A 72089-nucleotide genomic window follows, 5' to 3' on the forward strand; every position below is an offset into this window, starting at 1 on the left:
CACTTCGGTGAAGCCTCGTCATGGAAGGTCCTTGCTAAAAGTGACAAGCTCTTCGATTGCAGCAGCGCTCTTGTTTTTGTTGCTGTAATCGGGCCCCCTGATTTGCCACATACATTCGTGGGCGTGATAGCGCTCGAGAGACCCTGTCACAAATTGACGTTCTCTTGAACTTGTCATTTCTGTGGAAAAATAGAATAAAAAAAAGTTTTAAAAATGTGAAAGTTCTAATGTTTTAACTGTTGTATTATTTGAATGTGTTGATATGTTTTAAATGTGTTTGAAATACATTTTTAAACATGTGACAGTTTATTTTCATAGTACTTTTTAAAAAAAAAACAATTGGGGGACAGCTTGCATTGCAGGGGTACATTGGAGGTACAGGGGTATATTGGAGGTACAGGGGTACATTGGTGGTGCATTGCACAGGGTGTACATATAATACAGGCGATTTCTCACTTTTTATAGGTAAACCTCCGCAGGATAGATGATGCTGATGCTGCTGCTTCCTCTTCTCCCGTCATCTGTTAGCATATGGAGGAAGGGAGTGGCCAGGGACATCGCATTGTTGGTCATTCACTGCATAAAAATGAAAGATAAGAACGATATATCGTTGAACGATATAATTATCGTTCATATTGTTTATAGATATCGTACCGTGTGTACGCACCTTTAGTAGCTACGATGTAGCATGCAGTAATAACTTGTATTCCCTCTGGCAGAATAGCCACTGCTGCTGTCCTGTTACTATAATTGTGGTACCCCACTAAGCTTTCGATGTATTATGGGTAGACCAGTGGCTGCTGTACAAGCTATGATAGGAGATGATGCTACTAAGCAGAGATTCTGGTGGAATGTAGTGATTGGGCAAAAGGAAAAGTAGGAGGAGTCATGTCACCCAGTTACCAAGACCCCTCATAGCAAGGGGAGAAGGAGGGGAGAAACCGAGGAGGACAGGTCATGTCTGATGGAACTTTACCTCAGGGATTGAGAGTGGATCCTGGCTGCCTGAGATGTAGAGGTGGATCTCCCTGGGGAAGTTTATGAAGTGAGAGGTTACATAGGAAGCGAGTGCCTGCTTCAGCACCCTGCATCAATCCAGAGAGGTGATTGTGGCCCAGCCCAGCCACAGATTACCTACAAGTACTGAAGTGAGGGAGAGAGAGCAGCCGTGAGGTGGGTAATGGAGGCTACCCAACTCCTCTCACACAGCTCAGCCTAGTTACGCTGCCCAGCTCCTCTCACACAGCTCAGCCTAGTTACGCTGCCAGGCTCCTCTCACACAGCTCAGCCTAGTTATGCTGCTCGGCTCCTCTCACACAGCTCAGCCTAGTTACGCTGCCCAGCTCCTCTCACACAGCTCAGCCTAGTTACGCTGCCCGGCTCATCTCACACAGCTCAGCCTAGTTACGCTGCCCAGCTCCTCTCACACAGCTCAGCCTAGTTACGCTGCCCAGCTCCTCTCACACAGCTCAGCCTAGTTACGCTGCCCATCTGCTCTCACACAGCTCAGCCTAGTTACACTGCCTGGCTCCTCTCACACAGCTCAGCCTAGTTACGCTGCCCAGCTCCCCTCACACAGCTCAGCCTAGTTACGCTGCCCGGCTCCCCTCACACAGCTCAGCCTAGTTACGCTGCCCAGCTTCTCTCACACAGCTCAGCCTAGTTACGCTGCCCGGCTCCTCTCACACAGCTCAGCCTAGTTACGCTGCCTAGCTCCCCTCACACAGCTCAGCCTAGTTACGCTGCCCAGCTCCCCTCACACAGCTCAGCCTAGTTACGCTGCCCAGCTCCTCTCACACAGCTCAGCCTAGTTACGCTGCCCATCTGCTCTCACACAGCTCAGCCTAGTTACGCTGCCCAGCTCCCCTCCCACAGCTCAGCCTAGTTACGCTGCCCAGCTCCTCTCACACAGCTCAGCCTAGTTACGCTGCCCCGCTCCTCTCACACAGCTCAGCCTAGTTACGTTGCTCGGCTCCTCTCACACAGCTCAGCCTAGTTACGCTGCCCCGCTCCTCTCACACAGCTCAGCCTAGTTACGCTGCCCCGCTCCTCTCACACAGCTCAGCCTAGTTACGCTGCCCCGCTCCTCTCACACAGCTCAGCCTAGTTACACTGCCCAAGTAAAAGGGCTCACATATAATTCCAATGTCTTGGATATGTGTGCAGTTGACAACAGCGCACCCTACCTCTTATTATATAGTTGGACGTATCAACTGCTAATTCCAAATGTTGTGTGGTGAACTATAATCTCGATTATGACAGGAAAGACAGTGATGGGGAAACAGCGTTTTATTAATAAAGAGGTACTGGAAGAGACTGATAAATAACCAATGTTCTCCGGATTAGTCAGGTGATGTTCAAATCCTAGGAGACACTGATGTATAACAAGTGATCTCCAGATGGGTCAAATAGTTAAATTGTCAAGGTAGCAAAGATGCTAAATGTGCATAATAAGTGTGTTATAAATCAGGGGGGAGGGAAGAAAAAAAGGCCTCTCAGAAGGCAGAAACGCGTTGGTTCTACACTGAGTCATTACACCCACCAGCACCGTCCATAAGTCTCCACAGCTCCCCCTCTGAGTTGAGCCGCTGCTTTGGTAGACACAGCCCGGAGACCACGAGATCTCGCGAGATCGCGGGACCCGGAAGTCCCGTGTCACAGCAGTGTGGAGCTCCCTCTCCCCGGCAGCGTGCAGATGGCGCGGTGCACCTCAGAGCTCCAGGACCACAGGAGTGGGACCATCCACACATCCATTAGAGTCCACCCGGAGGTGGCCACTTAGGACGCTTGAGGGTGAGTACTGTGTACCTGGGGGAGTCAGGACGCCGCCCCACCAGAACACTACTCATACAGAGTCGGGACGCCGCCCCACCAGAACACTACTCATACACCTCGTGCATTATCCATAGACATATTTTTTGACTGCATCCACCAATAGCTCAGTTACTTAAGTCGTTGGGCTCATCTTGCACATTAGACTGTTTCTTTTTTTTTTTTTCCCTCCCCCCCTGATTTATAACACACTTATTATGCACATTTAGCATCTTTGCTACCTTGACGCTGCCCAGCTCCTCTCACACAGCTCAGCCTAGTTACGCTGCCCCGCTCCTCTCACACAGCTCAGCCTAGTTACGCTGCCCGGCTCCTCTCACACAGCTCAGCCTAGTTACGCTGCCCGGCTCCTCTCACACAGCTCAGCCTAGTTACGCTGCCCTGCTCCTCTCACACAGCTCAGCCTAGTTACGCTGCCCGGCTCCTCTCACACAGCTCAGCCTAGTTACGCTGCCCGGCTCCTCTCACACAGCTCAGCCTAGTTACGCTGCCCAGCTCCTCTCACACAGCTCAGCCTAGTTACGCTGCCCATCTGCTCTCACACAGCTCAGCCTAGTTACGCTGCCCAGCTCCCCTCACACAGCTCAGCCTAGTTACGCTGCCCGGCTCCTCTCACACAGCTCAGCCTAGTTACGCTGCCCGGCTCCTCTCACACAGCTCAGCCTAGTTACGCTGCCCGGCTCCTCTCACACAGCTCAGCCTAGTTACGCTGCCCGGCTCCTCTCACACAGCTCAGCCTAGTTACGCTGCCTAGCTCCCCTCACACAGCTCAGCCTAGTTACGCTGCCCAGCTCCCCTCACACAGCTCAGCCTAGTTACGCTGCCCAGCTCCTCTCACACAGCTCAGCCTAGTTACGCTGCCCATCTGCTCTCACACAGCTCAGCCTAGTTACGCTGCCCAGCTCCCCTCCCACAGCTCAGCCTAGTTACGCTGCCCAGCTCCTCTCACACAGCTCAGCCTAGTTACGCTGCCCCGCTCCTCTCACACAGCTCAGCCTAGTTACGTTGCTCGGCTCCTCTCACACAGCTCAGCCTAGTTACGCTGCCCCGCTCCTCTCACACAGCTCAGCCTAGTTACGCTGCCCCGCTCCTCTCACACAGCTCAGCCTAGTTACGCTGCCCCGCTCCTCTCACACAGCTCAGCCTAGTTACGCTGCCCCGCTCCTCTCACACAGCTCAGCCTAGTTACACTGCCCAAGTAAAAGGGCTCACATATAATTCCAATGTCTTGGATATGTGTGCAGTTGACAACAGCGCACCCTACCTCTTATTATATAGTTGGACGTATCAACTGCTAATTCCAAATGTTGTGTGGTGAACTATAATCTCGATTATGACAGGAAAGACAGTGATGGGGAAACAGCGTTTTATTAATAAAGAGGTACTGGAAGAGACTGATAAATAACCAATGTTCTCCGGATTAGTCAGGTGATGTTCAAATCCTAGGAGACACTGATGTATAACAAGTGATCTCCAGATGGGTCAAATAGTTAAATTGTCAAGGTAGCAAAGATGCTAAATGTGCATAATAAGTGTGTTATAAATCAGGGGGGAGGGAAGAAAAAAAGGCCTCTCAGAAGGCAGAAACGCGTTGGTTCTACACTGAGTCATTACACCCACCAGCACCGTCCATAAGTCTCCACAGCTCCCCCTCTGAGTTGAGCCGCTGCTTTGGTAGACACAGCCCGGAGACCACGAGATCTCGCGAGATCGCGGGACCCGGAAGTCCCGTGTCACAGCAGTGTGGAGCTCCCTCTCCCCGGCAGCGTGCAGATGGCGCGGTGCACCTCAGAGCTCCAGGACCACAGGAGTGGGACCATCCACACATCCATTAGAGTCCACCCGGAGGTGGCCACTTAGGACGCTTGAGGGTGAGTACTGTGTACCTGGGGGAGTCAGGACGCCGCCCCACCAGAACACTACTCATACAGAGTCGGGACGCCGCCCCACCAGAACACTACTCATACACCTCGTGCATTATCCATAGACATATTTTTTGACTGCATCCACCAATAGCTCAGTTACTTAAGTCGTTGGGCTCATCTTGCACATTAGACTGTTTCTTTTTTTTTTTTCCCTCCCCCCCTGATTTATAACACACTTATTATGCACATTTAGCATCTTTCCTACCTTGACGCTGCCCAGCTCCTCTCACACAGCTCAGCCTAGTTACGCTGCCCCGCTCCTCTCACACAGCTCAGCCTAGTTACGCTGCCCGGCTCCTCTCACACAGCTCAGCCTAGTTACGCTGCCCGGCTCCTCTCACACAGCTCAGCCTAGTTACGCTGCCCTGCTCCTCTCACACAGCTCAGCCTAGTTACGCTGCCCGGCTCCTCTCACACAGCTCAGCCTAGTTACGCTGCCCGGCTCCTCTCACACAGCTCAGCCTAGTTACGCTGCCCAGCTCCTCTCACACAGCTCAGCCTAGTTACGCTGCCCATCTGCTCTCACACAGCTCAGCCTAGTTACGCTGCCCAGCTCCCCTCACACAGCTCAGCCTAGTTACGCTGCCCGGCTCCTCTCACACAGCTCAGCCTAGTTACGCTGCCCGGCTCCTCTCACACAGCTCAGCCTAGTTACGCTGCCCGGCTCCTCTCACACAGCTCAGCCTAGTTACGCTGCCCGGCTCCTCTCACACAGCTCAGCCTAGTTACGCTGCCCGGCTCCTCTCACACAGCTCAGCCTAGTTACGCTGCTCGGCTCCTCTCACACAGCTCAGCCTAGTTACACTGCCCCGCTCCTCTCACACAGCTCAGCCTAGTTACGCTGCCCCGCTCCTCTCACACAGCTCAGCCTAGTTACGCTGCTCGGCTCCTCTCACACAGCTCAGCCTAGTTACGCTGCCCGGCTCCTCTCACACAGCTCAGCCTAGTTACGCTGCCCGGCTCCTCTCACACAGCTCAGCCTAGTTACGCTGCCTGGCTCCTCTCACACAGCTCAGCCTAGTTACACTGCCCCGCTCCTCTCACACACCTCAGCCTAGTTATTGTCATGGCCAGGGATCTCGGCATGGTGGTCGGTGGGTATTACCTGTGAGGTCAATATGGCGGGGGGTGTCTGGCAGTGGCGCTGGTGTTTGGCGAGGGGCTTTGGCTGCATGTGGTTCTGTGCGGGCACATTGTCATTCAGGGCTGATAAGGCCTAGCCGTGTTTCCGTTCGGTTTGGCATGGGCGCTGCCATGTGATTCAACTGCACAATCCTGGTAAGTTGTGTGTTCCCTCCAGCCAGTCATAGCGTGGCACGGGATATTTAGGAAGGTCCAGAGCCTTCCTTCATTGCCAGTGCAACATGTATCTCAGCCTAGCTGAGAGGGAGTTCTCTGTGCTCACCTCTTGTTACCTGTGTAAACGCTACCTGCCTGCCTGTCAGCTCCAAAAACCTGCTGGACTACCCTGCATCCTCCACTACCTTTTTCCCTGCCTGAGTGCCTGAGCCTGCTGACACCCTGCACCCTGCCTCCATTTCACTCCCAGCTGGACTCATTACCTCTGCCTGTATTTATTTCAGCTCACTAACCTGCATACTGGACTGTTCTTATCTGCCACTTTCTGGACATTCTCCCATTATCCTCACTACAGTTATCAAGTGCACTTTACTGCTAAACCTGGACTTTTTGCTTTTGCCATTCCCATGTCTTCTAAGCCACTCATTAAAAATTCTACCTTTTTATTTAAATCTGCTTCTGTGTTTGCTCCTGTCACCACCCGGGGCCCACAACTAAACCAGAACATCACAGTTATGCTGCCCAGCTCCTCTCACAGCTCTGCCTAGTTACACTGCCCAGGTCAGGTTACACTGCAGAGACTGTAAATACTGATAGACACTAATACTGACAGAGAAGTGCCGCATACTGTACTACCTCCCCTGCCCAGGCTAGTCACAGCCTGCTTACACCTGAATAAGTACTAGATAGTGTCTCACTGGCTATGAGACTGTCTGCCCAGAGAAATTAAGATTAGCTGGGGCACGCTGATCATATAAGGAATTTCCAGCCAACACTAATGCACTTACCTCTTAATGCCTGGCTTCAGTAAAAAGTGGAGGGTCAGTAAGTACAAGTAAGGAGAGAGTTGCTCAGACTCCGGTGGCTTATAATTACTATATCAGGAGTTCTCCACTAGTTACCATGCAGCATTGCTCCTGTCATTGTTCTGAGGTAAAACAAACTGTTCATTTGATAAGAACAATATTATAGCGAGACCAGGATGAAGATATATAGGGGAATTCAATATGGAGCGAAAACTCAGTTTTTGCGTTAATATCGCAGCTATGACATCATTATCGCAGGTTTTAGTTTTACAACGTATTCAATTTCAAAGACTTTTCGCAGGTTCGAAAAGTCTTTGATAAAAAACGGGGATAACTTTTCACCATTGAATAAGTGCCGAAAAAAAGTGCAGAATTGGGGTTATGGGGTGCAGGCTTAAAAAAAATAGCCTGCACCCCTGGGAATGACATTTTAAAAATAACTGTGTCAAAAAAAGTTTTTAAAAAAAATAGGGAAACTCCAAAAAATTAATTACAAAATTGGGTTAAAAAAAAAAAAATGGGAAAAAATAGTTTAAAACTAGGGAAATAGGTTCAGGGCTATTCTGCATGTATGCGGCAGGTGTATTCTAGAAGAGATTATTAGCGGCAGGTGTATTCTAGAATAGATTATTAGCGGCAGGTGCACAAATGCAGAATTTTTAAAAACTTATGGCCCCCATACATCAGCAATCTGAAAACCACAATTCAACAATTTGAAGATTTATTGCCCGATTTTAGGATTTCCCAATCGAGCAATCTGCGCCCATACACTACAGATGTTTTTCAGTGATTTGCAGATCGATTGCAGCAAACACAGATCTGGCAATCTTGAAAGGCCCATCATTTTGCTAGAAACGGTCTGCAAATCTGCTGATCATGTCCATACACTAGCAATCTACAGCCCCAATCCATCTGTGAAATCCAACATGTTGGACAATCTGATTAAACAATTCCAATCACTTTTTGGTTGCAATCTGCGATCTGTGAAGCCCATACATTGCAGATTTTTATACACAATGGATTGCAAATTGCACGATTGCTGCAATCCATCTCTGATGTATGGGGGCCTTAACTTTAGGGACATCAAAATATGCTAGTACCCATTTTCATGTACCCCAAATTTGATGGGAAGTTTATTTAAAACCCTGTCTGATTCTTGGTTCTGGGATCAGGTTGCCTTCACCTCTCTGCCAGGGAAGAAAGGGAAAGCACCCATGTTGTAGCATGCCCAATTACATGCACCTACCCAATCCACCGGACACTGTGGTGAGTGAAAACACTAGAGCGGGGGAGTGTTACATTATTGTCCCTCCGCTCAGCTGCTCATATCGGGCGAGAATGACTGTCTTGTATCACTCACCGCTGAAGGAGCTGGGCCGGTCAGCTGCCTGTCGGCCTCTGCCACTGTTCCTTTAGTGCTGCTCCACCCCGATGCTGCAACACTACTCGGACCTCTGCCGCCATAATCTCTCTGCTGTCAGCGGTAATCTTCCTCCGCTGACAGTTGTGGCTAATGCCTCCTCATCGGCTCCACCCCCCTTGTGCCCAGAAGCCCACTGCAACTCCGCTGCCTGGGACACAGGAAGGTGGGCACTCAAGGATTGGAACACCAGACTAGCTGTCATATAAATACATGAAACATATATGCTTTTTTCATAAATTGTACATACATATCCTTTACTAAAGGCTATTTCTTAAAGATTGAATAAATTAGGCATGTTTTACCTCAATATACAACTATACATATATGTCATATATAACATTTGTCAACCTATGTACACATATTACCTCAGAATATGTGTTCATTAATACTGTGGGCCTGATTCAGAGCTGAATGCTCTGAGCAGAACGCTCGCTCTGAATCAGGGCCGTCCTATTTAAATGTGGAGCGGCCTTTTGGACACTCGCATAGCTGTGGGTTACCACCCACAGCTTATGCGAGCATCCATGATGATGGTCGCGATGGTCAAAGACCATCGCGACCATCGGGCTTGCGACGAGACCCTGCGGTAGGGTCTCGCTTCCACAAGCCCAGGAGTGATTTCTGCTCTATCAGAGCCAAAGTCACTCCCACTGACATCATTACTGATGTCAGTGGGGCCGGACTCAGACAGTAGGCGTTCCCATGGGAATGCCTCCGTCTGGCAGCCACACCCCCGGCACGCCCACCAAAGGGGGCGTGCTGTCAGTCACCATCGACAGCACGCCCCCTTGGGTGTGAGACCCCGAGCAACGTATTTCTCGTCACTCGCCGGGTCTCGCGCATGCGCACGACGGAGCTCCCTCCATCGTGCGCATGCGCATTCGCACAACATCGACCCGCTTGCGAGCGACCTTTGCTCGCGAGCGGGTCTGAATGACCCCCTGTATTCCTTTTAACCAGTGAGCCAACTCCGTGCTATCCTCCGTGCAACAGTGCATTATAACACCTCAGCCTGGATGCAAATCTTGCGCTACCTTTAGCGCAACAGTGCATCATAACAACTCAGCCTGTGTACAACTTAGCATCTCTTCCCGGGGGAGAAACAGTGCGTCTTACCACCTCAGCCTGCGTACAACTTAGCGTCTGCTCTCGGAGCTACAGTGCGGCATACCAACTCTGCCTGTGTTCTATTTCTATACCAGGAGTCATTCTTCAGCGCAATTGTGCGTCTACACACCTCTGCCTGTGGGTATCTCAAGTACCAATTCCTTGTGCAACTGTGCCTCCTAGAAGGCATATTCCTCAGGCCACCGTCTGTGTGACTCTCTATTCCCACAGAGTTTGGATACCAGATCAAAGGACTGCGACCTGCCTGCTGGGTGCAGCTAAATACCTATATCCCGATTGGTAGGGGTCACTGATGAAGACCTCCCAGCAGGTTAGACTCCACACCTTTGATAAGGTCTCGTTAAAGTCCAAACTCTGTGGATGAGGAGATCATATATTCAGGCCCCTCGCCTCCGATTTCTTCCCCAACCCCAGACCTCTACTTTCAATTCCTCAGTGGCAAGGGTGACAAATAGCCAGCAATAATGTCCTACAACCTCCAGTTATACGTTGCAGTCCAGGAAGAATTCCCAACACCACCCAATCAGGGGTGAATGGGATGTATAGTAAGTCACCATATGGGTTTCTGCATGTCTCTTAGTCTGGAGCCAAGAATTACAGACCAGGGAGCAATCCCACAATCATTGGAACAAATCTGCATTTCCAGTATGACATTTCGAGCATGTTGAGGAGGAGGAAAGGTCCATGATAGACAGATATATATATATATTATATATGGTGGGGTCACAGAATACGCTTGATGAAAGCCATTGAAGAACAGCTCATTATAGAAGCTTGTCTGCAACACCCTACAATTACCCATGAGTGCCTCCAATAACATCTGATAAGACGAAGGAGGAAACATGAGAAAGTCACTATATCACCCCAGTGCTAGCCACAGTGTGGTCCAAGTCTTCCCTAAGAAAGGTGTAATGACGAGATATTGAATTTATAAAAGGAAGAGGTTGGGCAAATAGGCAGTCCAAGGGGTTGAGCCAATCTGCCTTGGGCAGAGTCCGAAGTACAGAGTTAACATAATTTTTAACTTGCATAAAGGCAAGCGGATATGTTTGTATTACTTCAAATCTTTGAGTAACTTCTAGGTAAGAGAGTTGCCTGTGGATGTGAGTGTTAACCAAATTAGCTATGGAAGAGCTTCCACCAAGTTTCCAAAGTGTGAAGTGGTGGGCAGCCATCTCATTCAGAAACTTACTTTATCGTAGCAGGGGGAGATGGAGGGATTTATGGTTCATATTAAGACAAAGTAAATGTCAGAGATTCCTAGTGGACCAAAGCAGTGAATTCTCCCCCTTCGCCAGGGGAACCTCATGGTGATGGAGGTGGAGAAAATAAATTAGATCCATATCGGGGAGGAAAGATTATTTCACTGAGGTAGCGGCATAGATTTCAGTATTCCCCAACCAGTCCCTCAAATACCGGAAGATTACAGAGCAATTCTAAGTGAGTATGTTATATGCCCACATCTGCTTTAGGCTGATATCACTTTCTCATACTAGTTCGAGGGCAACCATTAAAAAAAAAAAAAGTTTTGAAAAATGGAGGGAAAGAGTTGGGCATCTTTATGGGTCAAAATAATTAGGAGGGATTGTAACATATATAGGAATTAGGGAAAGACATAATTTTAATTACATTTCCCCTTCCAAAATAGGATAACACAAGGTGATTCCAGCCCCCCCTACATTCAGCCACTATAGGTGAACAATATATTTTGGTGATTGAATACCCAAGTAGGGAAAACTGGTAGGCTCTCATTGGAAAGGAAAAGAACTTCCCCAACTTGGATAATCTTTGTGGGTATTCAGTAGCATAGCTATAGATTTACTAAGGTTAATATAAAATCAAGAGATCCGGCCAAACAACTTGAACAAATGGAGATTTTGAGATGAAGACTCCCGAGGAGGAGGTCATTAACAAATGCTGTCACCTCAATCTTACAATAACCAAGAGAAATGCCCTAAAAGAGGGAACTTTGTTGGAGTATTCGAAGCTACTTTGAGTGACAGATAGTGCCGTTTGTGGGTGGTAACGGGGGAAGGTGCTTGTAACAGGGGAGTGGTGCTGGGAATGCAGGCGTGTCTGGGCGTCAAAACAGAGTTTTATGGGTGTACATAATTAGCATGGAGGCATCATTGTACACGTCACCTGGTTGTATTTCAGCCTGCAGTGCTTGAGGCGGAGTAGGGTCTACCTCAAGGGCTGCATGCAGCTCTGATGGCTCTCGATGTATTCGATTAATCTGGAGATGACGTGTACTAAGAAAGATAGGTAGGTGTCTTTATACTGGCGTGCGTTTACTCTGAAAGTGCGATAACGGCATTTGCATTCGTGGACCCTTTTAGCTGCGTGAGAGCGCAGCTTAGCGTCTGGGTCTGAATGAGCTCCTTTGTCCTGTTCTTGGGTTCTTTCTTGTGCAATTTATATACTTATACATTTCAATATAACTATCCCTTCTAATGGCTTGACCATTATCTGATGCCTTATACATTTATAAAATCACACAACAATATGGCTTCCAGCAACCATGCGGTGGGGTAGGATCTACCTCAAGGGCTGCGTGCTGCTCCGATGGTTCTGATTAATCCTACACTTCTTGGAGATGACGTGTGCTAAGAGAGAAAAGTCGGCTCACTCTGCCGTCGCTCTCTAATACCCCTTTTACACCAAAATCCCGGGTCCGACCCTGGAATTTGAACACTGGTCAATCCCGGGTCGAACTCGGCTTCAGACCCCGTTTACACTGAACCCGGGTAATCCCTGCTTTTCCCTATAGATGTCATTAAAAATGGTCTTTTTTAAGGGTTGACAAAGATGAGGTCACAAAAGGCAACAAAAGAGAGGGGTGGGGACTGCTTACAGCATTGCAGCAATGATGGCAGATGGAGCACATGGGGGTATTCCCGATGTCCTCACTGTTTTCAGCAACAGAGAATTGGATGCAGCTTCTTATGATGTGGCACCTTGTGCAGGGTTCGAGGAGGAGAGCGCAATTCTTGGCTGAGAGGGGCTGATTTCGATGGCAATATTTGCGCAGGAGGAGAGCACTGATATCAGCCAACATCACCACCATGATGAGATTGACCACCATGAGAAATAGAAGAACGTGGGCCAGAGACCGCCACCATGGAGAAGCTTTCATGCAGACTGTAGAAGCTTTCCAAGTGGAGCAGTGGCTGGAACACTTTCGGATGTCGCTTGCCACCTTTTATTATATATTGGAATTACTGGCACCAGCACTGATGATGCAGACCACCAACTACCGAAAGCCCATCACCCCAATCAGGAGATTAGCCATTGCACTCTGGTGGTATGCTACCCCCGGAAAGTACCGCACACTCTCCTGTCTATTTGGTGTTGGGATTGGCACAGTCTGCAAGATCATTTACCAGGTGACGCGGGCATTAGTGGATACCCTGTACCAGCGCTTTATCTCCTTGCCAGAAGGACAGCGCCTAGATGAAACCATCCAAGGCTTCCTCAGGCGTGGGTATCCGCAGTGTGCTGGTGCCATAGACGGGACCCACATTCGCATCATCGCCCCCCATGAAAACCCTGTGGATTATTATAATCGGAAAGGGTGGCATTCCATTATTCTTCAAGCTGTTTTGGACCACCGATACTGGTAAGTAAATCTGTACTAATTATTCTTTCATATCTACTTTTATTTTATGTTTATTGTTGGTAGAATACAATTTATTTATTTTTTTAGTTTTCCAGATGTTTTTATAGGGTGGCCTGGACGGGCACATGACGCCAGAGTCTTAGCCAACTCTGACTTGTACAACATTGCATAGGAAAAGCGGGGTGGATGGCTTTTCCCTAGAGAGGTAAGAATATATGGTCCTTTTTCTCTTTATGTCCACTATACTTATGTGCTTTAGCAAAATATGAAGTGTGAAATGGTGCGGAATGCATGATATTCCAAAGTATTTGCCAACATATATATTGTGCTGTAAAATACATGAAATTTTTGAAACCTACTTGACCACCATGTGAATACACCTTATGCCACTTCTCATTATAGTGACAATATTTTTTTTTTACAGAAATCGGTGACCGTAGATGGCGAGGTCCCGGTCCACATCATTGGCGATGCGGCATATCCGTTGAAGCATTGGCTAGTGAAGGGTTATACACAACATGTACAGTTGTCCCCAGAAAAGGTCACCTACACTCACAGCCTTAGCTCTGCCCGGATGGCTGTGGAAAATGCTTTTGGACATTTAAAAGGACTTTGGCGCTGTCTCATGAAGAGGAATGATGTGGACCTAAAAATCATAACATTTGTGAAATTCAAAAGGACCACTTCCTTCCCGAGTGGAATGTGCAGGACACTGAGGTGGGGGGGCTTTACAAGTGATGCAGTAAGCTACGTGGGGGAGCATGAGGACAGCACCGAGCTCATCCGGGTCACCATTGCAACAAACCTTCCCTTATTGGTTTCAAATAAAAAGGCAAAATTTCACATTCCAAACATGTTTTTGGTTTATTTGGTTTTAAAGTTTTTTTTTTTTTCTTTAACCATGTGCATATATTGTGTTTTTTAGTAGAACAGTTTTAACACAATCTCAGATTGTTGAAAAAGTCTAAAAACAGTATAAAACATATGTCAAACATCATATGCCCAGTATAAAAGAAAAGTGCCTTATAGATCCCTGCAGTCAAAACAATACACTATAAAAGTTATAAAAAAATGAAAAGTGCCTTCACACAATAAACATGATAATTTTAGCCACACAATATAAAAAAACAAAACTAAAATAGAACATGTTCCGGATGGTACAACGATAAAATATTTTAAAAGGCCATGTTTACAGCAATTGCCTATACACTGTATACTGTGGTGACTCTTGGTTTGTTTGTGTTGTGTTAGGGTTAGTGCTAGGGTTGTAATAATTGGGCCCCATATTGCACTGCCCAAATCTGTGTTCTGGGTACACTGGGGCCTGTGGTAATGGCTGTGTTTGGTTGGGATAACCACGAGCAGTCTCTCCTGCATATCCATTAATTGCCTCATAAATGACTGCTGCATTTCCCTTTCGGACTCTAGAAACCGATCCAATCTAGCATCCTCCTGCCTCTGAATGTCGGCAACCAATTCGCGGAGATGCTCCACGATCACAGAAGTCATCGCTCTAGCTAAATGCTCCGACCTGTTGAGCTTCTTCTTTTTGGGTGGCACATTGTAGACTGCAAAGGGGAAAAACAAACAAAAAAATATAAGATGCACTGAGCTGACATAAAGATAGCGGTGGTGTTCGCGTACATGTGCTTGTGGACTTCTATCTACCTGCACGCTAGCAACACTCTGCAACAGTTACCATTTGGATTTAAGTGAATGTAGTGTGTGTGTGTGTGATGTGGGTGTTTTTCTTTTTTAAAATACTTACTATTAGCGCGTAGCGGAGGGGTCTTTTTAGGGGGCGCAGTCTCTGAGCTTGTCTCAACTACCTCATCTATGGTGGAAGCGATACTGTCAGCATTCACAGATGAATCCATCCCACTACCTTCTCCAGGCTCATCGGTCAGTAGGAGCTGTGATGTTGGTCTGCTTTGCGAGGACAACAGGGTAACCTGTGTAGCCGGTACCTCTTGACTATCCTCCTGCTGGCTGGAGCAGGATGGCGCAATTGAGGAGGACAGTGCTATGGGGTTTGAAAGCGCTGTATTTCCAAAAGCGCTGTAGCACAATTGGTAATGCTCCCATTCCTTGCGGCATGCACCATTTTTGTTGCGGTTATGATCGTGCACTTTAGTGAACTGCTTACGCAAGGCCTTCAATTTATTTACCACTTGCTGCTGCGTGCGTTTTATCCCTCGGGACTCCAGCGTCTGGGCTATATTGTGGTACACTATTGCATCTTTCACTGTGCCGGTCATCTGGCGTTTAATTTCTTCCTCCGCCCTGATGAGCAGTAGCTCTCGGATATCGGCATCGGTCCAGTTTGTGGCAGCACACATGCTGCTGTAGGAACAGGGTGTGGCTCAGGCTGCTGTTATGGCTGTGTATCAGCCTGCGTTTGTAGCTGCTGGTCAGGCTGTGGTGCAGGCTGTAGTTCTGCTGTGGCAGCCTGTGTATCAGCCTGCGTTTTGTGGGAGTTGGAAAGACTGTGGTGCAGGCTGTGTGCAGGAGGTTAGGCAGGCAAGTAATGGCTGCGTGTGCGTCTCTCTGCAGGGCCCTGACAAATTACATCATCTGCCAGTGCCCCAGAAGCTCCAATCAGCTAATAGCAGAATGTAGCCGGGTCAAATAATCCGGGTAGCACCCGTTCACACTGTCGCATGACACGGGAACAACCCATTTTCAACCCTGCTCCCAACCCGAGTAAGATTCCCGGGTAAATCAACCCGTGGTATTTTTCTGGAAGCCGTTCACACAGAGCATCGACCCGGCAATAACCCGGGTTATTCGGTTGGTGTAAAAGGGGTATAAGACATAGAGGGCGTCCTTACAACAGACAGTGCAATCGCGTAATTTGTATACCCGGCCCCTTTTGGCAGCGAGAGAGCACTGTTTAGCGTCTGGGTCTGAATTGGCCCCTCTGTCCTCAGGACCCCAAACAGGTCTTGTTTTCCAGGTCTCCTCACAGAATCCCAAGTGAGATAATTAGCTCCACCTGTGGATCTATTAAAATGTGTCAGTGAGTAATAAGTACACTTGTGTAGCTGCTGGGTGACCTGGGAAATGTGCACTGTGATGGGTCCTGAGGACCAAGATTGAGAACCACTGGATTATACCAGTCATGTGGGCGAAACGCGTCAGTAATTGAGGTTTGGCTATATCCTCACCAGTCTAACTACAATTACACTTCAATAGCACCAGGCTACATTAAGCAACTTTGTTTCTAATGAAAGGATACAAACTTTCACCACTGGAAATTTTGCTCTGATACATTTGTTTCTGTAGGGGTTGATGAGGATTGCAGCTACTTTAGCGACCACAATTTTAAACTTACATCGGTATACACTACCAGACCTATATATTCAAATGAAGACTTTAGTAGTAAAAGGTTCCTCTATTCATGTTTCCTATATATATATATATATATATATATATATAATTTTTTTTATTATTATTATTATTTTTTAAAGGTTTCTAGACTGTATGTTGTATTTATTATTTAATATATTTTTTTAATTTATATGAATGAATTCTTATGCGGTAACACATGCATCACACAAAGTAATAATACTTTTATGCACTGCGCTTCAACGCTTGTATTCAGTTGCTCGCTTTTAGTTAAACATCATCAGTAACAGCTATGTAAATGATTCTGACCCAGAAAAGAGGTGGGCATTGTTGGGCGAGGACCAGGCACCATAGTTAACATAGAGAAAATATAAAAATAAATAATAAACTTATACCCCAATAAGAGGTGAGCAGTAAAACACTAACCAGACACATAACTTAAGGTGAATAATTAGCAATAGGGATCATCCCTGGCCATTAGAGAGGAAAGTCCCATCACTATGAGGAGTTAGAAAACACATTAAAATCTCCCAAAACGTATTGGGGACTTGGAGAGCGGGACGGTGACCTATGCGTCAATGTCTTCTACCCTCCTCGGGGGTGATGTAAAAAAGGTTTAACCCTGTACATTAACTCGCAGACCAGCTGGGCAGAGAAGGGCAAAAACTAATATTATTTTGACAGAGAAATCAACACACCTCAGAGAGCGCCCTCTTTTTTTGCGAAAGCACAACCTATGTAAAAGCTTCTGCCCCAGCGAATGCTTAAAAGCAAAAACTTAGATTTTACAGGGATACCCTGTAGATGTCTGTTTTCGGAGAGAGTTCCAGCAAAATAGCTTTAGTAAATAGACCCCTAAATCACAGTGCAAATAGGATTACAGGGGAAAACTATAACACACAGAAGACAAATACAGAGAAATAAAAGTAGACGCTGTGTAAAAACAAAATCAGGGTGACAGTAATATAGAAAACAAACACAAATAGGAATTTAAAAAAGAAAAAAAAAATAGCTAAGCATTTGCTGTATGGCCACTAGGTGGCAGGGCACACAGCATATAAAGTACACAGCAGTGATAGATTGCACAAATAATATATGTGATCAGCTATAATATACTATAACGAAAAACCCCTACAGTACCAGGTGACAAAAAGGTCCAGCAGCTAATGGGTAAAAGGAAAAAAAGAGACCTCTGTTCCAGAAGGAATTATTAAAGTTCTGTTCAGGACACGCAGGCAGTGAGGGTCCAGTATTTTAGTAGTGGAACGTTCATGATGAAGACTTGAAGAGAGTTCAGCCGCAAATGTCCTGCGCCAAGGCACTAAGAGGGCAGAGGATAAACTGTGCAGCCAGGGAGGGGTGGAGGAAAATAGGATGGGGGCAGGGAGTGGTGAGCAGGAGAGAAAGGAGAAGACACAATAGGGAGGCAAGGGAGAGGTTGTTAGTAAGGAAACAGACAAGGTGTTTTGTTTAAGAAGATGCCCAGGCCTAGGCCAGCCAAGGAGTACCAGATGGACATGTCTACCCTCGCTGAATCCCAGTAAGACCAACACAGGCAGCACTGAGGATTACCTGGATGTCTCGAGATGGAAAGAAGGTGCAGATGTCCAGCACTGGTCAGGCAGGTGCGGGAGAGGCTGTAATCAGTTCCCAACTGAGCAGATGGCCTCAGCGATCACAGTAAGGACAAGCAGTCTGGGGAGAAGTAGTGGAGAAGTGCTGTCCCAGTAATGTAGTAAGTCCCACAGGAAGAGGTGCACGGCTGATACAGACAGATGTTGCTCAAAGTGAGAGCATGAGTATGAGAGCTGCACAAAAGGTGTAGGTGAGCAGGTCCACCAAGGAGTCCAGGTAGTGCAGGTCTCCATCCATGTAGGTGATCTGTATACAAGGCCTGGTACAACTGCTGTAGAAAGATCCTGTGATGTATAGACCTAAAACATGGAACATCGTGGTGAGTGAGTGAGATAATAGTAAACATCGGCAATAAGAATCGGGGTCCTTAATCCAGTAGAACCACTTCCTCCATCTCCCGATATTTGATGAGATAGTAGGGGTAGAACTGGTCATTATCGAACACAACAAATATGTCTGGATTTTGGGTCTTGTTCACACAAGAGTCATAGAGGACACTCGCGGGGTCCTCTGCATTTATAGGCGGTGGACGAGCATAAGAAGATTCACCCTCAGAAGGGCGCCCCGGTAGCACCTTGGCGAGAAACATGAAGCGGTAACCATCGGTGGTGGCAGGAGAATAGGCATGAGAATAGCAGGCATCCCTAGCGAAGTAGCAGCCTTTACCGAACACAGTCACTCTGCACACCCGAGAATCAAAGTTCAGCTTGCAAATTGCCCCTACGTTGGTGGCCTTTGTGCCGTGGAAAAGATGTCGCTCCAAAGTGCTTTTATCTGGGTCGCCGGTACTCCGAGACATGTACGCCCTCTTCCTGTAAGAAACCAACCAGAAATGTCGTTAATTTACATTGTGTAATTATACTTCTCTCAAGTATACAATCGCTACCTCTTCTTATACTAGTAATAACTCTCCTTCCACTGAGCACTCACACTGTGATATTACAGCCAATGACGGCTGGTCACTTCGAGGCCTGTTGGGAACCACAGGCCGGCTATGGGCGGTCGCATTCCCAAGCCCTAGGCAATATGGAAGCAAATATTATTTAAGCGCACAATCTCACCTGAAGTATTTCTCCCACTGGTAGTAGTTCTGCACCCGGGAGATCTGGTAGATGATATAGCTGTGCTCCGGCATCGTCTTGTGGAAGTAACTGTACACACCCGAGTACTCTCTGTCTGCACATGTAAGAGTGATCTCCTCATAAATAAGAGCGGTGTCCGTTATCAGCCAGGTATCGGGGTACACACTTCCAGCAGTCTCGTGCTTGTTAGACTGTGCGGTTGAATTTGGGGTGCAGACAGGGGGCAGGCAACTGCAGAGTGTCCTGAAAACAGCCAAAACAGCAGCTATTTAAACAGTTGCCGTAATTAAATTCTCTCCGCATTTCCCCATCTGTTTTGGTGGCGCAGATCCGGTTTTGCTATGAGTTTTAAGCAGCTATTGAAACACTAGATTTACTGGCTCCAATAGAGTCTGCAATATTGTGAACAGCCAGTGATGTCTGCTTTCTGTATGGCCCCCACATCTAACAAATACAAACACGTTGTAGTTTCAGGGACATTTGGCAGTGTAGACAGAGGAGGACTACAATCCCCACCATGGAACCACTGAACTTGGTTTTCATTCTTAAGATCCCTGTTCAATAAATATTGATCTGCAAAACCCAGGGAATAAGACTGATGGGGCATATTTACTAAAGTACGGATTTTTAGAATTGGAGATGTTGCCCATAGCAACCAATCAGATTCCAGCTATTATCTTCTATAAGGTGCTAGATGGATGTTAAGTAGAATCTGGTTGGCTGCTATGAGCAACATCTCCACTTGTAAAACCAAACACTTTTGTAAATATGCCCCAGGGTGAGAATTGCAACCAGTACACAAAGCAACTACAATTCTACTATGCATATGGTCAATATAAAAAACTAGAGACCTTTCCAATGACAGATTTTTAAAATCTGGGACTACACCTGGAAATCAGGGATATTTAGAAGCTCCGCGGTCAATCATTGGAATAAACAAATAGCAACACTACAGTAGTTGTGAATTCCTCCCTCTGCCGGTGCACAGACAGGAGGCAGCTGGGACAGACTAGAGCAAGGGCAGAATAGTACATCACCAGCCCACATTGTAATATTTCTCAGGGAGACAGTGCTGCAGACCATTGCACTACTGCGGAGCATGCAGAACACGTGTCCTGGTTTTGATTCCAGGAGTGCACATGATGCTCTATAAAACTACGGGCTACACACAATTACTACACGCGGATGGATAACCACAAGGCTGGCCATGTACTGTAAAAGGAAAGTGACAGCCTTCTCTAGAACCAGAAGAAGATGGAGGTTGCTACAGTATGTATGGTGCTATGTATTATGTGATCAGAGGGGGCACTATGTATTATGTGATCAGAGGGGGCACTATGTATTATGTGATCAGAGGGGGCACTATGTATTATGTTATCAGTGATGGCACTATGTATTATGTGATCAGTGGGGGCACTATGTATTATGTGATCAGCATGGGCACTATGTATTATGTGATCAGAGAGGGCACTATGTATTATGTGATCAGAGGGGGCACTATGTATTATGTGATCAGAGGGGGCACTATGTATTATGTGATCAGAGGGGGCACTATGTATTATGTTATCAGTGATGGCACTATGTATTATGTGATCAGTGGGGGCACTATGTATTATGTGATCAGCATGGGCACTATGTATTATGTGATCAGAGAGGGCACTATGTATAATGTGATCAGAGGGGGCGCTATTTATTATTTGATCAGTGGGGGCACTATGTATAATGTGATCAGCGGGGGCACTATGTATTATGTGATCAGCGGGGGCTCTATGTATTATGTGATCAGAGAGGGCACTCTGTATTATGTGATCAGTGGGGGAACTATGTATTATGTGATCAGCATGGGCACTATGTATTATGTGATCAGAGGGGGCGCTATTTATTATTTGATCAGTGGGGGCACTATGTATAATGTGACCAGCGGGGGCACTATGTATTATGTGATCAGCGGGGGCTCTATGTATTATGTGGTCAGTGGGGGCACTATGTATTATGTGATCAGAGGGGGCGCTATGTATTATGTGATCAGCAGGGGCTCTATGTATTATGTGGTCAGTGGGGGCACTATGTATTATGCGATCAGAGGGGGCACTATGTATTATGTGATCAGCGGGGGCTCTATGTATTATGTGGTCAGTGGGGGCACTATGTATTATGTGATCAGCGGGGGCACTATGTATTATGTGATCAGTGAGGGCACTATGTATTATGTGATCAGAGGGGGCACTATGTATTATGTGATCAGTGGGGGCACTATGTATTATGTGATCAGATGGGGCACTATGTATAATGTGATCAGCGGGGGCACTATGTATTATGTGATCAGCGTGGACCCTATGTATTATTTGATTAGCGAGGGCAGTATACATTAAGTGATTAGTGGGGGCATTATATATTATTTGATCAGAGGGGTTACTGAGTATTATTGATTTATTACTGAGTAAATATGTAAATGTTAGTTACTATTCCCCTGGTATCCGCCGGTCAGGGACAGCAGGAAGGGCCCAGTGCCACATAGCCTTTGGCCGGGGATCTCACATTGAATCCGCCTATATATATGTGTGTTCAGGTGCCTCCTCTGTAGGACCAGTCTGAGCTGCAATGGGCTGTTAAAATAAAAGTAAGTAAAAGCAGGATGTTCCCACCTGGAGTACCAGGGTGTAGGTTACTCTAATCTGCGCATGTTCTGGGGGGTTTTAAATCACCGCACATCATCAGTGTTTTGAGTTTTCCCCCTCTTAAATCCAATGGCTTTGAGATGAAAACCATCAGCCATGTGCCGTTGTTCCCTAACCACCAATAATCCCGCCCATTAGTACGTTTATACATTTATATAACAGAATGTATTTTACAACTCCCACTGGCACTAATGCAGTAATTCTCATTTCCAGGCGTCCTTCAGTATATTTAATAAAATGCCTCAAACAATCCAAACTGTCACATGTAGCACATGGGAATCTGTCACCCACTCTCAGGATTCATGTAACATATACAGTATATACAGTAAGCACGTACATCATTTCTCAATGCGGGTAGTACATATGGGGCAGCATTTTTCTCGGTCTGGTGTGTAAATTGCTCCAATGTTTCTTTTAGTCATCAAAAAGTGTTCTCCCAGCACTCAGAATACAATCAGCAATAAGATTTGAAAAACAACATGGTGGTAGATAATTCAGAGATCTCAGTTGCATATATTTGCAAAAATATGGCTAAGCCTCCAGGCCACTTCATGGCTTCTCTGATACTGGAGGTCCCTATCCCTAATACTTGGTCAAAGTCTGGGGTGCAGAACCCCAAAAAGCCAGCCACCTCAGGGAAGCACACCAGTGAAGGATTAAGTGTTAGTTTTTGCTTTATTCTTATCAATAATTACTAGGAGTGAGCGGGTTCGGATTTCTGAAATCCGAACCCCCCCGAGCCCCCCCGATCCGAGTCCGATCCGAGTCAGGCTCGACTTTTCCCGCCTGACTCGGATCTGAAATCGAGGCAAAACGTCATCATCCCGCCTTCCGAGTCTCGCGGGTTTTGGATCCTATATAAGGTACCCGCGTCGGCGCCATTTTCTCACTCGGCTGTGGACAGTGAAGAGGGAGGGTGGGAGTTAGGGCTGTGTAGTGTAGTGTAGTGTAGTGTAGTGTAGTGCTGCTGTTGTCCACTACTTCAAAGTCCATAGGGGCTGGCTGTGTTGTGCTGTGCTGCTGTTGTTAATAGGGGCTGTGTCCACTACTTCAAAGTCCATAGGGGCTGGCTGGACTGTGTTGTGCAGTCAGTTCTCCATAGGGGCTGTGTCCACTCCAAAGTCCTGTGCAGTGTCCCAGTCCTAAAGGAGTGCTGTAGTGTTGTCCAGGGGGTGCTCTGTCCATCAGGGGTGCTCCCCCCAAGTGCTAAAAAAATAATATATTTTCTGTGTTTGTGAATTGTGTGCGCAGTAGCCGCACGTGCATCAACAAAGTAGTGCCAAGCGTGCGGCTGTGTCATAAGTAAAGGGCCGGCTGGCTTGACCGTTAAGGGTGCTGTAACCCCCGAAAGTACACTCCAGTCCAAACCAAAAAAAAATTATTTTCTGTGTTTGTGAATTGTGTGCGCAGTAGCCGCATGTGCATCAACAAAGTAGTGCCAAGCGTGCGGCTGTGTCATAAGTAAAGGGCCGGCTGGCTTGACCGTTAAGGGTGCTGTAACCCCCGAAAGTACACTCCAGTCCAAACCAAAAAAAAATTATTTTCTGTGTTTGTGAATTGTGTGCGCAGTAGCCGCACGTGCATCAACAAAGTAGTGCCAAGCGTGCGGCTGTGTCATAAGTAAAGGGCCGGCTGGCTTGACCGTTAAGGGTGCTGTAACCCCCGAAAGTACACTCCAGTCCAAACCAAAAAAAAATTATTTTCTGTGTTTGTGAATTGTGTGCGCAGTAGCCGCACGTGCATCAACAAAGTAGTGCCAAGCGTGCGCCTGTGTCATAAGTAAAGGGCCGGCTGGCTTGACCGTTAAAGGGTGCTGTAACCCCCAAAGTACACTCCAGTCCAAACCAAAAAAAAAATTATTTTCTGTGTTTGTGAATTGTGTGCGCAGTAGCCGCACGTGCATCAACAAAGTAGTGCCAAGCGTGCGCCTGTGTCATAAGTAAAGGGCCGGCTGGCTTGACCGTTAAAGGGTGCTGTAACCCCCGAAAGTACACTCCAGTCCAAACCAAAAAAAAATTATTTTCTGTGTTTGTGAATTGTGTGCGCAGTAGCCGCACGTGCATCAACAAAGTAGTGCCAAGCATGCGCCTGTGTCATAAGTAAAGGGCCGGCTGGCTTGACCGTTAAAGGGTGCTGTAACCCCTGAAAGTACACTCCAGTCCAAACCAAAAAAAAATTATTTTCTGTGTTTGTGAATTGTGTGCGCAGTAGCCGCACGTGCATCAACAAAGTAGTGCCAAGCGTGCGCCTGTGTCATAAGTAAAGGGCCGGCTGGCTTGACCGTTAAAGGGTGCTGTAACCCACAAAGTACACTCCAGTCCAAACCCAAAAAAAAATTATTTTCTGTGTTTAGCCGCACGTATATATCAAATCGATATAACATAAATGGAGGACCAAACTTTCTCCGATAAAAATAAAATAGAGAAAGATCAAGAACCACTTCCTCCTAGTGCTGAAGCTGCTGCCACTAGTCATGACATAGACGATAACATGCCATCAACGTCGTCTGCCAAGGCCGATGCCCAATGTCATAGTAGAGGGCACATACAATCCCAAATGGCAAAGTTCAGGAAAATGACCTTGAAAAAGACATTTAAATCAGCTGAAGAGAAACGTAAACTTGCCAATATGCCATTTACGACACGGAGTGGCAAGGAACGGCTAAGGTCGATCCCTAGTATGTTCATGACTAGTGGTTCAGCTTCACATGACGATGGAAGCCCTCCTCCCACTAAAAAAATCAAAAGAGTTAAGCTGGCAAAAGCACAGCGAAGAACTGTGCTTTCTAAGAAGATATCACAAATCCCCAAGGAGAGTCCAAGTGTGGTGGTGGTTGCGATGCCTGACCTTCCCAGCACTGGACGGGAAGAGGTGGCTCTTTCCACCATTTGCACGCCCGCTGCAAGTGCTGAAAGGAGCACCCACAGTCCACTTGCTGATATGCAAATTGAAGATGTCACTGTTGAAGTACAACAGGATGAGGATACTGGTGTAGCTGGCGCTGAGGAGGAAGTTGGCGAGGAGGATTCTGATGGTGATGTGGTTTGTTTAAATCAGGCTCCGGGGGAGACAGTTGTTGTCCGTGGGATGAAAAAGCCCATCACGGTCATGCCTGGGCAGAAGACCAAACATTCCACCTCTTTGGTCTGGCAATATTTCTATCCAAATCCGGACAACAACTGTCTTGCCATATGTACCATATGTAAAGGTGAAATAAGTAGGGGTAGGGACGTCAACCACCTAGGAACATCCTCCCTTATACGGCACCTGCAGCGCGTTCATAAAAAGTTACTGTCAAGTTCAGAAACTTTGGCTAAGACCGTAAGCAGTCCAGGGACACCTAAATCCCGTTGTCCTGTTGTATCCAAGCGCCTGCAAACCACACCGTCAACTCCCTCCTCGTCAATTTCCTCCTTAGTTAGGATCGGAAGTAGTCCTGCAGGCCATGTCACTGGCATGACTGACTCTCCTATCCGGGATTCCTCCGGAGGATCCTGCATTGCTACGCCTACTGCTGCCGCTGCTGCTGTTGCTGCTGCTGGGAGTCGTTCATCATCCCAGAGAGGAAGTAGGAACACCACTACTTTTACTAAACAATTGACCCTCCAACAGTCCTTAGCGAGGAGGATGAAGTACGACAGCAGTCATCCTGAAGCAAAACGTATAACTGAGGCCTTGACTGCTATGTTGGTGTTAAACGTGCGTCCGGTATCCGCCATTAGTGCAGTGGGATTTAGACAATTGATGGAGGTAGTGTGTCCCCGGTTCCAAATCCCGTCTAGATTCCACTTCACTAGGCAGGCGATACCGAGACTGTACAGAAACGTCAGAAAAAGTGTCCTCAGTGTCCTGAAAAATGCCGTTGTACACAATGTCCACTTAACCACGGACATGTGGACAAGTGGAACAGGGCAGACTAAGGACTATATGACTGTGACAGCCCACTGGGTAGATGTATCACCTTACGCAGCAACAGCAGCAGCGTCACCAGTAGCAGCATCTCAGAAATGCCAGCTCGTTACAAGGCAGGCTACGCTGTGTATCACCGGTTTCAGTAAGAGGCACACCGCCGACAACCTCTTAGAGAAACTGAGGGAAATCATCGCCCAGTGGCTTACCCCACTTAGACTCTCCTGGGGATTTGTGATATCTGACAACGCCACCAATATTGTGCGGGCATTACATCTGGGCAAATTCCAGCACGTCCCATGTTTTGCTCACACAATAAACTTGGTGGTGCAGAATTTTCTGAAAAGCGACAGGGGCGTGCAGGAGACGCTTTGGGTGGCCCGAAAAATTTCTGGCCACTTTCGCCATTCAGCGACTGCGTGCCGAAGACTGGAGCGCCAGCAAACACTCTTGAACCTGCCCCGCCATCACCTGAAGCAAGAGGTTGTGACGCGGTGGAACTCAACCCTCTATATGCTTCAGAGTATGGAGGAGCAGCAAAAGGCCATACAAGCCTATACATCCACCTATGACATAGGCAAAGGAGGGGGTATGCACCTGACTCAAGCGCAGTGGAGAATGATTTCCGTGTTGTGCAAGGTTCTCCAGCCCTTCGAACTTGCCACACGTGAAGTCAGTTCAGACACTGCCAGCTTGAGTCAGGTCATTCCCCTCATCAGGCTTTTGCAGAAGCAGCTGGAGAAAGTGAAGGAGGAGCTAAGACGGAGCGATTCCGCTCGGCATGTGGGACTTGTGGATGAAGCCCTTCATTCGCTTTGCCAGGATTCCAGGGTGGTCAATCTGTTGAAATCAGACCACTACGTTTTGGCCACCGTGCTCGATCCTAGGTTTAAAGCCTATGTGGTGTCTCTCTTTCCGGCCGACACAAGCCTGCAGAGGTGCAAAGACCTGCTGGTGAACACACTGTCAGCTGAAGCGGAACGTGACACGTCAACGGCTCCTTCTTCATTTTCTCCTGCAACTGGGGCTGCCAGGAAAAAACTTAGGTATCCTAAGCAACCCGCTGGCGGTGATGCAGGGCAGGCAGGACCAAGTTTGGACATCTGGTCCGGACTGAAGGACCTGGCAACAATTTCTGACATGTCTACTGTCACTGCATATGATACTGTCACCATTGACAGAATGGTGGAGGATTACATCGGTGACAGCATCCAAGTAGGCATGGCAGACAGTCCATACCTGTACTGGCAGGAAAAAGAGGCAATTTGGAGGCCCCTGTACAAACTGGCTCTATTTTACCTGAGTTGCCCCCCCTCCAGTGTGTACTCCGAAAGAGTGTTTAGTGCAGCCGGGAACCTTGTCAGCGAAAGGCGTAGGAGGTTGCTTCCACAGAATGTGGAGAAGATGATGTTCATCAAAATGAATTATCAGCTCTTCCAGGGAGACCAGCCTCCAGAAGGTACAGAGGGACCTGTGGTGGTGGATTCAAGTGGGGACGAGTTAATACTTTGTGAGGATGAGGATGTACACACTGAAGAGGGTGAGGAATCGGTGGATGAGGAGGATGAGGATGACATCTTGCCTCCATAGAGCCAGTTTGTGCAGGGACACATTAATTGCCAGCTTGTTTTGTGGGGGCCCAAACGAACCAATCATTTCAGCCACAGTTGTGTGGCAGACCCTGGCGCTGAAATGATTGGTTTGTTAAAGTGTGCATGTCCTGTTTATACAACATAAGGGTGGGTGGGAGGGCCCAAGGACAATTCCATCTTGCACCTCTTTTTTTTCTTTGCATTATGTACAGTTTGGGGCCTAGTTTTTCAAACTGCCATCCTGTCTGCCACTGCAGTTTCACGTCTAGATGGGTCACGTGTTTGTGCCGCCCACTCGTGTCGCTTAGCATAGTCATCCAGCTACCTCGGTGCAACGTTTTGGACATAAAAACACTATTGTGAGGTGTGAGGTGTTCAGAATAGACTGGAAATGAGTGGAAATTAAGGTTATTGAGGTTAATAATAGCATAGGAGCAGAAAAACCTACAAATTCTGTGATTTTAGCTGTTTTTATGCTTTTTTAAAAAAAAATACAGATCCAAAACACAAAACCCAGAACCCAAAACACGGAAGGGTGGTTTTGGCAAAACCAATCCAGATCCAAAACACGAAGAAAGATCCAGATCCAAAACCAAAACACAAAACACGAAAAGTGGCCGGTGCACACCCCTAATAATTACTAACACTTAATCCTTCACTGGTGTGCTTCCCTGGGGTGGCTGGCTTTTTGGGTTTCTGCACCCCAGACTTTGACCAAGTATTAGGGATAGGGACCTCCAGTATTAGAGAAGCCGTGAAGTGGCCTGGAGGCTTAGCCATAGTTTTGCAAATATATGCAACTGAGATAGATTGTAAGCTTGCGAGCAGGGCCTTCCTACCTATATATCTGTCTGTTATTACCCAGTTTTGTTCTATTAATGTTCCAATTGTAAAGCGCAACGGAATATGCTGCGCTATATAAGAAACTGTTAATAAATAAATCTCTGAATTATCTACCACCATGTCGTTTTTCAAATCTTATTGCTGATTGTATTCTGAGTGCTGGGGGATTACTTTTTGTTGTTTCTTGTATAGACTAACCCCTCCCTTACATGCACCTGAGTGATATTACTGAAGTGACTGTGCAGCTACCAATATGTATTGCTGTTTCTGTAATTATGTCTATGGGCCTGTATCAAATTGGATCGCTGTTGCTAATACGCACGCAATCGGCTGAATATTGCATTCTGCGCATGAATAAGCATCGCAGTGCGCGAACTAGCTATTGTGATCAGGACTGCAATCGCAGAGGCTTCACAGACCCATCGCAGAGTGAGTGACAGGAAGCACCATTTGTGGGTGGTGACGGGGGGGTGGTTGGGGAAATGCAGGCACACCAGTGCGTTCACACACCGTTGCAGGGGTGTGCATAAACTAGCCACTGTGACGCCAGACGCGTGCGCTGAAGTTAGCAATTTCTGAGTAAGGTCAGAGCTTGTGCAAGTGTGCGTGAGGCTGCATTGGTACTCCATTGCACCCAATAGGGAATATAACCCAGGCGCTTATTGGAGTTGTAAAATCCTTTCAATCTCAGGACCTCATTCAGAGTCGGTCGTAAGCGGCCACTCGGTCGTACGCCTAAAGACCGCAAAACTGAAAAAGGAAGCGATCGCACGGCCGGTCGGTCGTAACCAAAGTGACGCCCATACGTGAACAAAGCACCTCCTTTAGCTAGCGAGTGATAGCAGCTAGCGATCGAGTCAATCTCTGTCAGTCGTTGTCAGTCGCTGTATGTTACTTTTCTTCTGGTGGTTGCGGCCGCTTGTGTTGTATGCAAATTACTCCAAAAATTACCAAAAAAACGCATAGAATAAGCCATCCCCCTGAAATATATTTATTCTCATTATTCGTTAATGCAAACGCAGCTGAAACAATTATAAGCCAATTAGCAGTGTTTTTAGCTACAACAAATGATTATTAGCTGCTTGCATCGTGTGGCTCAAAATAGAAACATCACTCCGAACATCAGTCACATTCGTTAGTATCGATTGTACTCTGGGGCTTGCGAGAGCACATTCCCAACCTCAAGCTGTACGATCAGCCAGGCCTCTAACCTGCTCGCAGAGTGACGTTTTACTACTTCCGGCCTTCTATGTCGGTCGTAGCAGGTAATTTATGTACGCCCCTAAAACGCCCTGAAAACGGTGAGGAACGCCTGCGTTTTCAGACCACCACCCCCGTCACCACCCAGAAACGGCCTTTCATGTCAATCAACTCCCGGAAGCCACTTCCTGCTCGTAAGCCGTACGATCAACAGCATTTTGGTTCGCAAGGTCTCGTACGCACATGCGCACAACTAACCGTACGTATGCGTGGTTTGGAAACATCGGATTCGTACGACCGAGCGGCCGCTTACAACCGACTCTGAATGAGGTCCTCAATGCGACTGAATGAAGTAGTCAGCCTCATAAAGAAAAAAATATGTATATAAAGAGCAGTCGCAGAGATTGGGAGGTAACAATTATTGCACTCAAACCATTCAGTCGCATTGAGATTGAAAGGATTTTACAACTCCAATAAGCGCCTGGGTTTTATTCCATATTCTTTACATATTGTTTAGTCATCCCTATGGCAGCTGGTATAAATTGTATTTACTGATTTTGATGACAGAATCAAAAGGAGACAAGTTTTATCTGGTGATACAATCCCTGAAGAGAGTAACCATGAAAGTAATACTAATTGGTTAAGAGAAATGTATAAATGAGAGAATCTGTTGAAAACTGAATTGAAACATTGGTTAGATGCCACAAATTTGAAAAAATACAAAGATGAAAAGAGAGTACCCAGGGGGTTACGTTCCTGTATATTTGAAATTGACACGGAACTGTTTGAGGAGTGGAATAATATACTTGACACCTGCTCACTTGAACTTACAGTATGTCTGTAATAATACGCTTTAGAACGAAAAAAGGGGAGGAGACTTTGGGCTCTATTTACTACAATCCGCATATTGATTGCGGATTGTCGTGTGATATTACCGAGTGAATTCGCATTGCAAATTCAGCCAATATCACAGGGATTTACTAAAAATCCCTTGCAGGGACAGAGCTTGCGAAAAAGCTAGGTCCCTGCGAATCCCCTCTGCACACTAGTCACGGTATTTTCGGAAAAAATACCGTGACAAGATGCCCGCGCATGCGCCGACCGGCCGTCGCTGCTACCCCCCCCAGCACTAAGCCCCGCCCCCCACAATCGCGGTTCCCCCGCAATCCCCCCTCCCTTAATTACACTTACCTGCATGACCAGGGCCTCCGGTCATGTCTTCAATGTCCTCCGGTCAGGTGATATCCCATACTGCACTGGGACCCAATCACCTGATGACCGGGCCGCAGTGCACCATGGGAGACCAGCTGACCGGAGGGAGGACATCACCCGGAGCCCCGATCACCGGTCCCTGGAGTCAGGTAAGTAATTTTTTTTGCAGTGATCAGCTTGCGGTCTGTTTAGACCACACAGCTGATTACTGAGACCGACTCCCGGCTCTGCTCTCCCCGTTAGAGTGGAGCAGGAGTCCGGTAACCGGGGGAGACCCTGGATATCGCCACCTCCAGGTGGCGTTATTATCACAGGGCTTCCCCCGGTATTTTTTTCACATTTTATTTTTAGTAACTATGGTCAGATCACATTTCCCATTACAATTATGGGAAATGGGATCTGCTTACTAAAAATAAGTGATACTTAGGGGTTGGAGTAGAATTTTACGAATTCTACTCCAATTGCCCTGTAATAACTGTAGGTCATACTAAAATAATGTGAAAAGGGTGTGAAAACACCCTTCTTCACCTTATTTTAGTCAAAATAATGTTAATAAATAGAGCCCTTAGGGAGACATAGAGACTCAGAGGAAAAAAGTGGAATGTTTTAAAACAAATTTAGGTTTTAAAAAAAAGGATGAAATGATTGGTAAAAAATTGATGGAGTTCGAAAGAATAACTTATACTAAATAAGGAGAAGAAATATGTGAGAGATAGCGTTGATTATCAAAAAGGTGAGATTAGATCTTATAAGAGAAAGCATCAGGGGATTTCTACTCAACAGAAATTCAAATCATACACTGTGAGAAACAGATACAATGAGAGTTACACTCATAATAAAGAACAATGATCCATATACCCATACACATAATAGTAATACACCTCAGATAGATCGGAGGGACAGAGGCGAGATGAATCAATCAGGTGGACATTATGCCAAATCTAGAACAAATTGGAACGATAACCCAGTTAAGGGATATAGGCCCTAATTCAGACCCACTTCGCGAGCGGCCGTCCGCTCGCAAGTGGGTCGATGGCCCGCACTGCGCATGCGCACAACGGAGGGAGCTCCGTCGTGCGCATGCGCGAGACCCTACGAGCGAAGGACTTTCCTTCGCTCGGAGTGTCTCATCAAAGGGGGCGTGCTGTCGATGTTGATTGACAGCACGCCCCCTTTGGTGGGCGTGCTGGGGGCGTGCCTGCCAGACAGAGGCGTTCCCAAGGGAACGCCTACCGTCTGAAGCCGGCCCCACTGACATCACTAGTGATGCAGTGGGAGTGATTTTGGCTCTGATAGAGCCAAAATCACTCCTGGCCTTGCGGTTGAAAAACTCAACCGCAGGCTTTTGCTCGCAGTTTCATCCGGCACGCTCGTATATGCTGTGGGTGGTGACCCACAGCTATACGAGCGTCCAGGAGGACGCTCCATATTAATGGAGGTGGGCCCTGATTCAGAGCGAGCGCTCTGGTCAGGGCGTCCGGCTCTGAATCAGGGCCATAGGCCCTGATTCAGAGCCGGACACTCTGAAAGAGCACTCGCTCTGAATTATGGCATTTTTAATTTTTTTTCTGGTGTGGCCTCCTGGCCGCTCGTATAGCTGTGGGTGACAACCCACAGCTATTGTGAGCTACCAGGATCATGGTCGCGATGGTCAAGACCATCACGACCATCGGGTTTTGTGACGAGACCCTTGTGGTAGAGTCTCATGGCCGCAAGCCCCAGAGAGCTTCTGGCTCTAATGGAGCCGGAAATATCCCAGTGACATCACTGGTGATGTCAGTGGGACCGCCCACAAATGGCAGGCGTTTGCATGGGAACGCCTCAGTTTGTGAAGCCACCCCCATGCCACGCCTACAAAATGGGATGAGCTGTTGATCAACATCGATAGCCGCCCCTCTTGTAGTGAGCCACGGAGCGAGAGAATTTCTCTCTCGCTCCGGGGCTTGCGCACACGCAGTGCGGCCGCTGCGCGTGCGCAGAGCACACCATCGCCCACTCCCGAGCGGGTCTGAATCAGGCCCATAGTTCCAGCGCCATCCCCAAAATATCTCAGAGGAAAAATTTACAAACCACCAATCATGGGTTTTTTTTAGAGATCAACACACACCCCTCTCAGTTAAAACTACACAATCAGTACAGTGTACTAACAACCCCAAAAAGGAGACGGGCGTCAGATCCACTACAGGAAAAAGAGGAAGGAAAAAAGAAAAATCAGAGAAGATAAGAAATAATTGCCAAGCACCAATAAATACTAGATCTGTTTTTAATTTATCAAATAAAATATTAAATGAAAAACAAAAATCGGTTCTAACTAGGGGATTAAAGTTGTCACCCTCTATAGGTCCAAACATTTTTTAGCTATATGTGGACCTAAATCGTTTCATCAGATTTTGTGTAGATACTTTGCAAAAAAAATTAGTAAAAGTAGACTCTGAATACAAACCCATACTTTTAGATGATGATGATACACATGCCCTTAATACTCTAGAAGAATTACTAGAGGAAAGTAATGATGGAAATCATATGATAAAACTGTTTGACACAAAAGAAAAAGAACAACAGTTTAAATTCAAATCTGAATTCTTCCCTATAAGAAATAAAAGTGCGAGTATCGAATGTTTTTATAAAACAACTTTAAACGACTTTAAAGAAATGTGCTCCAAATTTAGATCCAAAAACCCGAATCTAAACAAGCGGGAAAGAACAGCCCTACGAGAAATGAGCTCTGATAGCTCAATAGTCATTAAAGAGGCTGATAAAGGGGGGGGGGCATAGTCATTCTCAATAGAGATGACTATACCCTCGAAGCCCGACGCCAATTGAACTATACCACGTTTTATCGAATATGGGATCAGGATCCTTCATTCCAATATTTGGAGGATTTTAAATCAATGTTAAATGACGCTTTAGGTAAAGGAGTGATTTCTAAGGAGATACATCGGTTCCTACTAGTCCCTTTTCCTGTCACTCATATTTTTTATTATTTGCCCAAAGTACACAAATTTCTCACTGCAACACCTGGGCACCCTATTATTTCTGGTATTAATTCCCTCACTTTTAATCTGTCGTATTGTGTTGATTCTTTTCTCCAACCCCATGTTGCACATCTAAGGTCCCATTGTAAAGATACAACACATTTCCTAAATTTAATAAAATGAATTAATTGGAACGAAAAGTATACCTTTCTCACACTTGATGTGAAAACATTATACACACATATCCCCCATGAGTTGGGGATAGATGCAGTATCTAAATGTCTTTTAAAAGATGGGACCCTAGAGGTTCAACACCAGGATTTAATTTTAAAGGCTATCCATTTTATTTTGACTCACAATTATTTTATTTTTACTGACACTTTTTACTTACAGGTGCTTGGGACAGCCATGGGAAACAGGTTTGCCCCGAGTTTCGCCAACCTTTACATGGGGGAGTTTGAATCCACACATGTTTGGGGGGTGGGTTCGGGGGGAGCCTGGTTTTTTTATGGCCGTTACATAGATGATCTTTTTATTATTTGGGAGGGGGATCTTTCTAGTGCACAAACCTTTGTTTCTTCTCTCAATTCTAATCACTTTAACCTTTCATTTACTTACACATATAGTAGGGACCATGTTAATGTCCTAGATCTTACTTTGCGAATAATTGATAACAAAATTACTACAATAAATTACTGTAAGGAAGTGAATTCCAACAATTATCTGCATTTTCAGAGTTGCCATTACCTCCCTTGGAAAACAAATATACCCAAGGGACAACTATTGTGAATCAGACTAAATTGTTCTAATCTCTCAGATTATACAGAACAAGCACAAGACCTGTGGAATAGATTTGAGGAGAGGGGTTACCCTCCCTCATGGCTAGAAAAATCATGTAAGGAAGTAGCTAGTATGGACGGGACACATCTATTACAACCAAAGAATAGAGAAATCTACACTGCAAATAGGAAAAGGAATGTTGCATTTGTCTCTACCTATAATGAATCCTCGGGTAGAATTGACCAAATCATAAAGAAAAACTATCACATGTATTAAAACAAATCCTTCCAGAAACACCTATGGTAGTACATAGAGAGAATAAGTCGCTTAAAAACATATTAGCACCGACTGTTCTTAAGATTGAACCAAAAAAATCCTTAGAAACCGTTTTAGATTGGTTACCAGTAAAAACCAGCAGGTTTTCACAAATGTGGGATGCACAAATGTATTACATGTCAACACACAAATAAAAAAAACAATTAGTATTGAGGGAGAAGATAGAAGTTTCATAATCAAACAGTTCATTAATTGCAATACCAAATATGTCATCTTTTTGCTTACATTAGGTTGTGAGAACATCAAATATTTAGGTAGAACAATAAGAAGCTTACGAAAACGATTCCTAGAACACAGGAGGAGCATCCTGAGTAAAAACCTCTTACACAGTGTCTCAAGACATTTTGTAGACAAACATGGGGGTGAGGTGACCTCCTTAAGAGTAACAGGACTAGAAGCAATTTCGTCTACGCTCAGAAAAGGGGACCATTATAGGATTTTTTTGATCTTTAATATGAATAGTTTGTTCCCACATGGTCTGAACGAACAGATAGAACTAAATACTGTTTTCTAAGGTCTTCAGAACACACACTTCTTCCCTCCCCCCTCTATTTTCCTCTCTTTTTAAATTCTCAGTGTCATATATTCTTCTTATATGTGTTTTGCTGGTACCATAGGAAGGTTGATTCCCTAATCCTCACTTGCCATGTCCCCTTTTTTTTTTTCTTTTTTTTTCTTTTGAATTTAAATATAATTATTTTAATTTTCTTTAACTCCTTAAGGTTATATACAGAGATATATAGCTATCTAGTTAATACTATGGTATGTACATCTGCATATATAATCTTGAACTAGTGTGCAAAGTATCTTTGTGGAAAATAATGTTCCCCAAGTGAAAAGTCGACCAATTGGATACTGAGATTTATTTTTTTATTTATTTATATCTATCTTCTATGATAATCTCCGTTTCCTGTATGCGATTTACATACACATATATACACCCCCTCTTAAGATAAGGGTTTAAAATATCAAATTGACACATTAGAAATTCCGGGAATGGCCTCCTTTATAAACACACAGCCCTTGAAATGATAAATATAAGTAAAAAAAAAATATACTGTGGAGTGAAAAAGGATGTGTAAATAAATAAATATATATATATATATATATATATATATACAGTATATATATATATATATATATATATATATATATATATATATATGTTTGTATGTTTACGCATATTTATTCCACTGTTTAGTTTATGATAAATATATAATAATCTGCTCAAAAAAATCTGATTAATAGGAAAAATGCAAGACTATTTAACCTTAGTTGAAATATTTATAAACCAATGGTAAAATAATATAAAGTGGCATTTTCATGATCAATCATGTGACATGAATCCTCTTGGAATATAATTCATGCACAGTTTAGACCTATGGATTGTACACGCTCTCCTTTTGAAATCTCTCTATAGTATTTTGAAGTGTATCACTCAAGCCAGTCATTTTAACTGAACAAAGCTGTATCATATCTAATCATTAAGAATGCTACTTAAGTATCAGGATATGACCACAATGTATCCACCTGGATAAAGACGCCCATGTAACGTCGAAACACGTAGGTGACCTCTCGTAATCCTATAGATCTCGAGGACACGGCTCACCTCAGCTGCCTGACTCTGAAAGACCCGGTGATGGCTCTCTGCCATACAATCTGCTGTACAAACATCCAAATGCCGACCATCACCCCCCCCCCAGCTCACACAAAAGAATTCAGCAACGTGTGAGTCGGAAGGACGGACCTTGCCTCATTGCTGCAATACCCGGTGGCACTTAGAGTACGGGACAGGATTGTCAGGTACGCTCTGGGGATATTCTCTCAGAATTTGCCTACTACTCGAACTGCCAGAGCAGAACAAATGGCACGGAGAAATAATCCTCTCACTGCAGCCCCTGTGTTTCCAGGATTCCTTAACAATATTCACCGTTAGTCGCTCCCCGCTGGCCGGGTTGAGCGCAGTACCAGTCAGGTACTAGGGTGGAATAACCCTCGGCACACATCCATGTTGCACAGGATTGGAGCCTGCAGGTAACAATGGCCCTGATTCAGATCCGCTCGCTGCCAGAGGCAGCTAGCAGGTCTGAAGGGCGTTTTTTTTTTTTTTTTTTGACCGGCCTTCTGGCCACTTGCTAAGCTGTGGGTGACAGCTTTAACGAGCGGCCAGGTGATGGTCGCGACCATCGCGACCATTGGGGTTTGCGACAAGTCCCTTCTGGTAGGGCCTCGTCTGCTGCAAGAGCCAGCGAGCTTCCGGCTCTAATAGAGCCGGAAGCTCACCACTGACATCACTCGCGATGTCAGTGGGGCCGCCACCCAAATGGCAGGCGTTCCTTCGGGAACGCCTCCGTTTGGCCAGCCACCCCCCCCGGACCCGCCTACCAAACGGGGCGAGCTGTCGATCAACATTTCTCGCTCGCTCCGGGGCTCGCGCACGCCGCACGTGCGCACTGCCCGGCCATCGACCTGCTTGCGAGCGGGTCTGAATCAGGCCCAATATCCACAAAAGGATTAACTGTCTATTCGGCCAATCTAACATCTAGTGGCTTTGATTAAAAGACAATTTTTTACTTCTTTGAGGAAAGAGAATTTTTTGAGCCATATCCTGAGATCAATACTGAAATTCCATATGAATTAATGCTCTACATGTGTATATCGTTTTATACAAGTTTATTAATATCAGTATATAATATATTTTTACCTATTGTGAATTGCGAAAGATCACATGTGTGACTTTTCTTTTATAGATAAATGATATACTGTATATTCTTTTTGATTTATTGGTTTGAGTGCAATAATTGTTACCTCCCAATCTCTGCGACTGCTCTTTATATAGGTACTCGATTGTACCGATGATTTTGCAGTCTTGCTAAACATTACGGATGTGTGTAAGGTAAAGTGGGAGCCCTTATGTAGTGCTGCAGTGGCATAGCGATCGCAATGAATCAGCATACTATCGCAGTTGAACTGCGTGCGTAATCGCAGCTTCGATCCAAGCTCAATCAGGCCCTATGTCCCTTCTCACCGGAGCTTGGATGTCATTAAGGCAGGAGATCTGATTTCCGGTCGTTTCCTCATCCTCCTCTTGGTTCTGGTATTGAGGTTGATTTGCACCATGTCCGTCAGATGGAGAGAATAGAAGTACCCGGAATTCTCACAGAACACCTCGTCACACTTTTCCATCAAGCCGCCTTCTATACTCTTCATAAAGATCTGCATCAGGCAAGAAAGGAAGGATAAGAAAAAATGACCCAACAATAGCATAGAAGGAGACCTGAGCTCTGGCAGTTCAGAGCGGGTTGTAAATGGCTTTCCCCATAGACTTCAGTGGTGAGAATGAACTCAAATAACCCTGCTGTTCCCACCATTGAAGTCTATGGGGGAAGCGTCTATTGGCTGAGAAAGCTGGGGGCTCGCCTCTCTCATCCAATGAATGGTTAGCAAATACATTTCAATGGGAAATACTGCGGCTGACCCATCAATCGGTACAGGGGCATATCTATAATGGTTGTGTCCCTGTACACACAGGGCCCTGGGTCCAGAGGGGACCACACTGCACATACTGCACCCATATAGTCTTTATACTTACTCTCCAGAGTGCTTCTCTGCAGTGCCGGGCCATCACTGTGGAGGAGCAAAAATCACTGGGAAAATGGAGGCAGCAATTTTCCCGATGACTTGTGCAAGCGCAGTACTGCTGTCCCCAGGAGACCAGTGCATGTGCAGTAGATTCTGGCACTAAGCCAGAATCTACTGCAATGCGAGAGGAAGTAGCGGGCCCATACTATGTCTGTACATGGGCCCCCTCCTCTACTCTACTGCCTCTGATTCGGTAAGTACTGTCCTTAGAGGACAGTACTGTGTCCAGTGAGTTACGGTGATTTTTTTCTCTTATTTACCAAGACCATGGATGCCTACATGGACCAAAGAGGACCTAAACCAAGGGGCAGATGGGTATGTTTTTAATTTTATAGCCCTGATCAGGGATACTACTGGACAAGTGGAAAGACCAGCACAAGGGACAAAGGGCTTGATTCAGAGCCGCTCGTAAGCAGCCGCTCGTTCGCTCCGAGCGATGTTCGCACATCTGCGCATGCGTATGGGTCGTAATGCGCATGCGCCAACCAGTCAGTGTGGTCAGAAATCGTGTGTTTGCAAAATAGCGAGTGCCTGCTAATTTGAGTGACAGGTTGAGGCGTTTGTGGGTGGTAACAGAGGAAGGTGCTTGAAAATGGGGAGTGGAGATCCGAACGCAGGCGTGCCAAATGGTCAAAATGGGCGTTTAATGGGAGTGCATAATTAACAAAGCAGCGTCATCGACCACGTCACTTGGTTGTCTCTTAACCTGAACTGTTCGCATGATTGCGGTAGGAAAATGCTACCACAAGAATAGCGAGCAGTTCATACACCTTTCGATGTACTTGATTAATCAAATAAATAGCGGAGATGACGTATGATGCGAGCGGCCAAGGGGCGTCTTTACAAAATAGCGAGCGCATGTTTCGTTCGCTCGCTCAGACATAGAGGCGTCAACAGACCGCAAAGAGCGAGCGCTCAATTTAAAAAGCCAGCCCCTTTTTCTGAACGAGCGTCTGCAAATAGCGTCCAGCTCTGAATCAGGCCCAAAGTAAGTAAATAGTGTGAGTGCAGGTGAGTGAGTGAGTAAGTGAATGAATGTGTGATAAAATACTTACATTCGGTATGTGTGTGTGTGTATCATGTCTTTATTTTAATATTTTTTTTACAGAAGGACTAAAGGCACCAGCGGGCCCTCAATACCCCGCTACATGGTACTTGTAGTTCCACAAGTATTGGCAGGTGGGGGAGGCTTGCTGGGACCTATAGTCTCCTGTAAAAGGCAATATTATTTTAAATCAGTTCTTTACACTTATCTCATTTGCATTAATTGGCCAGGGATGTGGGGGATAGTCCCGGGCTTCAGCCCTGGCCTGGGGTACTCTGGAGAGGGGGAATCCCCTTTATTGGGGTTCCCACGTCCCCAGGTATCCCTGGCCTGGGCTGACTAGTGTGGGGTGATGAATGCTTTGGCTGGGGGACACCATGAAGCATGTCCCCCCTGGCCACCACTAAGCATAGCATGCTGGCATGTAGAGTGCCAGGCTCCCTCCACTGCGCAAAGCATAAAACCCTGCCCAACCGCCTTCCCTCCAGCTTGCACTAAAGTAAGGGAAGAGGGAGGGGAAAGGGAGTTAAGAGGAAGGACCTAGGAGGAGTATGAGAAAGGTGCAGTTCCCAGCTATAATCAGGTCTGTCCAGCCCTGCTTCTGCTGTGGCATTACACCCACCACTAGTAAGAGTCCAGTGCTGGTTGATGGAAATACGGGGGAACCCTACACATTTTTTTCCCGTATTTCCTCAACCAGGACCGGCTCAAGAACCTGGTGCTGGTTCATTGAAATACAGGAGACCTTCATGCCATTTTTCCCCTATATTTCTGGAACCAGGTTTGGCTCAAAAAGCCTGGTGCTGATTATGCTTGGGAGGGGGAACCTCGCAATTTTTTTTTTTTATGTTAACTATTTATTTCCTTAATTACAATCAGAAACATGCATGCATCACACTGATCTGTGTATGTTTCTGCACAGGAGAGGTCTATTTTTAACTTCTACTTTGGACCAAGTTTGCTTTACACTTGTGTTTGCAATCACGATTCTTGGTAAATGCCTGTGTTGTATTCCTGTCTATGGAAAGTATTTGTGAGTTTGGCTGATGGTGTATTTCACCAGTGTTTTTTACACCCATGTTTGCTTTGGAAGCAGTCAGGAAGCCGACGGCATCGAAATCCTGATGCCTGTCATTAGACCTACGCTGGGAGCCCGACACCCGGCTTACCGATCGGAGGTAAGCCTGGTGCAAACAGCCACTGGGGAGGGAGGGTTAGGTTAGGGGCTCCCTGGGGTGGACTTAGGGTTAGGCACCCCCCTGGGAGGTTAGGGTTAGGCTAGTGGAAGGGAGGGTTAGGGTTAGGCACCCCGGGGGGAGGTTATGGTTAGGCACCCCCTGGGAGACTTAGGGTTAGGCTGCGGGGAAGGGGGGGTTAGGTTTAGGCACTTAGAGCGGGGTTAGGGTTAGGCACTTGGGGGGGAGGTTAGGGTTAGGCACCCCTAAGGGAGGGTTAGGGTTAAGGGGGGAATTAGTTTAGCATACTTACCTTAATGGACGATCAGGATTTCCACCTCTGTCGGGCTGTCGCTGTCAGGATTTGAACCGCCGGCCATGCGATCCTGTTTGCTTTTAGTAAATCTCAGTGTTTGAAAAAAATAGCCAAACACACCGGTGAATGGCATCTCAGGCCAACACGATTCATAGTAAATTTATCCCTCAGACTATTAAACTAGAAGATTTGGGGCTAGCTGAGTCCTATAATGTCAGAGGAAGGCATAGCTGCAATATTACTATGACATGCCCTCTAGCACAAAGTTTCCCAAACTCATTCCTCAGGGAGCATTAACATTGCATGGATTCCATTTTTTCTGGTTGATGCACAGTTGTACTCATTACAGGTTGACACATTTTAGAGACATTTCTCAGAGGGTGCAATTCTGTCCACCATTAAGTTAGACTATTAAACCTAAATGATTTACAACAGATGAGCTGCAACCTAAAACATTCATTGAAGGAGTCCAAGTTTCTTTGCAATTAATGAACTAGAAACCCGGGTTTTGTATGGACCAGACAAGTGCACCAATGGAAAATTGGCCAATTGGGTTCAATGATTCCATAGTTGCAAGTATAGGAGTCTTAGGGGTAAATTTACTAGGATTCGAGTTTGGTCGAGATTGCATTCTCAGGTGAGTTTAGGCATTCTTTTCAGCTTGCAATTTTACTAAAGGCAAACTTAGGTGAGATTTCTCTCTTTTTACTGATAAACTCGGATGAGATTGCAAACTCGAAAAAACTCACCATCGGACAGAGAAAAGTACGAAGAAGAAGCCTGCAAGTTACTATCAGATACAATAACTTAATAATAAATTAAGAAAAGACCCAACGAAAGAGTTCCAGGAACAACCAAATGAAGGTTTACAATTGGGAATATTAACAAAGAAAGAGTTTTAATTAATTCGAATAGAACACCCAAGGCTACCCACATTCTATCCCCTTCCGAAGGTACACAAAAACCAGAAAATATCCCCAAAACAACCGATCATCTCAGGAATTGGGTCCTTAACCGCTAATCTTTCAAGATACATGGATTCCTTCCTCCAGATAATAGTGGAAAAACAAAGAAGTTTCCTTAAGGATACAATCAACATCTTAAAAATATTAGACACTGTAAAATGGGAAAAAACATTAAATTTGCACAAGTGACATAAAGTCTCTATATACAGTAATTGATCATAACAAGGGATGCGAAGCCACTAGGTATTATTTATCCACACAATTAGATATACCTAATGTCCAAATAAACTTCATAATGGCAAATATTGACTTCATTCTCAGACAAAATTATTTCTGGTACAATGGAAAATTCTTTCTTCAAGTAAAAGGAACGGCGATGGGAACATCCGTCACGCCCAGTTATGCCAATCTTTTTGTGGTATGGTGGGAGGACCATAATATTTGGCAAAACAATAAATTTTTGGACAAAATATGTTGGCGTCATCATATAGATGACATATTTTTCATTTGGAATGGATCTATGGAAGAACTTCAGGAAATCATTGTACACATGAATAAGAACAACCTAAATTTGGAGTTTACAACAAATTATAACAAAGAACTTGTCACTTTTATAGATTTGGAGATATTCATTAAGGGCAATAAAATACACTCTCAAACCCACACAAAAGAAGTCAACGGGAACAATGTTTTGGCAGTCAACAGTAACCACCATCGGAGATGGATAAAAAATATCCCAGCTGGTCAATTTTGACACTTGAGGAGGAACTGTACAGAAGATACCACTTTCGAACAACAAAGCTCAGATATGAAAGAAAAATTCCTCCAAAAAGGGTACAATGAAACATCACTGCAAGAAACAGAATCTCCTTAATAGAAAGAAAGGACCTGATTACATACAAAAAGAAACCCACTTCTGATCTACAGACTACCTTTATCACACGATTCATTGGTAACCACAAAGAGAAAACATATTGGAACAACATTGGCATATAATGCTCTTGCACGAAGATGTTAAGATAATTTTACCTAATAAACCAAGAATTATATATAAAAATGCAAGGAATCTAAAGCAGCAACTGACAAGAAGCTTTCTACCAGTCCAAGAAGAAAGGACTATAAGCATGGGAAATAAAGGCTTCTACTACTGTACTAAATGTATGGCCTGTAGGAATCAGCTGGCAAATACAAAACCAGTACAAGAATTTAGTTCTACAAAAACAAAGAAAAACTACACAATTAAGAAAAACATTTCATGTGAAAGTGAAGGAGCCATCTACGTATTGGAATGTTCATGTGGCATCCAATACGTAGGCCAAACAAAATTAAATAAAAGTGAGGATAGCCAAACATATATATGTAATAAAAGAGGCCTCACCACTCACAGCTTATCTGCCCACTTTCTAAAATATCATAGAAGAACCCCAAAGGATAGAAATTCACAGGGATCCAAAAAATAAATCAAACTGGAGAGGAGAGAACATTGTGGATACCCTAAAGAAAAACAAAACAAAATATATCTTCATTTTAAATACCCTTGAACCTATTGATACTGTGCTAAAAGTTTTCCTGTAATAAATTCTGCCAATTTTTCTTAAACAGGTGAATACAATATGCATACCTCCCTTCTTTTAAAAAAAAAATAAAACTTTTTTAAAAAAACCTTGTTTTTAAAAAAACCTAGTTTTTAAAGTTTTAAAATGAAGGGTTGCAAGACCAACTACTTTACAGTTGATTTTTAGGAAATTTGAAAACAGAAGTCCGATTATTAAAAAATATTTTTTAAATATTTTTATAAATATATATTTTTTTTATTATGGAAATCCTCCCATCCATGTCTTAAAATAATAATCCCTGCCTAAATACTAACACGCATATTTTATACACATACAATTTTCACATAACAGACAAAAGCAAAAAAATGGATTTTCAATAGAAATCCATGAAACATATGCTTGCCGCTGTTTCCAATTGAACTTCCGGTTTTAAAGTTCCGGTTTTCCCACCCTTTTAATCTAATTAAAGACAGTATACATTCCCCGTTTTGGACAACTTCTATTCATCCTTGAAAAAGCACCCTTGGTGGTGTGAAACGTGTTGGAGACTGTGCTCAGACCACTACCAAGTCTGCACAACCAAGTGGAGTGAAGAGGAGTCCACATGCCAGGTACCCAAAGCGGCATCTGACATCAACAACCAGCGCTGTGGCCACACACGCTGGTCCTCAGCTTGGAGAGGCAACAATACCATCACTGCCTCCGACGGAGAGAAAACCAAGACAGCACATATAGGGTAAGTTACGGAAAGTGGCAGTACCAGATCCTAATGAATATACAGAAATATACCACGCCATCTCCCGCTCCATCCACTTATTCTCTAACAGAGCTGAAACATTACCAATATGGCCAGTGCTTCTTTAACCATTAAATAATTTTTTTTTCATTTTTAATTGCTTTTATGTCTGTTTATGCTACACATAGCTATTGTTTTAACTAAACTCACCATCGGCCAAACTCTGAAATACTTTTCATGAAAAAGATACAACTCAGGAATTTACTAATAAACAAGATTACAATCTCGGGTGTTAATTGTAACACACTTGCAGCTAGTTAGAAGTTTCAAATAGACCACCTCCTGAGCTACGAGTTTGGCAGAAACATACACAGATCAGTGCGATATGTGTATGTTTCTGCATGTAAACACTATCTAAAGGGTTAATATTATAAAAAAAATGATGTAGGGTCTCCCCCCAAAAAAGCATAACCAGCCCCTGTATTTTTAGGAACCTGGGCTGGCTGAGCAGTCCAGGTCTGGTTATGCATTTTTTTTTTTTGGATGGGGGGAACCCTACATCTGTTTTTTTTTTTTAAATATTAACCTTTTTTTTACAGGTACAACACACAAGCAGCCTTCACATATCTCACTGTTATATGCATGCTGCTTGTTCGGGAGAGTTTGGCTGAGAGAAAACTCTTCAAACTCAGGTGAGTAATCTCTGTCTAAACTTGCTACTCGGGGGAGATATCTCGATCTGCTTTGCCATTGGCCAATTCAGTCACAGCTAAACTCAATTCTTAGTAAATTTACCCCTTATTGTTAACTACAATTCATGCTATGATATATGTAATATGTCAACTAACTTGTGTATGGTGATCACCCATGTTCCAGTGAGCGAGCAGATGTCAAAAGGATACACACATATATAGAAGGATTGAGGTATACAGTATAATATCTTATTAAGACTACATGCTGTATATTCTTTGTTGTGGTGACAAATATAAATGTTGGGATGTAGTTGTCATCCCGGCAAGGGATTTAACATAGGCGTCAAAATACTGACGCCTATGTTAATCCCGACTCCGGAACACCCAAGGACGCAAGACCGATCGTCCTCCTGCCAGGTAAGCATGCACTTAGCCCGGGGATGGGGGGGTTAGGTTTAGGGACCCCCAGATGGACTTAGGGTTAGGCACCCCCCGGGAAAGGTTAGGGTTAGGCTAGGGAAAGGGGGGGTTAGGGTTAGGCACTAGGGGGAGGTCCATTAGGCACCTTCCCCGGGGGATTTAGGTTTATGGTGCGGGGAGGGGGGGTTAGGTTTAGGCACCCCTGGGGGGAGGTTATGGTTAGGCACTAGGAGGGAGGTTAGGGTTAGGCACCCCTAAGGGAGGGTTAGGGTTAGAGGGGGGAGAGGGGAGGGTTAGTATACTTATGGGCACCCGTCGGGATCTTCATCCATCGGTCTCTCACTGTCGGGGTTAGAACCAGTGGCTATTAAGCCATCAGTCTTTCAATCCCATTTCATATATGTTGTATGTTAACTGGAAAAAGAAATTGCTGTCCGAAAGTTAGATTGTGTTGAATGTTTAGATGTTTTTACCACCTATTGCAGCTCAACCAGGAGGGCAACAGTTCCTGACTAATACAATATTACACTTTAAAAAAAAGCTGGTTCTCATTGTGTCTGGGGTGTGGGAGACCTTTCCTCTCTAAAGTGGTGTGAGCCTGTCAGCCACCAACCCGACAAATTGGCGAGGGAGACCATTCCACTCAATTTTAAATATGTGCTAGAAGCTCCCATATTCAGTTGCAACAGCAGCCCCATAGTTTTTTTTATGGGGCCTGCTTTACTGCGGAATTTATGAAGCGCCGGGATACGAAGCAATCCAGAGCTTAGTCCAGAAACACATTTTTATAGACACGTGAAAATAATCTCTCCATCCCTTACCGGACCATATTGCTCCCAAACATCATCTTTGGCCTCATAGTAGTACTTGTAGTTAGTATTGAACTCCACAGCAGAAGACCTGGAGGTGGAGAGGCGTCGGACACAATCGAACACTTGACTATTGTGTACCGTCATACAAGTGAGGTCAATGAGGATCTCAGAGCCCCTGGATAGGGAGAGAAGGACCGTGGAGGTGTTATTATTATTAGGAAAAGAGGTCAAGAGACTTAATGATGTGACATCAGGAAGAAGTGATTGTCAGAGTAGTAATAGGATATAAAAATCATCATTTATACCAAACTTACTGGTGTTTTCCAGGCACTTGTGCCTTAGCGGGATTACTGTACAGCCTCTCCAGGACTTGCTGGGCCCCGTCTTTCACGCTACACCATATGTTTGTGCTTTTGTCCCTTAGCTGCCATTCATATGGTAAAACCGTGTGATGTTTCGGGCAAAGAAATAACTGAGAACAACGCCCAACCAGGTAGTTTGAGCAAATGTCTATATCATCATTCTGGTGTATATGATACATGGGGTTCAAGTTAATAATAGTCACCAGTTGTTCATCCCGTGGGATAATTGGTGTTTCCTGGACCACAAGAGGCTCACCGGACTCAATGGGTTTAGCCTCATTCCCAGATTCCAGTTCATGCAGAGCAATTTCTTCTCTTGTAGGTTCTAGGCCCGTAACCTCCCTCCTTGGAGTGTTGGATGACTTCTTACGGCACTTTCTAGGTGGAGGCATGTCCTTCAGGAGGAATAAACAGAAATACAATTACACATGGCCACTCTATTACTTAGGGCTCCTAGTAATGTGAGTATTGTTACATCCTGACATCTATGTGATATCCACTTTGCCCAATCCCAAAGGTCATCCTTTGCTTTTGGATGATAAATATGCTATAACATATTCCAATTACTTATAATATAGGAACAGCATTCTTCATTCAAATGGTCCACTTCCAAACCACAAAATGGGGCCTGCGTACAGTCAGATGACCCTTATACAACTTTCCATCTCACTTAGAAACCACAATTGGGCCTGCATACAGTCAGATGACCCTTATACACCTTTCCATCTCACTTAGAAACCACAATGGGGCCTGCATACAGTCAGATGACCCTTATACACCTTTCCAACTCACTTCCAAACCACAATGGGGCCTTCATACAGTCAGATGACCCTTATACAGTCAGATGACCCTTATACACCTTTCCATCTCACTTCCAAACCACAATGGGGCCTGCATACAGTCAGATGACCCTTATACAACTTTCCATCTCACTTCCAAACCACAATGGGGCCTTCATACAGTCAGATGACCCTTATACAGTCAGATGACCCTTATACACCTTTCCATCTCACTTCCAAACCACAATGGGGCCTGCATACAGTCAGATGACCCTTATACAATTTTCCATCTCACTTCCAAACCACAATGGGGCCTTCATACAGTCAGATGACCCTTATACAGTCAGATGACCCTTATACACCTTTCCATCTCACTTAGAAACCACAATGGGGCCTGCATACAGTCAGATGACCCTTATACAGTCAGATGACCCTTATACACCTTTCCATCTCACTTCCAAACCACAATGGGGCCTGCATACAGTCAGATGACCCTTATACACCTTTCCAACTCACTTCCAAACCACAATGGGGCCTGCATACAGTCAGATGACCCTTATACACCTTTCCATCTCACTTCCAAACCTCAATGGGGCCTTCATACAGTCAGATGACCCTTATACAGTCAGATGACCCTTATACACCCTTCCATCTCACTTCCAAACCTCAATGGGGCCTTCATACAGTGAGATGACCCTTATACAGTCAGATGACCCTTATACACCTTTCCATCTCACTTAGAAACCACAATGGGGCCTGCATACAGTCAGATGACCCTTATACAGTCAGATGACCCTTATACACCTTTCCATCTCACTTCCAAACCACAATGGGGCCTGCATACAGTCAGATGACCCTTATACACCTTTCCAACTCACTTCCAAACCACAATGGGGCCTGCATACAGTCAGATGACCCTTATACACCTTTCCATCTCACTTCCAAACCTCAATGGGGCCTTCATACAGTCAGATGACCCTTATACAGTCAGATGACCCTTATACACCCTTCCATCTCACTTCCAAACCTCAATGGGGCCTTCATACAGTCAGATGACCCTTATACAGTCAGATGACCCTTATACACCCTTCCATCTCACTTCGTAACGTTCCCAATGACAATCTCCTTTAGTCAGATTATGAATTTCTCATTTTGGTGAGAAACATACTGCAATTTCAGGGGGTATATCTTTATTCAACATGAAAATGTCGACATGGTTGTAATGTTGACATACTTGGGAAGTAGACACCGCCAGACGGCTGCGAGGTGGCTCTGGGAGACTTGCTCACTTTTTCGGGCATCTCCAAAAGCCACCCAAAATTTTGGAGCCTCCTGCACATTCTGGGGAAAGACCAATCACTGTATAGTATGTAACACAATGCTCTGTGTCATAATTAACTGCTTTTTGGACCAATCCTCCAAGAGATCCTGAAAAGGCGTTCAAAGGGGCAACGGCGGGGACCATAGCGAAGTGATTTACATAATTAGACTCCTCCCACTTCTGCACAATGGCGTGCCCACCCACTTAAGAAGAGGAGCAGGACCCTGAAGGGTGACCTACTTTTGTGGGATAATTCCAGGAGAGACACCAAAAATGGTCACAGATCAAAACCTGAAAACAGCCGGATGTTACTGAGCGCAATTACATAAAAACAGCAAAATCTTCAAACAAAGGAATGCATTTAAATTCTCCCTCACCTTTATAAGAAATGTCGCACAATGGGGAGGTAACAACACATTATCCTGTGCAATCATGTTTCACACACCACAGTATGGGCCATTCCCATTCACTCACTACGGGCCCCATTTATTAATGATCGCAAATGCAATGCAATCTGGGCATGACGGTACCACAATGATCTCATTGCAAGATGCAATTCTACCACCGGAATCTATTATCCAGCATCCAGAGGGACAAGGGCTCCAAAAGGGCTCCGTCCCTGTGATGTGCCAAGAGTGTTGACGGCGCTACTGCCCTTGCGTAGTCCCGCTAATTGCCCATGCACGGCCGCCATTGCCAGGGAGGGTTCTGGAGCAACCCTCTACCGGCTAATTATGCGATGTATAACCCATAGCCTACAGCGGCTAACGCCATCTTCAGATGGCGGTACCTGCAGGGGGCCAGTCTCCGGAACGCATCGAATTCTGGATGTGGGTAAATTTGACAGCATCGCATCCCCCAAATCTATGGGGGACGCAGCTACCTGCGGGAATGGAGGGATCGCAGCATACATCCGGGAGAAACTTATTATTTGTGGTTAACCCAGGAAAACTGGGTGTTTTCGGGGATATAGCTGCAAAAATACAATGATAAATGGGCCCCTTAGTGGTAACAATAAATGGCCTTTGCCATTTTGGGTTATTGGGTTATTACAGAAATGAGTGGTGAGTGCACGTTATGTTCAGGAACGAGCTTAAACCGTTAGGTATTGCATAGATGGTATCCAGTGTACAGTAGTAGAGTTGATAGGGTTACATTTGTTGTTTTACTTAGTTCAATGTAAGGCAGGACTCTGCCTCTTTTATTCTCGGACATTGTTCAGGCAGAACAAGGAGTTGAGCATTGTTTTGTTTTTTGAAGTATTCCTCTGCTCTCTTTTCTTTCTTTCTTTACTTTACTACCTTTCCTCATCCCTGCTCTTATTTTTTTCTTTAGCTTTACCTTTATCCTTCCTCCCCACCCCACCCCATTTTGTTCTGTATTATGTCTAGGCCCCAACGGTTGGCCCACGTACCTGCGCGGTACTCTGAGTCCCTGGGGGCCTTGTCTATGGCAGCTCGCCAGCATGCATCTTCATGTCTAGACAGGGAGAGAGCTAGAGTCTATTTTGGCCTCTCCCCGGCCGCAGGCTCTGGTGCGCCGGGCACTCTGTTTCCTGACCTGGTGGCTGGAAGTGATGCCGTGGTCAGTGGGGGGCGGAGGCGCCGGTGTTCTCCGGCCTCCTCCCCTGAAAGCAGCGGGGGGTCAGTGAGTGGGGGGGACCTGTGGTCTCAGGTAGCCGTTATTGCCAGACAGGCTGGCTATAAGGTGTCGGGGTCCGACAGGGACGCCGACACCATTTTAGATTCTGACAACTGCAGCCATTTTGATAGGCCAATGTTTTCTGGAGGGTCTACTGATCCTTCTAGATCAGCAAGTGGCCGTGATGAGGCATCAGGACCTGCACCTGGTGCTAGTTTGGGGAGTGGGGTTCATCATACAGTGATTCTGCCTGCTGGGGGGCAGGGTGCAATATGCCCACGGGCTTCTGGGGATTGGGGGTTTTCCTGTCCCCATGCCAGGCATCTTATGAGTGCCCCTCTGGCCAGCTTAACCTCTTTTGCTGCACCCGTGGATCCCCGGATTTGGGGATGCTAGCAGGACTATTAGTTTCACTGGTCGGCGTTTTGACCACCATGTTGTCACAGAGCACGGGTGGGAAACGGGGCATCCACCTTAGCGGGTCAGGGTTCAGGTGTGCAGACACAGTTGGCTCCCCTAGTTGCGCAGTTGTCTACGATGTGTGGCCTCCCTGCGGCTGCTTGACCCCCATCTATTTCTGCTCCGGCTTTGGCTCTTTCTCCCCTTCTGCTAACTGTCCTATACCCTCAGTATCTAGCCGTTCCACCAGGGAACTAACTGGCAAGAACACCCGCATGTCATCTCTATCCTCTTCCTCTTCTGTTGCAGGTCCGTCCAGGGAATCCGGGTCTGGCATGGAGGTGGAGGTTTTCAGGTCCCGAGGGGCTCCAAAGGCTGATAATTTGAAAGTTTCTGGTGAGTCGGACAGCGATTGGGTTTTGAGTACAGAGTGTAGTTCTCATAATGGTCCAGTGCTAGTCATAGCTGCCTGCGTCACAGTAAGGCTAAATAACCATGGCGCAGCCGCTCATCGAATCTGTCGCGTCGCCACCATAGGTTCATTGTGCTAGTACGGGGTTTGCGTCCACGTATCCAGGAGAGGATCGATATTGGCAAATACATAGACATTTTTGCACTTACCTCTAGGGCTCGCAAAGCTCTTGCCATGGTGAAAAATAAGGCTGGCATCGGGGATGATGTTTACCATTCATATATTAACTGGATGAGCGCTTTTTATATTTTCGCTGTGTGTTACTTGAAAACGCGTCCGGGAGAGGCTATAAATGTGCTAAGGCATCTGCGTCTCATTCATGGCCTATTCCGTATGTCACGTGGCGCGGTTTGGAGGTGATATGATGAGGAATTTCGTCATAAGCAGTCAGGAGTTAAGATTCTTGCTTTAGATTGGAAAGATGTTTAGGTCTGGTTGGAAGTGACACCGCCTGCCCGCAGGTTGCCGATGCTTCAGTTGGAAAGAGGACAGGCAGTCAGGGGTCCTACTAAGGCTCTTCCTGCCAAGGGCCGTTGTTTTTCATTTAACAGCAGTACCTATGCGGCAGGAGCCCAGTGTCATTTTCAACACCATTGTCTGCGCTACATAGCCCCCCAACCAATAAAAGGAATGTCCTAGGTTGCCTGCCTCTTCCGCTGGCTCCACGCCTGCTGGTAATGCTCAATAGAGCCCCATCACCATTTTGTGTGGATGCCATCTGGAGGTGGTTACATTTGTATCCTTTGCACGAGACGGTGGTTTTCTTGCATGATGGTTTCACAGAGGGGTGTCTGCTCCCGGTGTTAGGTGAAGTAATTTTAGGCTTCCCTAGAAATCTGCGTTCGGCTTATTTATGGCTGGGAATTTTGAAAGACAAAGTTGCTAAGGAGGTGCAGTTGGGTCGCATGGCAGGCCCCTTTGCTGTTCCTCCTTTGCGCGATCTGGTTCTCTCTCCGGTTGGTGTCATGCCCAAAAAGGCTCCCGGGAAGTTTCGGTTTATCCAATATTTATCCTTTCCTGTTGGGGGGGTCAGTGAATGATGCCATCCCTGAGTCTATGACTATGGTTTCTTATCAGTCATTTGAGGAGGCCCTTAGTATAGTGAAGTTGCAAGAACCAAGAGCTTTATTGGGTAGGGTCGATGTGGAGTCTGCCTTCCACCTTTTGCCTCAGCCACCCCAAATCATTTCAGTTCATGGGCTTTAGGTTAAGGGATGAATTTTACATCGATAAATTCCTCCCCATGGGGTGCTCTGTTTCATGTGCTTATTTCAAGGCCTTTAATTCATTTTTACACTGGTGCATTTGTGCGAGCCCAGGTGAGTCTGTGGTGGCTCATTACCTCGAAGACTTCCTGTGTGTAAGGCCGGCTGCCTCCCCCCGCTGCTCAAAGCTTGTTTTCTCTGCAGCCTTTGTTTAAGGAATTTGGGGTTCCAATTGCAACCAATAAGGCAGAGGGAATCGGTATGAATTACCGACAGCGGCTGGCCGACAAAGGAGGAAATCCCGATCGTCCCCAGGTATGTATAAACAAACCTATTTCCCCCCCTAACCCTAACCCTCCTTTAGGGTGCCTAACCCTAACCTCCCCCCCCTCTGTGCCTAACCCTAATCCCCCCTCTAAGTGCCTAAACCTAACCCCCCCTTCCCCGCCGCCTAAACCTGTCCCTCGGGGGGGGTGCCTAACCCTAACCTCCCCCCAATGGTGCCTAACCCTCCCTCCCCCTAGCCTAACCCTAACCTCCCGAGGGGGTGCCTAACCCTAAGTCCCCCCCGGGAGCCCTAAACCTAACCCTCCTCCCCCGCGGCTATCCACTGCAGCACCCAGCATCCGCTCGATCGGGATGCCGGGCGCCGGTCTCCCGGCATCGGTAAAATGACAGGCGTCTAGAATTAGACGCCTGTCATTCGTCCCTCATCGGGATTAAATTGTCTGGAAGCTGGCGGTCTGCATTCCGTCCGCCGGCTTCCTAAATGTATACCAGGCAGAGGGCCCCTGTACTCGATTGTCGTACCTTGGCATCAACCTGCTGCTGTCATTTGCCTGCAGAGAAGATAGTGAAGCTTTAGGATGCCATCACGCTTGCATTGTTGCTGGGTAAGGTTACCTTACGTCAAGGGCAATCGTTATTAGGGCTTTTCAATTTTGCCTGCAGACTTATACCCATGGGCTATATTTTTTGTTGTAAACTGGAGAGAGCGACGATGGGCGTACGCAAGCCTCATAATTTTATAAGGTTGTCGTCAGAACTTAGGATAGACCTCCGGGTTTGGGATGCCTTTTTGGAAGACTATAATGGCGTTAGTTTTTGGTTGGGTCCCCTTGGGCCAGTGTTCAGCTGCAGCATTTCACTGACGCAGCGGGGGCCACTGGTTTTGGAGCTTATTTGGAGGGTTCTTAGTCCGCTTCCTCTTGGCCTTCTTTTTAGGTTTTTAGGTCTAACCAAGAACCGTCTTTTGTTGGAACTTTTTTCCATAGTTGCTGCTCTGGAGTTGTGGGGTGATAGGATTATAAACTGGCGTGTCATTTTCTGGTGCGATAACTTGGGGTAGTCAATGCCATTAATCGGTAGTGATCTACTTCGTTGCCGGTCCTCAGGCTCTTTACACAGCTGGTTTTGCGCTGTTTACCTTGCAACATTTGCTTCAAGGCGCATCACGTCCCGGGTGTAGATAGCTCTATTGCAGATGCACCATCTCGTTTTCAGTGGAGTAGGTTTAGGGAGTTGGCGCCTTCCGTGGCTGCAGTTGGTAATATTTGCCCCCCTCATTGTTGGCAAGTTATTTGTCTGGAATGGAGGGATTAGGGCAGCAATAATTAAATTATGGGACGTTAAGAGCCTACCAGTCTGCGGGGAACCTGCGGGAGTCTTTTTTGTCACGGAAACCTGCGTAAGTAAGCACTTCTACCAGATATTTTTGTTTTTTATCTGGGGGCTTTATTCATCCGGTAAGTCCCAGGGCAGTTATGTATTGAGTTATTTCCGGCATTTAGTTTTTCTTGCGCATGCATGGTCATCGGGGTCTTACTAAGAGCTTCTTGGTCCAGAGGGCTGGGCTCGCATGGCCCCTGCTTTGGATGACCTCAGACGCCCAGTTACAATTTTGTTGCTTGTTAAGTTTGCTCTTGTTTTGTCCTTGTGTTTGTGTCTCTTATTACAAAACTGTCCTGTTCCGGCTCGCTTTTGCGATGGCCTTTCATGGAGCTTTACGCATTAGTGAGTTGGTAGCGGCCTCCCATTGCGCGCCCTCTCCACTGCTTTTGGCCCATGTTATTATTTCTCAGTCACTGCTACGTAAGCTTCGGCAATCTAAAACAGATCAACTGGGTCAGGAGGCGTTGGGTGTCCTTAGCATCATATACAGATGGGCGTATTTGGTATTGGCCAGAGAATATGTGGGCCTGAGAACCAATGTCCCCGATGCTTGGTGATGCATGGTGATGGTTCTCTGTTGACCATGTATCAATTTTGTGCCATACTGCAGTGTTGCATTGAGGGCCTGATTCAGAGCCAGACGCTCTGAAAGAGCGCTCGCTCTGAATCAGGGCCGGGCTATTTTTTTTTTAGAACGGCCTCCTGGCCGATCGCATAGCTGTGGGTGACCACCCACAGCAATAGCGAGCGGCCAGGAAGATGGTCGCGATGGTCTTGACCATCACTACGGGCTTGCGACGAGACCCTTGTGGTAGGGTCTCGTTGCCGCAAGCCTCAGAGAGATTTCGGCTCTAACAGAGCCGAAATCTCTCCCACTGACATCCCTTGTGATGTCAGTGGGGCCGCCCCCAGATGGAGTCGTTCACATGGGAACGCCTTCGTTCCGGCAGCCACTCCACCGGCCCGCCCACCAAAGGGGGCGAGCTGTCACTCACCATCGACAGCTCGCCCCCTTTGTTGCGAGACCCGGAGCGACGGATTGCCCGTCGCTATCCGGGTCTCACGCATGCGCACGACGGAGCCGGCTCCGTCGTGCGCATGCGCACTGGCCCACCATCGCCCCGTTGCGAGCGCACTGCACTTGCGACCGGGTCTGAATCAGGCCCAGAGTCCCTTGGTTTTCCAGATGACATTTACAGTTCCCATTCCTTCAGGATTGGGGCTGCTACTGCCGCCGCTAGCGCCGGACGTCAGTACCAGAGATTAAAGCTCAGGGGCGCCGGAAATCCGACATTTATGAGCGCTACATCCAGCATACGATGTTTATAGTTTTCATTCCTATGCACTGTAAACATTTTCTTGTCATTCGCTATTGTTTACTTAAATGTGATTTTATTTTTGTTTTTGCTGCTCGTCACCAATACAGGTGGGGGCCCTGAGGGATTCTGCCCTGTTTAAACCTGAACCACGGAAACTGATTGGCTATTGTTATCCGGGCAGGTTTTTCAAGTATTCACCTCGGGCCAAGTTAGTCTCCCTCTCCCTTCTCCCCCTAGTTTCCTAGGTTTTAGGATGGTTTAAAGCTTATTTATTTCATTTTTACAGAACTGCATTTGGATGTTTGCCCCATATGGTTCGTGGATCAATCCTATATCCATTGGGCATCTAAATCGCCCTTTTGCTAGTGATTCATGTTCATTTGAAGTAAACAGTTAACAGTTAACATGATGATTAGTCATAAAATACACACTACTGCGGCTTCCTGCCAAACCTCCGGCTGACCACAATGATTTGCACTTTGGGATTTAGAAGTAAATTTGGTATTTAGTAGTAAAATTAGATGTGTGAGTTACTGTAACCGTGCAAAAGATAAACTCATCAATAAAGATTAGCGACTTTTATTGCACAGATACGTGTGCAAAAAAAAAGTCTGGTGTATGTTTGTGCTACGTGCTAAATCTAAATACAGGTAATTGCTGCATGTACATGTGTGTCTATAAATGACATGTGACAGCCTGCAGGACATACAGTAGTCTTACAAAAAAAAAAACTAATTGTGTCGCGTTCCAGCACACAAGGGTTCAAATCTGTAAAACAATCATATTACAATAAAAATCTTGATAGGGGAAAAACTCACGAGTAAAGTGCAGGATCATGGAAAAGCTGTGGTGCCAGGATAATTGCAGGATCATGGACAAGCAGTGTTGCCGGGAGAAGGGCAGGAACATGGAAAACCAGCGTTGCTGGGAGCAGTGTTGACGAGTATAGGATTGTGTGTTATGAACTTTTGCTTTCTCTTTCAGCTGCCTGTGTATATAACTTTAGCAAATGACTCATGATTGGCTGTTTTCTATGACAGGGATTTCCTGTTTGCATGTGGGAAAGTGCATTTAGATGTTGTGCATTTACCCTGTGACACTAACATGATACTGAGTGTAAACGCTGTATCCTAATGTACCAGAGCCCTTTATATACACTATTCTAGGTGTGTCAGGCCAGGCTCGGAGACAGTGGCAGAGGTAGTGCCATGGCGGTAGGCACAGCAGCTCTCGGGGCCTGACAGTGAGGGGGGGTTTGTTGCTGCATACCCTGCAATAGCATTACTTTCTACACTGCCTGCTCCCACTAATATAGGTGCACATGTGCAGTAACACCCATAGGGGGACTCATTGTGTGTGTGCAGGCCCTCTCATGTACAGTGACACCCATAGGGGGACTCATTGTGTGTGTGCAGGCCCTCTCATCTGCAGTGACACCCATAGGAGGACTTATTGTGTGTGTGCAGGCCCTCTCATGTGCAGGAGAGCAGAGCAGGTGCTGTGGCAGGATCATCTGTATCACTGTGCATACCGGAAATGTTCCTATGGGGGGGGGGAGATTATTATTATTACTATTTGTAGTGAATAGGCCCAAAATAATCACCAGAAATTATATTTCTTGATCTATATGTGATAAACCAGCTGAATTTGATGGCCTGTAGTTGACCTGTGGTTGGTCCAGAGGGGCTGATGGGTACATCGCAGTTTACAACCCATTAGTCCTTTGAAGCCAGACACACCAGGAAGAGAGGGTGATAACCATCTGGGACCATTCTTGAGAGTTAAAGCATGTTTACACAACTGTGTACTGGCCGGTGTCAGTTGAAGAGGGAGTTATGCAGTCTTTATAACAGGTAACCCTGTAGTGGAAATCACAGAGGCTCTCTTTTGATCTCAAACCCTGCAGATTTGATAGGGAGAACCTGTTTAAGTAGGAACAAAGAATTAGAGATCTATATAAAGAAATGCCATCCAGCATTCAAGGTTCATTCATTGGGGAGCAGATGAAAGTGCTGTGAGTGCGCCAGGACCTACAGTGCTAATAACTTTGTTGTAAGTTGTCTTAGAAACTCGGAATTATTTCTCTTTATTTTTTTGAAAATATTTGCATTTATAATCTGTGTGTCATTTTATTAATATTCTTGTATCTAAGCCTTGAAAATATTTTTGGGATTAAACACATTTAATCTAGCCTATTCCCTGTGATTCCTATTGAACTTGCGAGCCTGTGAGGCCCACGCTACATACCTGTGTGTAACTGAAGGTGATTTATTAATCATTTGGAGATCGCAGGACTCCAAAGTACAGAAGTGACCAAGCTGCACCGGGCGTCACGACCAGCTGATCCAGATTGCTGTATCTGTGAGTCTATCTTGGATCGTGACAAATTGGTGCCAAGTGGTAAGATGATGAAAAAAAAATTTATAGGGGGACGTGGCCTAACGGTGGAGCGGAGAGGACGCATCTGTGGGAGCTCTCCCTATATTGCAGCCCTTTTAGCCCTTATTCTACCAGCCCAGTACCCCTCCCGGCAGAGATCCGGGGATACTGTGAGGTGCCCTCCATGTGGGAGCCCTTTGAGCCACCCAGACGCTTGTTTTTGTGTTTGGGCCTAGCGCCATTGCGGGAGCCGGGGACTAAATTTGGAACCGGAAGGCCCGCGAATGCCCGCCAGACGCTGTGGAGTGACCTCTGAGCCTGACGCTTACCTCTCGCGGCACTGCCTAGACGCCGCACTTCCCGACTGTCGCGGACAGGCTTCCCCGCGGTGCCCCTGGCTTACCTTCCTTCCTGACGGTGATCTGTCTGACGAGGGTTCAGTAGCGGCCGCCATCTTGGATAGCGGGGATCCTGGGGCCTGATTCTTCAGTTCCTGCTCTCTGCATTCCTCCTTTCAGCAGCTGCGGTGAGTGACCTGTCAGCTGGTCTGGGGTCTCCACTCTGCTTCCTCTATTGGGCTGGAAGTTAATGTATACACAGCAGTGCTCCCACAACTGTAGGAATCGCAACTCACTTTCCCTGCCTGTCACAACTGACTAGGAGTATCCATAGATTTGGTATCTCTCAATCCTATCTTCCCTGCTTATGGAAATCTGCCATGCTATCAGCTTACAGTGAATGAAAAGTGTTTTTTTCTGTTGCTACTTTTTCTATTTCTCTCCACTCCGTTTGTCTACGAGTGCATTCATTTATTAATGGTATCTAACAGTGATGTTCTACTGCCACAGTGTGGATGATGTGATTCATTACTATACAAAGCAATTCCTACACCATATTATGCCTCCACGGCTGTGATTCCTCAGGAATGTGACCATCTCTCACCACCACCTCATCTACACACATCATAATATATCCCCATTTATTTAGCAATTACCTGAACGCCAATTTTTTAATTAGATCTATAACCAGAAGACATGGGGCCTAAGAAAAATAATAAATCGGCTAAAGGTATCCCTCCGGTGAGCTTCTTCAAGACTGCATCTGCGACCCCCCCACTGTCGAGAGATTCTGCACAACCTCCACGACTACGAATGTCACAGGATAAGCCTGCTGTTCCCCATACAGCTTCATCTCCGCAGGTTTCCTCAGAGGATGCCTCTATGGATGAACCTATCATGGTGAGGCATATGCTGCAGCTCTTAGGTGATCTTAAAAAAGATATCACGGCTGAATTATCTTCTACAGTTGGGGAATTAAAGCATGATGTCGCTGAATTGGGTGGACGCATGGACCATCTTGAGAACAAGTTGGTAGAGGTCGTCACCTCTCACAATGACCTAATATCCGCCCATGAAAATACTCAAGCGGAACTCTCGACTCTTCGAGATAAGATGGTAGATCTTGAGAACAGGGCACGCAGGAATAACCTTAAAATTCGTGGAATCCCAGAAATGGTACAGTTTTCCGAACTTTCTGAGTTTGTTGTGGCTTTATTCCAGAAATTAATCCCGGAACTACCTCCCACACAATTTCTTTTGGACCACATTCACCGTCTTCCTAAGGCTCGTAATGCCCCTGAAGCCTCTCCATGAGACACTATCATGAGGTTGCACTATTTTCATGTGAAGGAGCGCCTACTTCGAGCGTCTAGAGATGCTGGTCCCTCCTCCGCTGTACTGGGCAACTTACAAATATTTGGAGATCTTTCCCCAGCTACATTAAATAAAAGAAGATCCTTTTTCAACATCACATCAGCTTTACGTCAAGCTCAAATTCCATATAGATGGGGATTTCCAACAAAACTTATTGTCACTCATGATGGTTCTACAAAAGTGCTAAGCTCCTTGGAAGATGGTAATAAAGCACTAGATCTTTGGAAGATCCCGTATACTAGCACATCAACGGCTCGCATTTCTACAATTAGTTCGGATTGGGTTACAGCGGGCAAAAACGGATGACTGGTTTTCTGCCTCCACTGTCTCACCCCAACTTAATTACTTACAAACTGTTCAGATAAAGATTAACGTAATTATACTTATTTTATTTGTTTCCAAGGTCGTTTGATGCAATATGTGTTTGTATTGCCGTTTTCTATGTTTATTATATTCATGATAGGCTTAATTTCTCTATTTCTAGAAATATATGCCGTTTTAGCTATGTATGGTGTGTCTTATCCTACTGTTAAGTGTTATGCGCTTTTTTTGTTCCCAGGTGGTGGGAACAATGTCACTACCCCCATTGTTCTACTATTTTCGCCACTCTGTTTCGTGGCCCCTCTGACTCCCGCCGTGGAGTCATTTATGTTTATGTCTCTTTCTCCCCCTATGTGTCCTTTCCCTTCCCTTATCCTGTTTGCAGGCTATGTGATGTTTACTTTTATTATATTTCTCTATGTCAGTGCAGATCGACTCAGTATATATAGGATGTTTTTGATTGATATTTGCATCATTCTAGATTTGCCAAGATGGTGAATTTCATGTCTATTAATGTTAAGGGTTTAAACTCCCCTCAGAAATGCAGAATCGTCCTTCGCTATTTTAGAACTCACAAAATGGATATTATTGCGATTCAAGAAACCCATTTTGCCAAAGATGCCTCTCCATCCTTTTCTGACCCTTACTACCCGTCTGGTTATTTTGCCTGTGGTCCCACCAAGAGAGGTGGAGTGGCAATCCTTTTTCATCGCAACTGTAACTTTGTGTTAAAATCCCAAGTAGCTGACCCTTTGGGCAGATATCTTGTTCTGATAGGGGAGTTGGAGGGGAAAACTGTAACAATAGCATCGGTTTATGCCCCGAATACTGGTCAAATGTCTTTTATTAAGAAGTTTTTTAGAGTTACCCATAAAGTATGTTCAGGCCAGATTATTTTGCTCAGTGACTTTAATCTGGTTCCGGATCCTTGAATGGATAAATCTAGTGTTGCAGGTGGTGGTTCTTTTGCTGGTCCTTCTGGGGCCTCAGAGATTTTTAGTCGGTTATTCCTGGAGTATGGTCTATGTGATGTTTGGCGGGCTATGCACCCTACGACCCGTGATTACACCTTTCTCTCCCATGTGCATGGATCGTATTCCAGGATTGACCTCGCCCTCATGGATAAATTGTCACTACAACAAGTTAGGGGTTCAAACATTCTCCCTATTACGTTGTCTGACCATGCCCCCTTGACGCTCCAGTGGGACTGTGGTGGGACTATTCCTTTCAACAGACCGTGGAGATTTAATAATTTCCTTCTAACCTCTATAGCGGCAAAACAGGCCATCCAGTCTGCTCTCTCAGAATATCTCCAGTATAATAAGCCTGCAGATACTACACCCTTTAACTTTTGGTGTGCCCTTAAGGCGGTTCTTAGAGGAGCCGTTATACAGGTAGCATCTAGACTCAAGCGTCAAGAAGCTAAAAAGCAAAAGGAATTGGAGGATAGACTTCGAGCCCTAGAAGTTCAACATAAATCTGACCCCTCCAATTCCACTCTTTTACAAGAAATTTTAAAAGTTAGAGATGAACTAGAAGTCTATACTTTGAAAAAGATCAAATCTACTATTGACAGGATGAACCAAAAATTTTACGTTGATGGTAGGGCATCTCGCCTCCTAGCCCGGAAACTGAGAGGAAAAGTGGCTCGTGCCTCAGTCCAGGCCTTGTATAATTGCTCAGGAGCCAAACTGACCAATCCATTAGATATTTCTAATATTTTTGCTGAATATTATTCTTGTCTCTATAATCTGAAAGATGAGGTAAACACAGTTCAACCTACATCAGAGACTATCTCAGCTTTCCTCTCGAATCTTTCACTACCCTCACTTGCTGATCACTCTTTAGACTTTCTAAATACTCCCTGGATGGAGGGGGAGGTGAGGGATGCCGTCAAGTCCTTGAAATGTGATAAAGCTCCTGGACCTGATGGCTTCTCTAACAATTTTTATATGGAGTTTCAGGTAGATCTTATCCCCGCACTGATGCAGGTCTTCGAAGAGGGGACCAACTCCGGCTTATTCCCCCCTGAAATGCTTGAGGCCTGTATCATTACCATTCTCAAACCAAGCGAGGACCCCACTTATCAACAAAATTATAGGCCCATAGCCCTACTAAATACCGACATTAAATTATATGCAAAATTAGTCGCCAATAGATTAAATCCGCTGCTCCCAGACTTAATTAACCCGGATCAGGTGGGCTTTGTTTTGGGTCGTCAAGCTCCAGACAATACACGAAGAGCTTTGAATATTATAGAACATTTTACACAAGTAGCGGACCCACTCCTGGCGCTTTCATTAGATGCCGAAAAGACCTTTGATAGGCTACACTGGGGCTATATGAAGGCTGTATTATCCAAATTTGTTTTTTCAGGTCGGTTTCTAGACACTATTCTTGCAATGTATAGTTCACCTGGGGCACGAGTATACTGTAACGGCTTCCTGTCATCTTTGTTCAATGGCACCAGACAGGGTTGCCCCCTATCCCCTTTAATTTTAGTTTTAGCAATAGAACCTTTAGCAGAACACATCCGTACCAACTCTCTTCTTCATGGTCCCTCTATAAATAGGTCTCAACATAAAATTTGCCTGTTTGCGGACGACGTCCTTTTGTTTGTTACGCGCCCAGAAACTTCTCTCCCAATTTTACAACAATTACTTTATGATTATTCTGCGGCCTCATATTATAAATTAAACACATCCAAAACGGAAGTATTAGCACTAAATGTCCCACCCCAGCTCCTGTATTCCCTTAAATCCCAATATAATTATAATTGGCATATATTGTCTCTCCGTTATTTGGGTATTTCTTTGTCGGCTAATGAAGACAAGCTTCTTGATTATAATTATGGCCCCCTTTTAAACCAATTTATTGCCTTCACAAAAGATTGGATGAACCATGAGGTCTCCTGGATGGGCAGAATGGCGGCCGTCAAGATGACCCTTCTCCCTAAACTCATGTACTTATTTAGGTCGATACCTAGGACCCTCCCTTCTTCATGGTTAAATAGATTTTATGCAGTGCTGAACAAATATATCTGGAATAATAAGAGAGCCAGACTCGCTAAGAAATACTTAATGATGTCAAGATCATCTGGGGGCTTGGCGTACCCCAATCTAGCACTCTATCAAACGGCATGCTTGGTTGATCAGCTTAGTGATTGGTCGAACGTTCTTAACCCTAAACCCTGGGTCAGGCTAGAGAGCGATATGTTAGGCAAATTCCCCCTTTGTGATTTACTCTGGATTCCAACCAATTTTAGAGTATCTTTCAAATCTGTGTCCAGGGCAAAAATAGCTTCTCTCAAAGCGTGGGATAGCCTATGTCTCTCCTTCTACAATTTAACCTGCCTTCTCTCCACCTCTCTATTCAAGGTTTATCTTTTTTAATCCAAAATTTAAACCTGCTTTCCTGGTACCTCAAGGGTATCCGTACTCTCCGAGACTTCTTTTTGAATAATAACCTTCTTTCCTTCGCCCAATTACAGGTTAGCTTTTCCATTCCCTCTAAAGATTTTTACAAATTTCTTCAAGTCAGACATTGGATACAGTCCTTTCCGCATTTAGCAGACTCATCGAAAACGATTCCTCCCCATGTATTTTCACGCATATCTTCAATTTCACGCAAAGGAGATATATCTTTTTGGTACTCTCTTCTACTTACAGCGGAAGAGCCGGACAAGATACCGGCCATTATTACATGGGAATATCACTTAAATATATGTCTGGACTCACATGAATGGGCTACGCTTTTCTTTTCTGTATTTAAAATGTCTAGATGTATTTCGCATATTGAAATGTATGTGAAATTGCTCTACCGCATTTACTTGACCCCCGATAGATTACACAAAATTTGGCCTGCTCAATCTAATTTGTGTTGGTGTGCTTGTGGCCAAATAGGTGAGATATTCCACATTTTCTGGAATTGCCCTACTATACGCCCCCTTTGGTTGGAGGTGGAAGATTTGATCCTGAAGGTCACGGGTATGCGGCTATCTCTGACCCCCTCTACTGCCCTTTTACATTTATTTCAGGATGATGTTCCCACCCACCATAGATATTTTATTAGCCACGCACGGTATTTATTGCTACCAAGGCAGCTATTGCCCAGTTTTGGAAGCAGGATAAACCTCCCCCCCTATCTTTGATAAAGTCCAAAATAAATTATAGTTTCCGCCGGATGGAAACTTTACATTGCTCTTCTTCTGCTAACTCACCAATGATTAAGTGGTTCAGCTGGCAGGAATTTATAATGACGGATTCATGTCTTTCAGTAACCACACATTGATATATCAAAGTTTGGATGTGTTCCATATTTTGGTTTGTATAATGGGAGTTCTGGAGTGTTTTTTACTGTCTGTGTAGGTCATCCACTGACTTTGTTTTGATTTTTAATTATATGTGATATTTTGATTGACAATTGCCTGTTTTCCCCCCTTGTTATATTTTTCCCCTTTCTCTTTTTTCTGTATCCTCCCTTTTTATTTTCTATGTCTTTACAAAAACAAAATTGAAAATTCAATAAAAATGATTGTTTAAAAAAAAAAAATTTTTTTATAAGAACTAAAGGCAATTAGGTGTGTGATTCTGGACAGGATCAGCATCCTAATTGACCGTAGAGTACACTCAAGGCTTATGATGTTTTAAAAGACATACAGTTGCAATTACTTCCTGTCCACCCCCCCCCCCCCTCTCTTGTTTTTCTTTTCTATTTTTATTTGGCAAGAAGTGAGATCCAAAATGGCTGCTTGATACAAGCATCTAAAGAAGGCTGATCTTTTTGTCCTATGTGAGGACCAAGGGATTGTCAGCACCAACAAGAGCAAAGAACAGCTGAACCAAGCACTCCTTAAGACAGATAAGAGCCAGGATGATGGAAAGGATATCGCTGAGGAAAATGCTGTTGGGAGAAATCCTCTGACACTGGACATTACAACCGATACCAGGATTAGGTTGGATACCTTTGCTAGTTCCAGTGAGGATACGGCCTTGGATAAGTACTTGCAAATCTCCCTCAAGGATGTGAGGGAAACAGACAATGTGTCGCTCCTGCAGCTGATACAGCAGTTTCATGCCAGGGAGGCTGCAGAATGTGCAGCTGTCAGAGAGGCTGCGGAACGCGTGGATGCCAGGGAGGCTGCGGAATGGGAAGCTGCAGAACGCCAAGCAGAGCGCTTATACCAGCTGGAGCTGGCTGGGCTCCACTATCAGCCTGCAGCTTGAGACTTACATGTCACTCACCCAGAGCATTCCCCTGTGCTGGAACCTGAGCTGAGAACCCAGACAGCACCAGAGGATCAGAGTGAGCATGTTGTCCTAGATCCTGATGATCCATTCCCCATGATGAGTATGGCAGAGCTAATTACAGAATGTCAGCTGCGAGGTGTCTCCTGTCACAGCAATACTCGCAGTGAGATCATCGAGCAGCTGACCTGCGCACAAGAAGACCCGACCAATGCTTTCAGCGACTATCGCATGTGGACTCTTCTTCCAAGTTTCAAGATGATGTGCTATGTTTGTAGTTGACATGAGAATGTCAACATGGTTGTAATGTTGACATTCTTGGGAAGTGGACAGCACCAGGCAGCTGCAAGGTGGGTCCGGGAGTCATTGCCACTGTCCCAGGCATCTGAGAAAAGCCACCCAAAATTCAGGAGCCTCCTGCACATTCTGTGTAAAGAACCATCTTGATAAGTATGATGTACTGACCGACTGCCTGAAAAACGAAACAACTAATCACTATATGTAGCACAATGCTCTATGTTATCATTTTAGAAATAGACGTCTGCGCTTGATAATATATATAGAGAGAGGAGCGGCATGAAATGTTTCATACACTTCCAAAATTGGCTATAAACAGTTTTAATAACTAATAAAATTAATTATAATTCATTGACCGGTCAAATAAAATCACAATAACAACCTATAATACATACACCAATATATAGAAAAAGCAACGTTGCAAATTTTATATTAATAAAAACATTTAGCTTAAATAGCAGTACTATGTTTAAATAGGATTGGTTCAAGGAGGTGGATCATAAAAGATCCAAAAAGATTTTTCAAAGTCCAAAAAATGTAAGAAACAAGACAAAGGGGGGATAGCTTCAAATCATCCACATCTGCAGTAGTTGTGATAATAAGCAATATCTAAGTGTGTCCAAGTTATAGTCTCACAGTTACACTTTTTCTTCATAGAGATTGTAACAAGCTCCATAGAACTCCATACCAGCATTTGAATGTTACTGATTCCTTGCAGCGTCCCACAATGGGGCTATGTAGCTGAGATGGAGTAGTGGGGGTGGGGACTTAGAAGAGATATTGGGCCTGATTCAGAGCCGCTCGTAAGCGGCCGCTCGTTTGCTCCAAGCAATGTTCGCACATCTGCGCATGTGCATGGGTTTTAGTACGCATGCGCGAACCAGTCAGTGCGGTCGAAAATAGCGTGCTCGCAAAATAGCGAATGCCTGCTAATTTGAGTGACAGGAGGAAGCGTTTGTGGGTGGTAACAGGGGAAGGTGCTTGAAAACGGGGAGTGGAGATCCGAACACAGGCGTGCTTAAAGGTCAAAACGGGCGTTTTAAGGTTGTGCATAATTAACAAAGCAGCGTCATCGACCACGTCACTTGGTTGTCTTTTAGCCTGAACTGCTTGCATGATTGCGGTAGGAAAATCCAACCACAAGCACTGCGAGCAGTTCATACGCCTTTCAATGTACCAGATTAATCTAATAAATAGCGGAGATGACGTATGATGCGAGCGGCCAGGGGGCGTTTTTTCCAAAATAGTGAGCGCATGTTTCGTTCGCTCGTTCAGACATAGAGGCGTCAACAGACCGCAAAGAGCGAGCGCTTAATTTAAATAGCCGGCCCCTTTTTCTGAACGAGTGGCCGCAAATAGCGTCCGACTCTGAATCAGGCCCATATAGTGTACGGCGGCTAACCTTGTATGGGTATATAAATCCTTCCAGCTGTATCTCGATCCCAGTCTCAACCCTTGCACCACAGATGTCCAGATAATGTCCTTCTCACGTCTCTCAAGTCTTCCAAATACTGCAGGTAGGTGTTAGAAGTATCCCAAGTGGGTCCAATGTTGTCCTCTAACCGGTTTCGCTCCACAACATGGGGGCTTTATATATTGGTGTATGTATTGTAGGCTGTTATTGTGATTTTATTTGACCGGTCAATGAATTATAATTCATTTTATTACTTATTAAGGGGCCTATTCATCAACACTAAAATAACGTTTTTAAGGACATTTTCCTTAAATAACGTTATTTTGGTATTCATGTAGCCACTTAGCACAGGAGATATCACAGATATCTCCTTGCTAAGTTCCCCTGCGTTAATTTCCACACTCCCCATACATTAGTATGGGTACATTAGTACATTAGTATGGGGATGTGGAAATTGTGGTATTCATCAAATTCCGAAAATTATGAATTTTCGGATTTTGATGCAGTTACTATTCGCCACTGTGAGGTGGCGAATAGCAGGCGAAACTTACCTGTATCCGCGTGTGCAGGTCCCCCGACGAGTCCCTCCGGCGCTCTGCTCCGTCCTCAGGCTCCGGAGGCTGGTCGGACATGTGTGCTCCCCAGCAGAGCACAAGAAAGTTTAGAAAAAAAAAAAAAAGTTTTTTTTTTTTTCTGATCTGTCATGTGGTCTGCTGGGAAACCACATGACAGACCAGCAGGACGGAGCCGGAGGCTGCTGCGCGGACAGGTAAGTCGGGGGGGGGGGGTAGGTGAGTGGAGGGGGGAGGGGGGGTCGGGGGGGTACACAAACGTAACGCATATGTAGGCAGTGCTGCGCATGCGCTGGTTTTACAGATGTAACAGCGCATGCGCAGCACTGTTTCCAGACGCGATAAGGTAGTGTAGAGAGGGAAAAGTATCTATTTCCCGAAAAGCTGTCATCGCAAAAATGACAGCTTTTCGGAATAGATACTTATGGAGAGGTGGAATGATGAATTCCACCTATAATTAGCTAGAACTCCATGCGAGTTCTAAAGCTAATTATCTCTTGAGAATTTTTAGGTTTAATGAATAGGCCCCTAAAACTGTTTATAGCCAATTTGTGAAGTGTATGAATCATTTCATGTCGCTCCTCTCTCTCTATATATTATCAAGCGCAGACGTCTATTTCTAAATTTGTGTTATACCCGTTTATAAGGTGATAGCAAACAAATATTTAACTCTGCACCCTTGTTTAATAATAAACAGCAGCTAACAAACTCCTCTTAGAGCGCACCCTTCTCTCTACATATAAATATAAGATAACAAGAATATAGAGGCGTAACCAGCGCTATATATATAGATATACTGTATACAGTACAGATATATTATATAGAGGAGTAACCATCGCTATAGATATATATAGAAATACTGTATACGGTACAGATATATTATATAGAGGAGTAACCAGCGCTATAGAGATATATATTCATAAACCGATTGGATGGTTCTTAGAAGTGAATGATGCAATTCTCCTCTAATGTTCTTCTTTTAACAAATCACCAGAATGACACTTACATTAGCATACTGGTGATTTTAGTGCAACCACAAGCACATTTCTTTCCTCTTTGCTGCTGGGTCTGACAGTTTCATTGATATTATTATCTATTTACATATCAGCGCTGGACTTAATTTTTTCTTTTATCTATGTTATAAGTGCCTGCTGTTTGGGCCCCAAGAGATCCTGAATGGGCAACGGCGAGGACCATAATGATGTGATTTACATATCAGGCCCCTCCCACTTCTGCACAATGGCGTGCCCACCCACTTAACAAGAGGGGCAGGACCCTGGAGGGTGACCTACTTTAGTGGGATAATTCCAGGAGAGTCACCAAAAATGGTTCTGAGTCACAGATCAAAATCTGAAAACAGCCGGATGTCAGTGGCCCAAATTACATAAAAACATCAAACAGAGAAACACATTTACTGTAAATCCCCTTCGCTCTTATGAGAAATGTTGCACAATGGGAGGTAACAAAGCATTATCCTGTGCAATCCTGTCTCAGAGCACAGCATGGGCCATTTCCATCTACTCACTAGGGGCCAGGGGTGTATTTATAATGGGTGCAGGGTGTGTGGTGCACAAGGGCCCCCAGAGCCGGGGGGACCCACACGGCACACTCTGGGCCTGATTCAGAGCCGGACGCAATTAGCGCTCGCTCGTCCAGAAAATAGGGGTGGCTATTCAAATGAACCGTTCGCTCTTTGCAGTCTGTTCACGCCTCTAGGTCTGAACGAGCAAACAAAACTTGCGGTCGTTTTTTGAAAAAATACGCCCCCTGGCCGCTCGCATCCTACGTCATGTCCGCTATTTATTAGATTAATCGAGCACATCGAACAGGGTATGAGCTGCTCGCTATTTTTGTGGTTGGTTTTTCCTACCACAATTTTGCGAGCAGTTCTGACTATCAAACAACCAAGTAACGTGGTCGCTGACGCTGCTGTATTAATTATGCACACCTTTAAAACGCCCGTTTTGACCTTTAAGCACGCCTGCGTTCTGATCTCCGCTCCCCGTTTTCATGCACCTTCCCCCGTTACCACCCACATACGCCTCATTCTGTCACTCAAATTATCAGGCATTCGCTATTTTGCGAGCACATGAATTTCGACCGCACTGACTGGTTTGCGCATGCGTATAACGATCCGTACGCATGCGCAGTTGGGCAAACATCGCTCGGAGCGAACGAGCGGCCGCTTACGAGCGGCTCTGAATCAGGCCCTCTGCACCATATGTGTTAATACTTACCCCTCCGAAGTCCCGCGTTGGGCTGTAGTGCTGGACAAAAACCTGATAAATGATCACCGAGGCCTTTCGTCCAGTGTTGTGCGCATACGCACTGAGGGAAATCGCCGCAAAAATAGCGGCCGCAACATTTTTCTGGTGACCTGTGCATGTGCAGTACACTCTGGGCACACTCTAGTGCCCAGAGTTTACTGCACGGGTGACACGGGCAGAGCGGAGGCGGTCCGTGTGTATTAACCGTCTCTTAAGACACCCCTGCTAGGAGCCCCATTTATTAATGATTGCAAATGCAATGCGATCTGGGCATGACATTACCGCCGGTGATCGCATTGCAAGATGCGATCCTCTCACTGGAATGTATCATACAGCACCCGGGGGGGCAGGGACCCGCTTACTGCACATGCACGCCTGCCATTGCCGGGGAGGGTTCCGGAGCAAACATGTACCGCTAATTATGCGATGTGTAACACAATAGGTCGCAGCGGTAAATGCCATCTTCAGATGGCGGTAGCTGCGGGGGCCAATCTCCGGAATGCATATGGGGGAGGCGACTGCCTTTGGCAATGGAGGGATCACAGCAGGTATTGGAGATATTTGCTATGGATCCTCCTTCATACAGGAATACATACGAATTACCGGCGGTCCCCTGGCCGGCGTTTGGAATCCCGACACCAGGAGGCCGGCAGAGGAGGAAATCCCGATCATCTAAGGTTAGTATCTACTAACCTAATTCTAACCCTAACCTTCCCCCCAGTGCCTAACCCTAATCCCCCCTCTAAGTGCCTAAACCTAACCCCCCCCCTTCCCCGCCGCCTAAACCTAAGTCCCCCGGGGAGGTGCCTAACCCTAAGTCCCCCCCGGGGGTGCCTAACCCTAACACGCCCTCCCCCTAGCCTAACCCTAACCTCCCGGGGGGGTGCCTAACCCTAAGTCTCCCCGGGAGCCCTAAACCTAACCCTCCCCCCCTACCGCGGCTGTTCGCAGCGGCGCCCGGCACCACTTCGATCGGGATGCCGGGCGCCGGTCTCCCGGCGTCGGTAAAATGACAGGCGTCTACATTTAGATGCCGGTCATTTCACCCTCACCGGGATATGACAGTCGGGAAGCCGGCTGTCAGTATAATGTCAGCCGGCTTCCCGATTGCATCCCTTCATACATATGGGGGAAACTTAATATTTGCATTTAACCCCCGAAAATTGGTGTTTTCAGGGATATAGCTGCAAATATACAATGATAAATGGGCCCCTTAGTGGTAATAGCATTTATAAACGAGGCAATAAATGGTTACTGCGGTATATTGGCTTATTATTGCAGAAACTTCCATTTACAGATAAACACTGACGTTATAAAACAAACAACTCTAAAGGCATGCCAAGCATCCGGCTGACAGAATCTATGCAGCAGTGCCACCTGGAGCGTCCTTAGGACACTTCAGACGGTCACACCACTGCCCTTACAGCTCCCCGGAGCATCCTGAGGATGCTCCAGGCATTACTGTAGTCACAGGCGATTGCAGCCCCGCCCGGTGTGATGTCACTCGGAGGGGGCCTGGCCTGCACTGGCCCCGCAAATGTTCTATATATCAAAATGGCCTTCGGCAGAAAAAAGGTTCCCCCACCCCTGCTCTACATGATATGTGACAGCCTGCAATACAATCTTACAAAAAAAAGATCAAATCGTGTGAGGTTCCAGCACACAAGGGTTCAAATCTGTCAAACAATTATATTACAATAAAAATCTTGATAGGGGAAAAACTCACGAGTAAAGTGCAGGAACATGGAAAAGCAGTGTTTCCGGGATAAGTGCAGGAACATGGAAATGCAGTGTTGCTGGGAGAAGCAGCGTTCCACAGGAACGTGGACCAGCAGTGTTGACGAGTATAGGATTGTGTGTTATGAAGTTTTGCTTTATCTTTCAGCTGCCTGTGTAAATTACTTTAGTAACTGTCTCATGATTGGCTGTTTTCTATGACAGGGATTTCCTGTTTGCAAGTGGGAAAGTGCATTTGAATCACTTGGTGGAATTACCCTGTTACACTAACATGACACTGAGTATAAACGTTGTATCACAATGTACCAGAGCCCTTTATATACACTACTCTAGGTGTGTCAGGCCAGGCTCGGAGCCAGTGGCAGAGGGAGTGCCATGGCAGTAGACACAGCAGCTCTTGGGGCCTGAGAGTGAGGGGAGGGGGATAGCTGCTGCATACCCTGCAATAGCATTACTTTCTACACTGCCTGCTCCCACTAATATAGGTGACACCCAAAGGGGGCCTCATTGTGCGTGTGCAGGTCCCAGGGCCGTAGCTAGGGTAGTGCGGCCGGTGCCATGGCACAGGGCACCACAGGTCAGGAGGCGCTGTTTGGGCCTGTCAAATTTCTGTTATCATTCTTGCTTGTAGCTTCCTCTTATTTCATCTCCAGCATCTCCTGGCCTCTCCTATCTCTTCCCTGGGCCTTCCCCATGAGGCAATGGCCCTTTTTTGGGTGTATTATGTCCCTTTGAAAAATGAGGGGGGCGCCAATGCTCTTTCTGGCACAGGGCACCAAAAAGTCTAGTTACGGCTCTGGCAGGCCCTCTTATGTGCAGTGACACCCATAGGGGGACTCATTGTGTGCGTGCAGGCCCTCTCATGTGCAGTGACACCCATAGGAGGACTCATTGTGTGCGTGCAGGCCCTCTCATGTGCAGTGACACCCATAGGGGGACTCATTGTGGGTGTGCAGGCCCTCTCATGTGCAGTGACACCCATAGGGGGACTCAT

At 45.8% G+C, this 72089-nt stretch overlaps 1 protein-coding gene across 2 annotated transcripts; it reads right to left on the minus strand.

Moving 5' to 3' along the window:
* Positions 1 to 14040: 14040 nt before the first annotated feature.
* Positions 14041 to 56075, minus strand: LOC148505911 (protein mono-ADP-ribosyltransferase TIPARP-like). Of its 2 annotated transcripts, XR_015869834.1 has the most exons (7): positions 55969 to 56075; positions 46296 to 46738; positions 45991 to 46156; positions 37651 to 37838; positions 19077 to 19340; positions 17953 to 18827; positions 14041 to 14600 (listed from the first exon to the last, which is right to left on the minus strand). XR_015869834.1 is itself a non-coding variant. In XM_088447625.1 (6 exons), the coding sequence occupies exons 2-6, from the start codon at positions 46733 to 46735 to the stop codon at positions 18383 to 18385; spliced, it is 1503 nt and encodes a 500-aa protein (XP_088303751.1). In that variant the 5' UTR covers positions 46736 to 46738; positions 55969 to 56075; the 3' UTR covers positions 17715 to 18382. The 2 variants fall into 2 exon arrangements, 1 of the variants encoding a protein (XP_088303751.1); XM_088447625.1 differs by lacking the exon at positions 14041 to 14600 and having other exon boundaries at positions 17715 to 18827.
* Between the last annotated feature and the right edge of the window lie 16014 nt (positions 56076 to 72089).

The sequence above is a fragment of the Taudactylus pleione genome, unplaced genomic scaffold (assembly GCF_031769625.1).
Source record: "Taudactylus pleione unplaced genomic scaffold, aTauple2 ptg000435l, whole genome shotgun sequence".
Classification (NCBI taxonomy): domain Eukaryota; kingdom Metazoa; phylum Chordata; class Amphibia; order Anura; family Myobatrachidae; genus Taudactylus; species Taudactylus pleione.

Bases quoted from the DNA above. Each gene is read 5' to 3' on its own strand.
- LOC148505911 (XM_088447625.1), bottom strand. From the start codon at position 46,735: ATGCCTCCACCTAGAAAGTGCCGTAAGAAGTCATCCAACACTCCAAGG. The intron at 46,157-46,295 runs GTAAGTTTGGTA...CTCCCTATCCAG, and splicing joins CAAGTGCCTGGAAAACACCA to GGGCTCTGAGATCCTCATTG. The intron at 18,828-19,076 runs GTGAGATTGTGC...GGTTTCTTACAG, and splicing joins CAGTGGGAGAAATACTTCAG to GAAGAGGGCGTACATGTCTC.